Below are 72,089 nucleotides of genomic sequence, written 5' to 3'. Positions count from 1 at the left end.
GTTGCATAGCTGTTCGATGCTAATGCAGTACGCCACAGTTGTCCTGTTGGAAGGTGAACCTTTGCCCCAGTCTGAGGTCCTGAGCTCTCTGGAACAGGTTTTCATCAAGGATCTCTCTGTACTTTGCTCCGTTCATCTTTCCCTCGATCCTGACTAGTCTCCCAGTCCCTGCTGCTGAAAAACATCCCCACAGCATGATGCTGCCACCACCATGCTTCACCGTAGGGATGGTGCCAGGTTTCCTCCAGATGTGACTCTTGGCATTCAGGCCAAAGAATTCAATCTTGGTTTCATCAGACCAGAGAATCTTGTTTCTCATGGTCTGTCCTTTAGGTGCCTTTTGGCAAACTCCAAGCAGGCTGTCATGTGCCTTTTATTGAGGAGTGGCTTCCATCTGGCCATAAAGGCTTGATTGGTGGAGTGCTGCAGAGATGGTTGTCCTTCTGGAATGTTATCCCATCTCCACAGAGGAACTGCAGCTTTGTCAGAGTGACCATCGGGTTCTTGGTCACCTCCCAGGCCAAGGACCTTCTCCCCCGATTGCTCAGTTTGGCCGGGCGGCCAGCTCTATGAAGAGTCTTGGTGGTTCCAAACTTCTTCCATTTAAGAATGATGGAGGACACTGTGTTCTTGGGGACCTTCAATGCTGCAGACATTTTTTGGTACCCTTCCCCAGATCTGTGCCTCGACACAATCCTGTCTCTGAGCTCTAAGGACAATTCCTTCGAGCTCATGGCTTGGTCTTTGCTCTGACATGCACTCTCAACTGTGGGACCTTATATAGCCTTTCCAGATCATGTCCAATCAATAGAATTTACCACAGGTGGACTCCACCTATTTATGTTTTTAATTTTTAATACATTTGCAATTTTGATAAACCTGTTTTCGCTTTGTCAGTATGGGGTATTGTGTGTAGATTGATGATGATTATTTTTTAAATCAATTTTAGAATAAGGCTGTAACATAACAAAATGTGGAAAAAGTCAAGGGGCTTGAATACTTTCCGAATGCACTGTATATATCATTTGAAAGGTAATTTCATGACCTTTCAGAACCACTTGTCAAACACAGTTTAAAATGTATCAGGGTTTCCTTTTTAAAGCAATTTAAACAGGTAATTCTGATATGTACCCTAGAGGTGAAATCTCAAAGTGTTGTTGACCTGACCATTCCTGAAAATGTGTCTGATGGATAGCTGTGAAGCTTTCCATTTATGATTAAATGATATAACTTGTTTTATACTGACAATGTTTGTCATAGAGTAAAAGCCCTATTGGAAAAATTCATGAGATGGAGGGTGAAAGAAATAGTGATAACAGTAAGCTCCCGTTGCTGCAATGCTATCACACATTTTCCAACACTAGGGCAGGGACATAGACCGAGAGCCCACATTTGGGGGGCTGGCTCATAGACATTTACATTACATTTACGTCATTTAGCAGACGCTCTTATCCAGAGCGACTTACACTACTATTAATGACCCCGAGCCCAAGGCCAATAAATGCCATGAACATGCTGGCTTTGCCAAACAAATATCCCTTCCTTGTGTCCAGATTCTGGTAGAGCGAGTGCAGCGTCTGCAGGTGATTTCGTTTGGCTATCATTCCTCGTTCACCTGACAGTGGCACAGATTCATCACTCCACTGGTACGATAGGTGGCGGTAATGATCCAGTAAACTAATTACAAACCCTAGAGAAGTAGTAGGATTCAATGACCAAACTGTTGGCGTTGCAGTGGGTGGAGGAAGTCAAACAAGACAGAGTAGTTATTTGCTCTGATTCATGTGCAGTGTTAATGAGTCTCCAGTCCTTTAGCTCACGTAGCAGACAATACCTGCTTTATGAGATGCTACAAACCCATGGCAGGTGTTACGAACCCCGTGGCTCTAAACATCTAGGGTGGATGGACATGAGACCCGTAACATAAATTCATGTAAATTATAAGTGTGGCATGGAATAGTGAGAACAAATAGGACACAACTACCATGAACTACCGTCAAACACAAAGTGTTTATTTATGAACACACGGTAAGGGTTTGGGAAAAAGGGCTGAGCAGGACCCAAGAAATGAAACAATAGTGTAAAACCCCCTAAACTGATCTTGCCTGCCTCAAGAACCGCTAGGCTACTGCTACCATACAAAAAATACAGTGGGTGGTCCGCTCAGGTCTCACTAGTGTTTATAGACAGATTTCTTCCTACGGGTAATGTACGCCCAAGGGCAACTAGCTTAAACTCCCCTTTTCCCAGAAACACACAAAGCTACAAAACAGGGTAATCAGCAATAAAGTACGTACACAATACACAGGACACAACAGTATCCACACTCACATAAAGAAATAGATTCTAACAAAGTTACCAATAGGGTAACCAACAACTTAGTGAGTACACAACACACAGGACACCACCGTGTCCATACTCACATATGGCAAAAATCTCTCTCTCTCTCAACAAACACAAGACTGGTTTTTATACAATGGGCTGTGTGATTGAACAAACGAGTAACAGGTGGTGCTATTCACAGGAATGTTCACTGATTGGTCCAATCAGCAGACACCTCAACGACCACCAATCAGGAACTTACAGGACACCTGTGATTAGGGCAGAAGGAGAGAAACACACAAAAACACAGGATACCTGTATCCGTAACACTCCCACCCTTAAAAGAGCAAACCAAAATGGTTTGCGACACACGTACTATCACAACACCCAAAATTCAATAATCATCCTGCCGGGATAACAAAAAAAAACCTAGATCATCAAACACGAGACAAAGCATCTGCCATCACATTATCTAACCCCTTTTTGTGGCGGATCTCCAAATTATAATTTTGCACGACAAGTGCCCAACGCATAAGGCGTTGGTTCTGGTTGTACATCCGGTGGAGAAAAACTAAGGGGTTATGGTCAGTATACACTACCACTGGTAATGCACTGGAACCAACATAAACTTCAAAGTACTGCAGAGCTAACAACAAAGCTAGAGCTTCTTGTTCAATGGTGGAATAGTTTGTCTGACATTTGTTAAATTTCCGTGAAAAATAACAGACAGGATGGTCCACTCCACTCTGGTCTTGCTGCAGTAGAACAGCACCAGCACCTCTGGCACTTGCATCTACCTCCAGTTTAAACGGTCGTTCAAAATCTGGCGCAGCAAGAACAGGAGTACTACACAAGAGTGCTTTAGCAGTGTTGAAAGCAGTACAACAATCTTCAGACCATACAAATTTTCTCGCCGGACTGAGCAAATCCGTTAATGGAGCAACTACCGCAGAGAAATTTTTACAGAAACTACGGTAGTAGCCAACCATCCCTAAAAAACGGCGTAGCTCTCTTCTGGTGGTAGGTGCAGGAAATGCGTTTATAGCTGAGACCTTGGCATCTACAGGGCGCACCTGACCATGGCCGACCTGTTTACCAAGATAAGTAACAGTGGCCTTCCCAAACTCGCACTTTGCTAAGTTCAGGGTTAGAGAAGCGGTTGCTAGACGTTCACACACTACCCTTAGAGTGTTAACATGATCAGACCACTCAGTTGAATAAATTACCAGATCATCAAGGTAAGCACTACAATTAGGAACTCCAGCCAATACTGTTTTAACCAGGCGTTGGAAAGTGGCTGGAGCGTTCCGCATCCCAAATGCCATGACAGCATATTGTAGGAAGTGATCTGGGGTCACAAAGGCAGAGATGTCGGAGGCACGTGGGGTTAACGGCACCTGCCAGTAACCTTTTAGAAGATCTAGTTTGGTTACATAAGTAGCAGCACCAACAGTATCAATACAGTCATCCAGTCTGGGTAACGGGAACAAGTCGGGCACTGTGACAGCATTGACCTTCCGATAGTCCGTACATAATCTGGATGTCCCATCAGGTTTAGGAACCAGAATGCACGGAGAACTCCAAGGACTTGAACTTGGCATAGCCAGGTTATTCTCCAGCAAATAACCGACCTCACCCCTCATTATCTTTCTCTTAGCGACGTTGACACGATAAGGATGTTGCTTGATAGGTGCAGCGTTTCCAACATTAATGTCATGTTCTAACACATTTGTACATGTAGGAACATCATTAAAAAGACATGGAAAGCTGTGTAATAGTCTCACAATATCATCTGACTGTCTGTCCGTTAAATGAATCAGGCTTGACGGGAGAGACAGCAGCATCTCTGAATTGGGCAATCTAGCACACTGCTGCTGAGTATTGCGCAACTCCAAAACCATCTCCGTCCACATCATTAACATGACCTCCCACTACAGCCGTAGCAGCAACAGAGACAGCCGACTCGGCCAGTTTCTCTGGACTGTCTACCTGAGTGACGGGTCTGGTGTGGTATGTCTTCAACATGTTAACGTGGCACACACGAGATTGGCGTTTTCTATCAGGAGTCTGTATCACATAGTCAGTTTCAGTTAGTTTCTTTTCAATGACATAAGGACCAGAGAAACGTGCTGACAATGACGCTCCTGGCACAGGCAACAACACCAGAACTCGGTCACCTGGCTGCAGTGAACGAGAAACAGCCTGTGTGTCATAGCGTCGTTTCATCCGTTTCTGTGAGGAAGACAGCGCTTCCTTTGCTAGAGCACAGGCAGCATGTAGGCGCTCACGAAAGCGACTAACGTAGTCCAACACATTTTCTTTCACACACAACTCTTGTGACAAAAACTGATCCTTAAGGACTTTCATAGGTCCTCTCATGGTGTGTCCAAACACCAGTTCAGCTGGGCTGAACCCTAGGGATTCCTGTACTGTCTCACGGACAGCAAACAACACTAGAGGAACTCCCTCATCCCAATCTTTCTCAGATTCCAAGCAATATTTACGGAGCATAGACTTCAGGGTCTGATGCCAACGTTCAAGCGCACCCTGAGACTCTGGGTGATATGCACTTGACACACGGTGTGTAACTGACAAGGATTTTAACACTTGTTTGAAAAGTTTAGAAAGGAAATTCGTACCCTGATCAGTTTGTATCACCTTAGGTAATCCAAAAGTTGAGAAGAATTTGATCAACGCTTTACTCACTACCGGAGCAGTAATCCTTCGCAGAGGAATGGCCTCTGGGTACCTGGTGGCCACACACATAATTGTCAACATAAACTGGTTACCAGATTTTGTTTTTGGTAATGGTCCAACACAATCAACCATCACATGTTCGAATGGTTCACCTATGGCCGGTATGGGACAAAGAGGCGCGGGGAAATAACCTGGTTCGGTTTCCCAACTACTTGACAGGTGTGGCAAGTCCGACAGAACTGAGCCACATCTTGTTTTAAGCCAGGCCAAAAGAAATGTCGCAAAACTCGATCATAAGTCTTGGTGACTCCCAGATGTCCGGACCACTGGTGATCATGAGCGAGGGATAAAACATTTTGTCGAAAAGCTGTAGGAATCACTATTTGGTAAACAGCATTCCAATCTCCGCCAGCGTCAACATGGGATGTCCATTTACGCATGAGGAGATTACCATCAATGAAGTATGCCATGTTTTTCTTCTTTAGCTCGTCCTCTGAGACAACACTAGAAAAACATTTAGCCAGGCTAAGGTCAACCTTTTGGTTAGCGATTAGCTGCTCACGAGTAACTGGTAACTGTATTGCCTCAGCAACAAGTTCCACATCCTTCTTCCTTTCTCTGGCCTGTTGGTCAGACTGCACCAGCTTACCAGAGGTAGCACCCGCACTATCCTCTGGGTCACACTCTCTGAATAGAATCGTGTTCGACAAATCTATCACTTCACCCACTTGTCGTGCTTGAGCACGTGTGACAGCACAAGCGGGGGAACACATCTGGATAACCCTGTGCCAGCTCCTCGGAGAGAGACTGGTCACTTTTATCCAATACCTCCAATACGGGTATCACCTTTCCTCCGGCAATATCGTTGCCCATTATAAATGTCACACCTTTTACTGGCAACATAGGACGTACGCCAACTCTGAACAATCCACTGACTAACTCAGAGTGTACGTTCACAAAGTGCAATGGCACTGGGACGAAACCCATTTCAATTCCTTGTACTAACACACTGGACCCACAATATGTATTATTAGACAAGGGCAACACATCAGCTAGTATGAACGACTGCGCCGCACCAGTATCTCTGAGGATTCTAACTGGACGCTGAGACGCTTCGTCATCTGATATAGAAACAAACCCCTCAAAAATGAACGGTTCATAACTGTGATCTGGGACAGGGACTTTCAAACCACATTCAGTATGAGGCCTCCGTCTTGATTCCGGCCTTACAACCGTACGAATCAGCCCAACACCCGTTGGCGGCCTGGCGTGCTGAGGTATCCCCGGTTTGCGTTTAAGCAGAAAGCAATCATTAACCATATGTCCCACCTTATGACAATAGAAACAGTGGCGCACATCTTTTGGGCGTGCTGGCTGTACTGCTGGTCGACTAGGACTAAAAGTTAGCAACTCCGCAGCCCTGCTCTCCGTACGAGCCGAAAACACGCTCTTATGTGTCAACACAAACTCGTCTGCCAATACAGACGCTTCCGACAGTGAGGATACTTTCTGTTCGTTCAGATAAACTACAATGCGTTCCGGTAAGCAATTTTTAAACTCTTCTAACAAGATTAACTCCCGTAGAGAGTTAAAATCAGTTACCTTACTAGCACTGTGCCATTTGTCAAACAGATTTCCTTTGTCTCTAGCAAACTCCACATAAGTCTGAGTAGGAGCCTTTTTATGAGACCTAAATCTCTGCCAATATGCCTCAGGAACAAGCTCATAGGCACGAAGAACAGTAGCTTTGACCACTTCATAATTCAAACTGTCTTCAAGAGGTAGCGCTGCCAGAACCTCTTGGGCTTTACCTGTTAGCTTACACTGAAGTAATAGGCACCATACCTCGTCGGGCCATTTCAATGCTACCGCTATACGTTCAAAAACACTGAAATAGGAATCAACCTCTGACTCCCTGAACACAGGTACCAAGGTGATCTGCCTACTAATATCAAACGTAGCAGATGACACAGCTGGTGAGGATGGCTCACTAGCAGGCATAGTATTAGCAGAGACTAACCTCGCTGTTTCTGCCTCTAGTTCCATTTTACGCACCTCTAGTTCCATCTTACGCGTCTCCAGTTCTTGATCAAGCCTACGCGTCTCCAGTTCCATCTTATGCGTCTCCAGTTCCTGATCAAGCCTACGCGTTTCCAGTTTGTCTAGCCTGATTTGTGCCCGCTCTTCCGCCTCCATTTGGAGCCGTGTCAAGCGGACATCCATCCTGGCATCACTGTCAGTCAGTGGGGAGAGTGGGTCATAACGGGGCAATGTGGCTGGAGCCTTAGCCTCGTCCTCAGACACTGATGGGCTTACAGGAACAGCCACCACCTCCCCTACAGGAGCAGCAGACTCAGGCGGCGGTAACTCAAGCACTCGCTCGCTCAACAATATTTCTAACACTGCTTTCCTCACTTCGGCTTTCACTAAAACCCTTGATATCGGTACAGAAAAGTGGTCAGCCAAAACCTGTAGATCCACTCTACGGCAATTCTCAAAAACCTCCCACGTAGGGTTTTCCAAAAATGCCTCCAACTCAAAAGTAGCCATCCTACTAGCAACACGAGCCGTCGACTACTGAACACACACAAAAAAAAACAGGTAGTTACCAGAGGTGTGGACTCGAGTCATGTGACTTGGACTTGAGTCAGACTCGAGTCATGAATTTGATGACTTCAGACTCGACAAAATGTACAAAGACTTGCAACTCGACTTGGACTTTAACATCAATGACTCGTGACTTCACTTGGACTTGCGCCTTATGACTCGAGAAGACTTGCTACTTCCCATGAAAACTGGGGAAAAAAAATTTCACACGGCCGCGCCGCTCTCCGTTTATCTGCATCTGTGAAAAAAATGTGCACCATCCACCTGTATGCATACAGAGAGCGCGCGCTGCCTGCACGTTATCCAATCACTGTAGTCCCACGTTGTTTTGATTCGACAGCATCTAAGCAGGCACATTGCAAGACAACCAATGAAGCACATCAAGCAACAACGCGCCAGTTGTCAAAATGATACCGAAGATAGTTTGGTTTGGCTATAAAAATTACGAGGTAGTCGACAAAAAACGAGTTGCAATCTGCAAAACATGCGGATCGAAGATTACAGACGGAGCTGCCACAACGTCCAACTTTGTTCGACACCTGAAGTTGCACAAAGAAAGGTAAGTTTTGAGCGAATGCTACGCACCTTATCGGATGTACCGTAACTTACTAGCTAGCTGCTGCATAGTTTACTGTATCAACGAGACAAACGCACGTCTCCCTTGCTGGTTCATGCTTACAAAAATATGGATTTTTGAACTGCTATTATATGGACATTCTAAAACGCTTTCGTGAAAAAACGCTTAACGTTCTTTAATGTACTAAGACAGTGTTATTAAAAGACCAAACTCTGTAAATATCATATTAATAAAGTATACTATGTACAAAACATCAGATGAGCCCAGAATATGAACGCAAAACACGTTTAATAACACGTTGCGTTTTCCTCCCATAGAAAACTATTATAAGAAAAGGCTTAACGTGTCTTAATATACTGAGACAGTAATATTAAAAGACCAAACTATAAATATCATATTAATAAAGTATACTAAATGTACAAAACATCAGATGAGGCCAGAATATGAACGCAAACACGTTTAACAACACGTTAAGTGTTTTCCTCCCATAGAAAACCATTATAAGAAAAGGCTTAACATGTCTTATGTAGGCTACTATGTATTCTGGGCTCATCTGATGTTTTGTACATAGTATACTTTATTGATATGATATTTACTTAGTTTGGTCTTTTAATAACACTGTCTTAGTACATAAGACACGTTAAGCCTTTTCTTATAATGGTTTTCTATGGGAGGAAAAGCGCAACGTGTTATTAAACGTGTTTGCGTTCATATTCTGGGCTCATCTGATGTTTTGTACATAGTATGCTTTATTAATATGATATTTGCAGAGTTTGGTCTTATAATATTACTGTCTTAGTATATTAGCATTAAGCAACGTTAAGCGTTTTTCACGTTAAGCGTTTTAGAATTCAGTTTCAGAGTTGCTGGTGTGCTGCCTCATTGAGGTCGTTTATGTAATTTTGGTTAATCACAACTAAGCAGAACTGTCGCTGAAGACAAAATATCACAATTAAACAATGAATGCACCCCCTTTCACAACTCGGATGTAGTTGGTGCATCCCTAAACCCATCCAAGTACAACAGGAAACATAGTAAGACGTATACATTGTAAAGAGGAAAATGATAACACAGTCACAGTAGATCCACCATTAGCCTTCCCTTTTCATATCATGCCCAAACAGCAGACAGCGCATGGACAGAGTGCTACCGTAGTCTACAGTAGGTCTGTGAGGCAGCGCACCACTGGGATATATACAGTATATAATAAAATAATAACGATTATAGTAGTAATGTTCAGAGATGCAATAGATTATTATAGTGCAGTTCTTAACTAATGGGAATATTGTTTAGCTTATTTTTGGTTTAATTTGGTTTACTTTAGTTATTTAATTTATTCAATTATTTTGTTTTTCTATACTTTTCATGCCAACTTGCCATGGCCCCCCTAGAACCCCCTCGCGGCACCCAAGGGTCCCCGTCCCCACTTTGAAAACCACTGCTATAAAGCATATGACTTCAGTTTCTTGAGGGAAAGGGCTTTCTTATGAATTTTGAAGCAGTGAAAATATTCTTAATATTGCATACACTGAAACTGAAATGTATTATCGTAAACCGTAGTGTACAATAGGCAATGAATATTAACACAACAACATTGATATGAGTAAAGAGTAGTTTCAAATACAACATGTGTGGCTGTAAAGGATTTTCTGACATCTGTTTCATATTCTTCTCTGTTACAGGTATGAAGAATACCAGATGAACAAAATCATCGTAGATGAACCACAACAGCCTTCAATCTCACAATTCCTTGACACTCGTGTAGGGCGTTACAGCCTGACCCACCCACAGCAGAAGGCCATCTCCAATGCGATACTGTCTGACTTGATTATTGATTGCAATTTCCCTCTGTCTATTGTGGAAAATAAGAGCTTTCGTCACTTTCTGGCTGTGCTGGACAGCAAGTATACCCCAGTATGTCGCCGAACGCTGACCACAAAAACAGAGAGCCTTGCTGAGGAGAGACGGTCAAAGTTAAAAACTCAATTGAGCAACACTGACCATGTTTCAGTCACTGTGGACATTTGGTCTGATCGAAAGATGAGGGGATTCCTTGGTGTCACTGTGCACTGGATGGAGCGAGATGCAGAGAGGGTACAGCTAAAGACTAATCTCTTGGCCTGCAACTGCTTCAAAGGCTCTCACACAGCAGAGCGAATCTGTGACCAATTTGAGGCAATATGTGATGAATACAACATCAAAGCTAAATTGGACTATATAATTAGTGACAATGCTGCTAACATGCGCAAGGCATTTACAGTCTGCTTCCCCAGCGAACAGGAGGAAGATGAAGATGCTGGAGATAATCTTGATGATCCTGAGCTATGGCATGACTTAACCCAAGAAGACCAGCAAACCGTCGATGCTGCTATGGCAAAGAAACAGCGCCTGCAGTGTTTTGCACACACATTGCAGCTGGTTGTGGGAGACGGTTTGAAAGAAACAAAAGCGGCATGTCCTTCTCTCTCCAAGTTATCAAAACTTAGCTCCCTGCTCCACACAAGCACAACGTTTAAAGACATCTTCGATGGTGAATTTGGGGAGCACAGAGGCATCCCTGCTGCAGTGAGCACGAGGTGGAATTCCACACTGCGGCAGGTAAAAGCAGTCCTTCATTGTGATCAGCAAAAGCTCTGCGCAGTTCTTGAGAAGGCCGGGCATAAAGAACTGTCATTCACACCACGAGAGTGGAATCTGCTGAAGGAGTTGGTGGACATCTTAAAACCGTTCGGAGAAGCAACTGATTTGACACAGGGGGAGAAAGTCATTACAATCAGTGCAGTTGTTCCATCCATCTTGTCCCTCAATCACCATCTTGAGAAGCTGAAGCCTCAAGTTCGTTTCCTGAGTGGCCTGGTCAGAGGTCTGCAGGCATCCCTGAAAAAAGATTTCTTGGGATCTTCATTAATGTAAAAATGGCCCAGTCTCAAGAAGGGATCACTGCCCCCCTTTTCAGACACAGTCTACCTGAAAGCAGCTGCCTTGGATCCAGCCTTTTGTCTGCTGTGGATTGAGCCCCATGTGCTGGTCAACCGTGACATCAAGGCAGAGGTGGCACAACGAGTTAAAGGTAAATATTATTGACTTGCAATGCAACTTAAATGCAACGTACAATAATTTGATCTTAATCTGATATAGGATCTAATGTGATATTAATCTGACTTTAACAATAATAAAAAAATTTCAGTCTTGAACAGTATCATCAACATCAGAAATAAGGGCTCTTTTGTTTCTGCTGTTGTGACACGTTTTATTTTTATTTTTAGAATTGATCCTGCAAGATGCTGCAGAGACAGAGCAGCCTGTGCCGGTGCCTGCTGAAGAAGAACTAGAGGACATGGAAGGAGAAGGGCTGTTTGCTGCATACCATAAGAGGCAGAAAAGGGATGTTGGGACCCCACCAGCAGTACAGCTAAGTCACTACATTGACATGGCAGAAGGACAGAATGCCCTTTTGTTCTGGGCACTGAACAGTAAGACTCTTCCTTCACTCTTTCAAGTAGCCATCCGAGTCTTGGCAGTGCCTGCTTCTAGTGCTCCAGTGGAGCGAGTTTTCAGCCATGGTGGCATCATTCTGCGTCCCCATCGTGCACAAATGACTGACAGACTTTTGGCCAATTTGATCTTTTGCAAATGCAATGCAGTATAGGGGCCTCCCTCCACCTGTCCACAGCACGCATACACACTCACTCTCTGCTCATCACCTGTCCACACAGCTCTCTCTCCTGTGGTAGGAGTTTCACATGGAGTAAGATCTGTTCATTTGCAGTGCAGGTTCCCACACTGTTTTTACTTCCAGCGCTTTGGTGTTTGTCCTTCCCCGTAAACCTCTCTCTCTCTCTCTCTCTCTCTCTAGCTTTTTTTTTTGTGAAAATTAAATGTTATGTTTTTTGCTGTATTTGATTAATGTTATTGTATAAAAAGGTTTAAATAAATACAAATCTTACAGACATACATGATTTGTATACATTTTATTTCTGTGGTAAGAGGACTTGAAATGACTCAAAACTAAAATGGTAGGACTTTGGACTCGACTTGAGACTTGATGGCTTTGACTTTTGACTCGACTTGGGACTTGCCTCATCTTTGACTCGACTTGACTCGGGACTCGAGGGCAAAGACTTGTGACTTGCATAACAATGACTTTGTCCCACCTCTGGTAGTTACAGCTGCTAAGCTCAACACTGAACCAAACTCTAACTAATTTACATGAGTAGCATGGGATAGATCCCGGATGAGCCCCCACTTTATGTTACGAACCCCGTGGCTCTAAACATCTAGGGTGGATGGACATGAGACCCGTAACATAAATTCATGTAAATTATAAGTGTGGCATGGAATAGTGAGAACAAATAGGACACAACTACCATGAACTACCGTCAAACACAAAGTGTTTATTTATGAACACACGGTAAGGGTTTGGGAAAAAGGGCTGAGCAGGACCCAAGAAATGAAACAATAGTGTAAAACCCCCTAAACTGATCTTGCCTGCCTCAAGAACCGCTAGGCTACTGCTACCATACAAAAATACAGTGGGTGGTCCGCTCAGGTCTCACTAGTGTTTATAGACAGATTTCTTCCTACGGGTAATGTACGCCCAAGGGCAACTAGCTTAAACTCCCCTTTTCCCAGAAACACACAAAGCTACAAAACAGGGTAATCAGCAATAAAGTACGTACACAATACACAGGACACAACAGTATCCACACTCACATAAAGAAATAGATTCTAACAAAGTTACCAATAGGGTAACCAACAACTTAGTGAGTACACAACACACAGGACACCACCGTGTCCATACTCACATATGGCAAAAATCTCTCTCTCTCTCTCAACAAACACAAGACTGGTTTTTATACAATGGGCTGTGTGATTGAACAAACGAGTAACAGGTGGTGCTATTCACAGGAATGTTCACTGATTGGTCCAATCAGCAGACACCTCAACGACCACCAATCAGGAACATACAGGACACCTGTGATTAGGGCAGAAGGAGAGAAACACACAAAAACACAGGATACCTGTATCCGTAACAGCAGGATTAAACAGATGGGTATTCAGATAAGATTTACTTGGGTCCCAGCCCATGTGGGGGTGGAGGGGAACGAGGCAGTAGATGAACAGGCTAAACAAGCACTTAGTAGTGGGGATGTTGATGTTGAAGTTTCAATGAGCAAGTCAGAGGCAAAAATAATGATATATACAGTGATGGTGCAGAGATGTCAGTAGCAGTGGAATAGAGATAATAAGGGAAGGCATTTATTTCAAGTACAGAAGAAAGTCGGGGAGGACGGCAGGAAGGGACAGAAGAGAGGAGGCTATTTTTTACAAGATTTTACAGCCAGTTGAATAAGACATTAAATGTGTTAGGAAAGCATCCAACAGGAAAGTGTGATTATTGTCAGTAAACAGAGACCGTGGAGCATGTATTGCTACAGTGTGGGAAGTATCAGAGGGAAAGAGCGAGGATGAGATCTAGTATGAGGGAGAAAGGGATACAGGAAATTAGTTGAAAGAGTATATTGAGTAGAACGACATTAGATATAGTCTCAAATATTTTATTATCTTTTTTAAAAGCAACGGGGCTGGCAGGTAGGATTTAGTTTCTCCCTGTCTCTGGTCCACACTCCAGTACAGTAGGTAGCGGTAATGCACCATAACGTTGGATGCCAACCGCCGATAAACGCACTGAATAATAAGATGAAGAAGTAGTAGGAGTCAAAGTTGAAGGATTTACGCATGTGACATTGAAAACGAGAAGGGGTAAATGCAATTTTCTGATAATTTGGAATTGTATGTTATATATGTTGTTTTGCTATCTATTTTAGTTGCGTTTTCTGGATTGTGGAGGCTATTGATTCCTCGGCATGCATCTCTCTTTTCAAGCAAACTAACGTTAGCTAACTGTCACAACAATGTAGCTAGCTAGCTACATTGCTAGCACTAGTTTTGTCGGGTTAGCTACTAAAATGTAGCTAACTAGCTACATATCCGCTTGCCAACATACGAGTAACCAGAAAATATCCGGTGTGTTTTGCTATAGCTAGAGGAACGATTGCCATTCTGGCTAGCATAGCCAATGTTATCCAGCATCTGGCAATGTCAGTGTTGCATTCAATTCAACGTCAATATTTTGCGTTTGTGTCAATAATGAAAATGCACACTGTTATTCACACGGTGTATACTTAAAAAATAATTTAATCTATTTTATAATCAACTTTTCATCATAACAAAAAATTTGCTAATCAGCACATTTAATCTTCTCTATCTAGCAAACTAGCTAGGCCTATATAGCTGTATACTGTATGGGGATCCATAATTAGGCTGTTGAGTAGTAAATGTTGAAAGATCATCACTTCTCTTTGTCTCCCTTTGATTTTTACAAACCACACACACACACCAATGTAGTAAAATTCTATGTTTTAATTTTTTGGGCCAGGAAAATGCGATTAACAGCCTTACTGTCAATGGCCGCTAAGGCTGCCTTCCCTAAAGACTACCGCTATGGTACAAGTCGGCCATGGACCATAGCTGCCAAGAGATTGAACCCACCAGGCAAGAAGAGAAGAAAGGTGTTCGTTGAGCCCATAGCTTATGAGGACTGGTCTGTTTTCAAAGGGGACACAGTAAGTGGTCATGCCAAAAGGACAATGAAGACTTTTAGATATGGAATATTTAAACAATAAGGCACATGGGGGTGTGGTATATAGCCAGTATACTATGGTTAAGGGCTGTTCTTACACTGAATATGTTATGGTTCACTCCAAACACTGGTATTGCAGCTGTATGCCTAATTCCTTTGCAGATATACCAGTTATTAGACACGAACAAACTGTTAGGCAAACCATTGAGTTGATCAATTCCTTGCTATAAAGTCAACACATGGAAGGTCATGATAATGAGTTGTAGGACTGAGAAGGGAGGGTCACTGTCAAGGTTTATTCAGCCATTAGCCTAATGTTTTGATGCTTTGATATTCTAAACTAGTATTCCACCTTGACCAGGTTGAGATTCTCTCTGGGAAAGACAAAGGAAAGCAGGGCAAAGTGGCCCAGGTCTTCAGACACAGAAACTGGGTCATCCTGGACGGGCTGAACACGGTAAGAATCCCAGTCATCACTGTAAGAGGGGATATGTTTGCCACTTCCATAACAGAGAACACATTCATACACTGCATTCAGTATAAACACCCAACAATTTTATACATACTGTATAACCCACTTGAAATAGTGCCAGCTATGGTTGTTGTTGCATAGTCACCTATTTATTTTATCTTAGCATTTTAGAAAACCGTCCCTACTACCAAAGAGGAGCTTCATAAATGCCCGGTTCCATTGCTTGATGGGCTTCCTTCTAACATTTTTATCATACCGGTTTCTAGTGCACTGTCTTTGAATCTGGGTAGCCTTCTCAAGGCTTCACAGGCCAAGCTACAGTTGCAAAAGCAAAGACCAGGGCCCGGTTTCATCGTTAGAACCATAGGATCCTATTTTAAGAGCAACTCACAAACTAGGCTTAATGCCATCCAGTAATTGATTTTGCTCCCATCATTACAGTGAATTTTGTCATGTTTTGGCCTATGATGATAAACAAGTATGGCATGTTTCCGTTAACAAACACTGCATTTTTATGTTGAACCCCACTTTATATTATAAAAAAGGATATGGCCCTTTTTAGGCTACGTTACAGGAATGTTACAAACCGTGGACATTGATTTCAACAGCAAGTTCAGTTATCTCTGCAATGTTTGAATAGATTAAATGAATCCAGTATTTCTCCATCTTAGCATTTCAGGTACATTGGGAAATCAGCAGATTACCGGGGAACCTACATTGCCAGTGAAGCTCCCCTCCTACTCCGAGACATCTCACTCGTCGACCCCACTGACAGGTGAGTCCCAGGGCAGTATGAGGAGGTCCAGATTCGAACATTTGTCTATGCCCATGATCACCAACCCTGTTTCTAGGTAGTTGCTGGGTGTGCAGGCTTTAGTAACAGCCCAATACTGAAACAACTGATTCAGTTAACCAGGGCTGCAGTGGAAAAGTCTCATGTTATTCATACCTTTACCACAGGGTGGTGCAGAAAACACCCATGCAAAAAAAGAGCGGAACAACAGCCTGCTCACGCAGTAGCTATCCAGAACCAGGGTTTGTGTCCATGCTCAGAGTTTAGTTTTGGATTTAGTTTAGATTTTCAGTCGATTTTATGTGCAGGACTTGTATTTAAAGGTGCAATAAATAGCGTTTTTGTACACAGATGTACCCAAATTTCTATTGTATTTAAATAGTTTATGATTAGTGAATGCTTTGACTTGAACCCTGACTGATCCTGACTACTTTAGTCCTGAGTTTGATACCAAACATGACTCCTGTCTGTTGTTCCAACAGGAAACCCACCGAGGTGGAGTGGAGGTTCACAGAGGAGGGGGAGAAGGTGCGCGTTTCCCTCAGGACGGGCCGTATTGTCCCCAAACCAGTGTTCCAGCGCAGAGACGGCATCGTACCGCAGCAGTGGAAGGGTGAGTCTGCGTTTGTGGAGGGAGGAACAGAGGCTAGAGGAAGGTCAAAGAAATCTAGATGGATTGAGGTTGAGAGGGAGCTTTTGTGAATGAGAGTCGAGCTTGTCAGAAATGTGGGTGAAGATGAGTGCGTGGAAAAGCAGAACAGAAGCTGGTCTGGGTGATGTATAAGGAACGCCTTTATTTGTTTATAGTGGCAATCAGCAGTTGAAACAATAACAAAGCGGCATCCCCGCCCCTGTTTTGGTAAAATCTGAGGGATGGGACTGGAGAAATGTAACCACTCAAATTCATACACAGAGTTATGGATGCAAACCATACATGATATCAACATTCTACACTGCTCAAAAAAATTAAGGGAACACTTAAACAACATCTTAGATCTGAATGAATGAAATAATCTTATTAAATACTTTTTTCTTTACATAGTTGAATGTGCTGACAACAAAATCACACAAAAATTATCAATGGAAATCAAATGTATCAACCCATGGAGGTCTGGATTTGGAGTCACCCTCAAAATTAAAGTGGAAAACCACACTACAGGCTGATCCAACTTTGATGTAATGTCCTTAAAACAAGTCAAAATGAGGCTCAGTAGTGTGTGTGTGGCCTCCACGTGCCTGTATGACCTCCCTACAACGCCTGGGCATGCTCCTGATGAGGTGGCGGATGGTCTCCTGAGGGATCTCCTCCCAGACCTGGACTAAAGCATCCGCCAACTCCTGGACAGTCTGTGGTGTAACGTGGCGTTGGTGGATGGAGCGAGACATGATGTGCTCAATTGGATTCAGGTCTGGGGAACGGGCGGTCCATAGCATCAATGCCTTCCTCTTGCAGGAACTGCTGACACACTCCAGCCACATGAGGTCTAGCATTGTCTTGCATTAGGAGGAACCCAGGGCCAACCGCACCAGCATATGGTCTCACAAGGGGTCTGAGGATCTCATCTCGGTACCTAATGGCAGTCAGGCTACCTCTGGCGAGCACATGGAGGTCTGTGCGGCCCCCCAAAGAAATGCCACCCCACACCATGACTGACCCACCGCCAAACCGGTCATGCTGGAGGATGTTGCAGGCAGCAGAACGTTCTCCACGGCGTCTCCAGACTCTGTCACGTCTGTCACGTGCTCAGTGTGAACCTGCTTTCATCTGTGAAGAGCACAGGGCGCCAGTGGCGAATTTGCCAATCTTGGTGTTCTCTGGCAAATGCCAAACGTCCTGCACAGTGTTTGGCTGTAAGTACAACCCCCACCTGTGGACGTCGGGCCCTCATACCACCCTCATGGAGTCTGTTTCTGACCGTTTGAGCAGACACATGCACATTTGTGGCCTGCTGGAGGTCATTTTGCAGGGCTCTGGCAGTGCTCCTCCTGCTCCTCCTTGCACAAAGGCGGAGGAAGCAGTCCTGCTGCTGGGTTGTTGCCCTCCTACGGCCTCCTCCACGTCTCCTGATGTACTGGCCTGTCTCCTGGTAGCGCCTCCATGCTCTGGACACTACGCTGACAGACACAGCAAACCTTCTTGCCACAGCTCGCATTGATATGCCATCCTGGATGAGCTGCACTACCTGAGCCACTTGTGTGGGTTGTAGACTCCGTCTCATGCTACCACTTGAGTGAAAGCACCGCCAGCATTCAAAAGTGACCAAAACATCAGCCAGGAAGCATAGGAACTGAGAAGTGGTCTGTGGTCACCACCTGCAAAACCAGTACTTTATTGGGGGTGTCTTGCTAATTGCCTATAATTTCCACCTGTGTTGCTTCCTAAGTGGACAATTTGATTTCACAGAAGTGTGATTGACTTGGAGTTACATTGTGTTGTTTAAGTGTTCCCTTTATTTTTTTGAGCAGTGTATATTTTTTTGAGGCTATATAGTGTTTGTTTACATTTACTTTGTTTACAAAGATTGGAGTAAAACAAGCTTACATTTTGGGTTCTGATAGGGTACGACAGTTGAACTAAGGTCATGAGGCATTAATAAGTTATATTTTCAAGAATCAATGGGTACTTATCATTAATTTATAAGTTAAAAAAATTATGTAGCAACTGCAGATTGCCCCTTTAAAGGCCCAATGCAGCTATTTTGATCTCCATATCAAATCATTTCTGGGTAACAATTAAGTACCTTGCTGTAATTTGTCAAAGAAACAAAAATAGTTTTTTGCTAGGACTGTTTGGGAGTGGTCTGAGTGATGGACCTAATTGAAAAGCCTAATGGGAGGGATATGTAACCTCAACTAGCTTTTATTGGCAGAGAGGTTTAGAACTCTCTTTGTTATTGGTCTATTAAAGGTCCAATGCAGCAGTTTCTATCTCAATATCAAATAATTTCTGGGTAACAATTAAGTACCTTAGCAAAGAGCAATTTCTCAAGCAAGAATTTTGCTAGGACTGTTTGGGAGTGATCTGAGTAGGAAGGGGAAAACTAAAAACTAGCTGTTATTGGCAGAGAGGTCTTTCTTATTGGTCTATTAACTAATTTACCGCCTGGCAGGCCCAATCTCCATCCCACCAAAACAGGCTGAAATTTCAGGCAGTCTTTTCAAACCACTAGTGTGGAAATATATATAAAACACAGGAAAATCACATTTTTGACTACACTGGGCTTTTAACTTATACCGCCTTGTGAAGTCACCAGGCAGGCCATAACTCCACCCATGCAAAACCTGCTGATTACAAGGCCCTGTGTAGATTGTATTTTCAACCAGCAACTATCAGAAAATAACACTGATAAAAATAAAACTTGTGTTAGTTTCATCAGCTGTTGTACAAATATTACACAAAGAAACACAGGAAAACTGGGCCTTTAAATCATTTTATTATATCAATGTGAGAATTGTGCTGAAGATAACATTTCCCTGCGTCTCTAGTCAGAATTTGGCCTATGATTAGGATCATTTTGTAGTCCCTCCATAATTATGCGATGGCCAATTCCCTGCATATTTGATCAATTACCGTATAAAACATTGCAATATCGCATAAAAGTGACCGATCACACACTACAAAAACAGGGCTCGCCTTTTCAACCAATCGCACACATTTACTGCATAATATGGTTCAATCAAGCCACACATCAACAAACTTTTTCCTTCGTCAGTGCATTTTCGTCAATCACATAATAATGTCTAGGGTGATGTGTGCCTTATGATAGACTGGAAGTTAGGTGAGTTGGCTCAGCCACATGCTTGTATAATTAGTGTAAGAATACATACCCTTTCTTCTGAATTGACACCCCTAATTTTGGAAACCCCTTATTGGTTGGTGTCTGCCATCCCAGACGGCCCCAAGGACACCAGTCCGGAGGACACCCTGGAGAAGACTTACACGCCCTCCCTCAAGACACTGGAGGAGGAGGTGATGGAGAAACTGGGCATCGAGGAACCCAGGAGGAACCGGAAGACCTACTGGTACTGAGGGGGGAGACCCTCTGGTGTCTGGGCCACAGGTTGGGGCATTGCATCCACGGTATCCCTACTGACTGCTCTTTATGGACCTACTGTAGGCCTATATCTGTGTATTAAAGAAATGTTCCACATCGCTCAGTCCTGATGGATATCAGTGGAAATGGGTTGAGTGAGTACAGTAACGTGATGGGAACCATCATGTGCACACAGAAATGTAACTGGATTACAGGTCCTCTTTCAGGCATAAATTCAGCAGAAGTCACTATTTATGATGCTTTCAGAGTTTGTCTCAAATGTTTTGGTTCGTTTTCATGTCTTAAATAAATGTCTAAATAATCTACAATCCTATTCTTGATTTGACTTTAAGTTTTCCTAGATAGTGGGAGATAAAAATGAACAGTAGAAGTAATCCTAATGTTTCTGTGCTACAAATTGAGCATGTACATGCTGTAAATGGTACATCTGCTTTTGTTGTAAAATTGGCTACTTTAGTTATCCATTCAGATGTTGAACAAGTGGTCTTGTCAAAGCATCCCGAAGTGAACTTATGTCTAAGACTTACATGAATACGTGTAAAGCTGCAAAGACGTCTCGTGTTACCAAAACTGCACAATCGGCAACTAATTCAAGCTTTTTAAACAGGGTTTTACTTTGCAGGACGGAACTTGGCATTTGAGGGACAGTTTGACAGATGGAGAGCTCAAAATGTGACAGACGGGCTGAAATCAGAGTTAAGGAGAAAGACGTCAAGGCTCTAAAGTTCCAAGCTGCAGCAAACGCAGTGCCAGGAAAAAAAAAAAAAGCTGCCAGCCTCTCTTGTAAAAACGGTTCGTGAGGATGAAGTAGAAAATACCTTAAGTCATTACTCATTTTGGGAAGCTCACCGCCACTTTGACCATTTATTATATGTTAAAAATAGATATACTACTGGGGCCAGGGTGTAATAATGCCATTTTAAGCTTAAAGACAAATGTCTGGGTCTCTCTTTCTAATACGTCTGAAGGAAAGAGGTGTAGGACCAAGTAATGGAGATACTCCAGAAGGAAATCCATAGCAAGGAAGTGGCGAGGAGCGGGAAGTCTTCTCAATAGGCCCACACTCCCCTCATTTGATTAGGGTGTCGTCTTATATGCCCAGTCACCTCATTTGACTGTTGGAAGCTGGATATGTGTGACAGTCAAACATTTACCACAGGGTGGTGTATCCAAGACTCATACAAGTTTTATATGATGGCCAAGAAGGGGAAAGCCCACCTCAAAAAAATAACGTGATTTATAATTGATTAATCTTTACTTTTTATTTAATAGAAGTGTAATAATATTCTGCCTTAGTCAACTGAAAAAATCTTCATAAGTCTTTTTTTTGTCACTGTGACATCCTGCTTGTTCATTTGCATAATTTAAAATGGCAGCTGCAAAGGTATACTGGATGTAATATGGATGCATCCATATCATCAATTTATACTGTCGGTCCAGTTGATGCTTAGATTAGCTGAAGCTCATAAACAAACCTCATCTAAAGACATCCCATCTCCAGATCTCATTTTCTCTTCCGCTTGCTCAGAAGTTCTCCACTCGCTCAATGGTTTGCATTGTGCTTCCTCGCTTTTTGTCGAGTGGCTTTCTGTGTGTCTTTTCAGTTATTAACTTGTCTGTTTTCTGTTGGCGTGTGTGTCTTTTGATTCAGTGCCTAGCTTGTCTGGCCACTTTAAATAGACAATTTTCTCTGTAGCCATACTCTGCACTATGAACAAAGGAATACATCACATGCGCGCCACACACACACACTGTTAATTGTGCCGCAGACTGCCGTTAATCATCGTGTTTGACTCTGAGGCTCAACCGTATCTGTGTGTGTATAAAACCCTCAAAACCATAATGTATATTCTTTTTCCAAACACCACCGCTGACATGTTATATCCACTGGTGTCCATTTCCTCCCAGGATTCCAACTGCTAGAGAAACTATCATCACCGCCAGCCGGTGAGACAAGAGAAATGATGTGTCATATAAATACATCATTACCTCATTCATGGTCATCCATATCCTCCCTTGCCCAGGCTTTGTATCCAAGGAAAAAGAACGGCGAGTCAGCAAAAAAAATCTGGTTTTGTGGTTTCTTTTAATGGAAAGGAATGAATGGGAAAAATGACTTAACAGCTGCCCTCTTTTCCCACTGTCGTGTGAGTGCGTTATGGATCGCAGCATAGGAATATGGAGAGTAGGTCTATAGCCAAACTCTTGCTCACAGTTTTACGCCTGTGTGTTGTGGGATCTCTGTCTCTCTTTCTGAATTACATTCAAGAAGCTATATTGGCTTGGAAAGTGCAAGAACTCACATTACCAACGCAAAGCAAACATATAGGGACATATTGAATGAATGATAACAGAAAAATCTCCCTCTGGAATTCTCAATATTTAATTGGCAGATTAAACAGATTTCCCAACGACCCATCTTTGAGCCTGCACAGTAATGGTAAAAGTGACCTTGAAAAATATGCCAACTTGTATTTTCCTTTGTGGTAAACCAGCAGGAAGGATAGCAATCAATTTAAATAATACCACTGAGAGTGACTCAGACAGTCTAAATTAGAGACTTCTAATAAACACCACTCGGTTCCTTGTAGTTTAGGTGATTCACTTGGTGACCCTGCCTGTCCATGGAAAACAAATGCATCCCACCTGTAGGCCTGTATTTAATGCAATTTTTCTTACCTAAATTGTTAACCTTCTTATTGTGGGTTATTTGTTTAAAAGAGTTCCAGCATAGTTCTGATGCAATGTTGAACCGCATTTGCAATTATGCCCATGAGTCACTAAATGACCTGTGTGCTACCCAATGATGGTTACTTGCATGTTTGGGTAATTGGTTATTGGTTACGAAATGAAACATAATTGATGCTCATGAAAACGTCAGCATACTGCTAAAAGTATAGCTTCCTCCACTGTCCCCAAACCAGGCTCGAACCAGTGATCCTCTGATCGCAAACACGTGACCGCCCTACTTGACAAAGTACCAACCAGTTGAGCTATAGAAAAGAATCAAATTGAATGGCTCTATTGGAGACATTTCAAGCTTACGGCATGTTCTTAACTCTGACACACAATGGCAGATTTTTTTTCTGTCCGCCTTCATTGGGCCTCACTTATGGTAAGAAACTGCCAGAGGAATTCCCCAAGCTTTTGCACTCTGAGACGTGGCGTAAATAGTATTGTGCTTCAGGACCACCAATCACCCTCATTCAGTGTGTATTTAGTTGTCCACCTGGATGCCTGAATAAGCCAGCCAGGTACTCAAAAAGAAAACACCTCTGTCCTTATAGCCTTGGCTAACCTCAGTTGAATGACAGCCAGCCAAAATCTCTATGGAACTATGCCCTCTGGACGCCAGCAGGATGGGATGGATGCACTGGGAAAAAGTTAACTTTGCACGTAGCTGCCACTGTGAGGGCATTTGAATGGCAGCTATCCATTGACCGAAGTGCTGGCTTGGCACACTGTTGACCTTTTGGTTCCCCTGGTATACCAAATGTAAAAAATATTTGAGACCCATCATGCTACCGGCATGCTTATGGCTAGCTACTGGATGGCTCTGAATGCACCGCTAGCATGCAGTCACAGCTTTGACCTCTTTTGTTATGTAAGTGTTCTTGTCTGACTCACTTTAGCTGTCCAGTCAGAGAACCTTTATGCGGAGAAGTTCCACTCTATTAAATTTTTTTGTCACACGGTGGTATACAGCGGAGCATCAACCTTGCAGTACCAAATTCTCTGTCAATAGAGGGCACACATCAAGGGACTATGTTGTCCTACCACCACTGAGGTGGCAGGACAGAGAAGAGCTGTGGCTGGGATGAGGGGTGGGGAAGCCAAGTGTCCACAGGTTGCTGAACAGAGTGCTTGAGCCGAGGCAGGGATGGGAAAAGATGCATCAAAATGTATATTGTTACAAAATACCCCCCACCCCCTCCCCCCAAAATAATTATCAAAATAAATGACAAAATACTGGTGCCAAATAAATACATGTATTTTATTTAAAATACGGAAAATACAAAATGCAAAAGTCGAGTCCCTTGTGGACCAAATTCACTGCATGATCCTCGCTCTGGAAGTGCATCCCTGTTTCAACTTTCTTTCAAGCTCCTCCACTCATCCACCAACACCTCTAAAGGCCTCAAAGGATCCTGCCATAAGACTTCTAATACCAATGCATTACATTTGGGGTAATAGGGGCCACAAAATTCTGAACCTCTTTTTAAAAAAAATAATATGGTAGAAAAGTATTTTGTAAATGTTCTGAAGTATCTTGTTACAAATCACACATTTTTTTCCAGGCCTTTCAAATACAAATTATAAAATACTCAAAAGTAATTGAAATTCAGATGATGATAGTCGTTTCATTTCCGTTGTTTCTGTCATGGCCTCTTCACCCCAGTGAGGATGGGGTTCTACTCAGTCCCTGGTCTCCAGAGCCACCCTGAGTTTCTGTCAGAAGACTCCGGTGTGCTCCCCAGCACTGGGCCAGTTCAAGTAGGTGCGTCTCTTCAGCAGCTTCCTCATGTGGTGGTACGGAGAGAGCTGCTCGGCTGGGATCTCCTCCAGAAACACCAGGATCAACACGTCCTTCTGCTCATCAAACAGACGGAAGATGGAGAGACCAGAGGCGAGAGTAAAAGTAAGTTAGGTGTGTTTGTGTGTGCTAAGAAAAGAGAGTAACCCCATAAGACAGTTTGCTAACGCAGTCTCGAGTAACATACAACCCAGGGTTTAAATATCCATTTGCTGTATTTGATACCTGTTCGAGTCACCCCAGTCTGATTAGGACATTAGACCCACCTCACCACCTGGATCTCTCTGGAGCACCACTCGCTCTCCAGGTAACGACGGCTGATCACACAGATGGTCTTTCTGCTCCCGTAGATGGCATCTGTGATGTTGTCCGTGATGAGTTTGCCTGTGGAATACAGTTGCAAACCAATCCTTGGTAAATACAGTGTCTGTGTCACTACTGTCAAATTTCCTGAATCTGGCTGGAGGTGAATCACATATCCATCATGTAAAATTTATACCGTCATTTTCTGGGTTTTCAATGTGTCCCCCTCCCCCCCACCACACACACACACAAACACACACAACTACATGGCTGGAAGTCCCGGTGTGGCACACAGTCTCCAGCCCTGCTCTCCCTCCAGCTCTGGCAGCAGCTCTTTCAGAACCCAGAGCTCATCATGGGCATTGTAGGAGACAAAGGCATCATACTGATAAGGCACACGCCTGTTCCTTCTCTTGATGTCGTGGAGATAAGCCAGGAAGATATATTAGGGATAGACCACCTGCCATCTCAGGAGATGGCAGATAAAAGGACCCCATCAGGGGGAAGAGGACCAGAGAAGTGGTGGAGATTAAGTAGAAGAAGCCTATGTCTACCCAACAGGAATGAATGTCAAGGTCCAACAGTTTATTGCCATTATAGCTGAGGTCAAGGGGTGTGAGTGAATGTGTTTGGGTACAGCGTCTTAATCCAAAATCTCCTGCAATGAAAAATGATAACGATCTCAGACCTTCAACATTTTTGTCATTTAGCAGACGCTGTTATCCAGAGCAAGTAGGTTTTCAGTACCTTGCTCAAGGGCATATCGACAGATTTTTCAACTAGTCGGCTCAGGGATTTGAACCGGCGACTTTTTGATTATTGGCCCAATGCTCTTAACCACTAGCCTACATAGAAAGTTAAGCAGTAAACAATAAGGTACTCCTGGAGACCCAGATTGTCAATCAACAGGTAATCTAGAGATGACAGGTTAGAGAACGGTGGAGAGATTGGTTTATCTGTTTCATAGAAGATAGTATTACAGGATATATCAAGGTTTCGTAAGCTTCTTGGTCCCGTGAACACAGCACTTGTAATATAATATTGATCTATTTGATTTGATGACAGATGGAGTATTGTAAGGTTGGCCAGTCGCTCAAAGGCCCCGGATTCCAGATGGAAAATTTGATTAAATAAAAATTATTGAGTGATCATAGACTTTTCTGTTCCGATTTCATTTAAGATTACTTCCGGTCAAATCCAATGTCTGTAGTTTCTGCAAACCCTCCTTGAAAGTATTACCCAAGGTCTGGATATTGTTGCTCCCAAAATGCATGGTCTTTTAGACCATCAAACCCTGGACAAAACAGCCTTTAAGGTTTGGGATGTTGTTGTTAAGATTGAGTTGTGCGAGTCCCGTGAGATTTTCACCACAGAAATTGCACCTTTTTCTGGGCTTTTAAAAGTAGTCCCATACATAGCCAGCAAAACATCCTAACATTTTTTTGCAATGGAAGAAGAAAATGAATGTTTCTTATTGGTCAAGTCCATGTAGTCCCTTCCTATTTCAGTCAGTTTTCTTCTGTTTGATGCCTAATGAACATGCCCTAGCCCATCCTGCTTTGCAGTTTTCCGCCTAGACAGTCCCGGCAATGTCTCATCAGTGTCAAATTCCTCTGGGCCCCGCCACCTCGCCACGTCTACGAAGGCGGAGGAGGACATCTACAAAGCACCATTCACTCACTGCCCAGCCACCAACACAGGTGACACCATGGCACACTACCGCTGCACCAGGTGTATTGAACTCCAACTCAATGCCCATATGCAGCATGTACAGTGCATTCGGATAGTATTCAGCCCCCTTGACATTTTCCACATTCTGTTACGTTACAGCCGTATTCTAAAAATTATTAAATAGTTTTTTTCCCCTCATCAAGCTACACACAATACCCCATGACAAAAAAGCAAAAACAGTTTTTTTGGAAAAAAAATCTAATATATTACAGGTTTTTATTTGAAATAATACATTTACATAAGTATTCAGACCCTTTACTCAGTACTTTGTTGAAGCACCTTTGGCAGGGATTACAGCATCGAGTCTTCTTGGCTATGACGCTACAAACTTGGCACACCCGTATTTGGGGAGTTTCTCCCATTCTTCTCTGCAGAGCCTCTCAAGCGCTGTCAGGTTGGATGGGGAGCGTTGCTGCACAGCTATTTTCAGGTCTTTTCAAAGATGTTTGATCAGGTTCAAATCCAGGCTCTGACTGGGCCACTCAAGGACATTCAGAGACTTGTCCCGAAGCCACTCCTGCGTTGTCTTGGCTGTGTGCTTAATGTCATTGTCCTGTTGGAAGGTGAACCTTCACCCCAGTCTGAGGTCCTGAGCGCTCTGGAGCAGGTTTTCATCAAGGATCTCTCTGTACTTTGCTCCGTTCACCTTTGCCTCGATCCTGACTAGTCTCCCAGTCCCTGCCGCTGAAAAGCATCTCCACAGCATGATGCTGCCACCACCATGCTTCACCGTAGGGATGGTGCCAGGTTTCCTCCAGACGTGACGCTTGGCATTCAGGCCAAATAGTTCAATCTTGGTTTCATCAGACCAGAGAATCTTGTTTCTCATGGTCTGAGAGTCTTTAGGTGCCTTTTGGCAAACTCCAAGCGGGCTGTCATGTGCCTTTTACTGAGGAGTGGCTTCCGTCTGGCCACTCTACCATAAAGGCCTGGTTGGTGGAGTGCTGCAGAGATGGTTGTCCTTCTGGAAGGTTCTCCCATCTCCACAGAGGAACTCTGGAGCTCTGTCAGAGTGACCATTGGGTTCTTGGTCACCTCCCTGACAAAGGCCCTTCTACCCCGATTGCTCAGTTAGGCCGGGTGGCCAGCACTAGGAAGAGTCTTGGTGGTTCCAAACTTCTTCCATTTATGAACGATGGAGGCCACTGTGTTTTTGGGGCCCTTCAATGCTTCAGACATTTTTTGGTACCCTTCCCCAGATCTGTACCTCGACACAATCCTGTCTCGGAGCTCTATGGACAATTCCTTCAACCTCATGGATTGGTTTTTGCTCTGACATGCACTGTCAACTGTGGGACCTCATATAGACAGGTGTATGCCTTTCCTAATCAATTACCACAGGTGGACACCAATCAAGTTGTAGAAACATCTCAAGGATGATCAATGGAAACAGGATGCACCTGAGCTCAATTTCGAGTCTCATAGCAAAGGGTCTGAATACTTACGTAAATAAGGTATTTCTGTTTTTTATATTTAATACATTTGCAAAAGTTTCTAATAACCTCTTTTCACTTTGTCATTATTGGGTTTTGTGTGTAGATTGCTGAGGATTTTTATTTATTTAATCAATTTTAGAATAAGGCTGTAACGTAACAAAATGTGGAAACGGTAAAGGGGTCTGAATACTCTTCCTCATAGTTTTTTGACCAATTAAATAAGCTTAGAGAAATTTGATTCAAACAACTGGAGAAGATGGTGCTGCTTAAAATACAGTGCCTTTAGAAAATATTCACACCCCTTGACTTTTTCCAAATGTTGTGTTACAGCCTGAATTTAAAATGAATTAAATTGAGATTTGTTGTCAATGGCCTACACACAATACCCCATAATATCAAAGTGGAGTGATGTTCTCTGACATTTTTACAAATTAATTACAAATGAAAAGCTTTAGTCAATAAGTATTCTTCATTGTAAACAGAAGGCTAATATTAATGTTATGCATGCCAGTCTCTCTTGGATAAGAGTTAAGGAAAGACTGACAGTGTCACTTCTTGTTTTTATAAGAAACATTAATGTGTTGGAAATTGTTTGCATAGTCAATTTACACACAGCACTAATGCACACACTTACCCAACTAGACATGCCACCACGGGGTCTTTTCATAGTCCACAGGTCCAGAACAAATTCAAGGAAACATACAGTATTATACAGAGGCATGAGTGCATGTAACTCCCTTCCATCTTATATAGCGCAAGTGAACAGCAAACCTGGTTTCAAAAAACTAATAAAGCAACACCTCACGGCACAACACCTCTCCTCCATGTGACTTACTTGTTGTGTGTATGTACTGACATGTATGTGTAACTGATAGATGTACACACACACACACTACATGTTCATGTTTTTAAATGTATATAAATTGTAAAATATTTTGTCTAATGTATTTTTCGTTATATGTCTGATCCCAGTAAGACTAGCTGTCGCCATTGGCGTCGGCTAATGGGGAGCCTAATAAATCAAATCAGATAACTTGTTATGGCAAGCCTTAATATGTTCAGGAGTAAAAGATTTGCTCAACAAGTCCCATAATAAAGTTTATTGGACTCACTCTGTGTGCAATAATAATGTTTAACATGATTTTTGAATGACTACCTCATCTCTGTACCCCACACATCTGTAAGGTCGAGCAGTGAATTTCAAACACAGATTCAACCACAAAGACCAGGGAGGTTTTCCAATGCCTCGCAAAGAAGGGCACCTACAAGCAAGCATTGAATAGCATGGTGAAGTTATTTAAAATGTGGATGGTGTATCAATACACCCAGTCACTACAAAGATAAGCGTCCTTCCTAACTCAGTTGCCAGAGACGAAGGAAACCACTCAGGGATTTCACCATGAGGCCAATGGTGGCTTTAAAACAGTTACAGAGTTTAATGGCTGTGATAGGAGAAAACGGAGGTGGATCAAAAACACTGTACTTACTCCACAATACTAACCTAATTGACAGTGAAAAGAAGGAAGCTTGTACAGAATAAAAACATGCATCCTGTTTGCAAAAAGGCACTAAAGTAAAACTGCAAAATATGTGGCTAATAATTTATGTTCTGAATACAAAGCGTTGTGTTTGGGGCAAATTCAACTCAACACACCACTCTTCATATTTTCAAGCATGGTGGTGGCTGTATCATGTTATTGGTAGGGAGGGACAAGGGAGTTATTTATGATGTGAAAGAAAAGGAATAAAGCTAAGCACAGGCAAAATCCTAGAGGAAAATCTGGTTCAGTCTGATTTCCAACAGACACTGGGAGACAAATTCACCTTTCAGCAGAACAATAACCTAAAACACATGGCCAAATATACACTGGAGTTGCTTACCAAGACCACATTGAATGTTCCCGAGTGGCATAGTTCTAGTTTGGACTTAAATCGGTTTGAAAATCTATGGCAAGACTTGAAAATGGCTGTCTAGCAATGATCAACAACCAACTTGACAGAGCTTGAAGCTTGAAAAGAATAGTGTGCAAATATTGTACAATCCAGGTGTGGAAAGCTCTTAAAGACTTACCCAGAAAGGCTCACAGCTGTAATCGCTGCCAAAGGTGATTCTAACATGTATTGATTCAGAGGGTTGAATCTAATCGAGGTATACTGTATTAGTGTTTTATTTTTCATGTACACTACCGGTCAAAAGTTTTAGAACACCTACTCATTCAAGGGTTTCTCTTTATTTTTACTATTTTCTACATTGTGGAATAATAGTGAAGACATCAAAACTATGAAATAACACATATGGAATCATGTAGTAACCAAAAAAGTGTTAAACAAATCAAAATATATTTTATATTTGAGATTCTTCAAATAGCCACCCTTTGCCTTGATGACAGCTTTGCACACTCTTGGCATTCTCTCAACCAGCTTGACCTGGAATGCTTTTCCAACAGTCTTGAAGGAGTTCCCACATATGCTGAGCACTTGTTGGCTGCTTTTCCTTCACTCTGCGGTCCAACTCATCCCAAAATATCTAAATTGGGTTGAGGTCGGGGGATTCGCTCATCGCCTTGACCATCCGGATCGATGGGCGTCTACGGGAACATAGGAGGGAGAGGAGGTCTGATTCCGGTCCCAATCGCTCACCCAAGGATCCCACCTTGCCCCCGAGGAATTCCAGAAGTTCCCGGCGTTTACGTCCCCGAGAGGATCCGAGCTTACTCGAGTTCCCCCGAGAGCCTCCGAGGTCTGCCGACTCGCCTTTTCAGAGCCGATGCAACTCGGCAGAGCTAGGCTGTCTCCAGCCGAACGATTACGCAGACTTAACACCCAAAGTTGTCTGTATTGCGGAACTGCCGGTCATTATGTGTCCACCTGTCCTTTAAAGAGACCAGGCTCATCAGTAGGTACGAGTACTCTGGTGGGCCTTACGGATAATTTTTATTCTCCCCTTACTCACACCCCTCTCCATGCCATCCTTCTGTGGGGCGACCAGTCTAAATCTCTCCGGGTTCTCATTGACTCTGGGGCCGACGAGAGTTTCATGGATGCCACCCTGGTGTCTGAGCTGGGCATCCCCACTCAGCCCCTCTCCAGTCCCATAGACGTTAGAGCAGTGGATGGTGGCTCTATAGGCAGGGTCACCCACAATAATACTCCTACCCACCTGCGTGTGTCCGGGAACCACAGTGAGTCTATACAGTTTATGCTCATCGAGTCTCCTCAGGTTCCCGTGGTATTGGGGTTTTCGTGGCTCCAGTGCCACAATCCCCTTATCAACTGGACTGCTGGTACTATCGTGGGCTGGAGCCCGTTCTGCCACACCCATTGCCTGCCTCGGTGCAGCCTGCCCCGGGACGTCTTCCGCTGGGCTCGGAAGAAGCCTCGGATCTCTCCGCCGTTCCTGCGGAGTACCAGGATCTCCGGGAGGTTTTCAGCAAGGCTCGGGCCACTTCGCTTCCTGTGCATCGACCCTATGACTGTGGGACCGACCTTCTCCCGGGCACTACACCACCCTGGGGAAGGCTGTATTCACTGTCGGGTCCGGAGACCAAGGCTATGGAGACATACATCGAGGACTCCCTGGCTGCAGGGGGTATCCCGTCCTTCTGCCTCCCCCGCCGGCGCAGGGTTCTTCTTTGTGGAGAAGAAGGACAAAAGCCTGCGACCGTGCATCGACTACCGGGGCCTCAATAACATCACGGTTAAGAACCGCTACCCGCTACCACTCATCGCCTCTGCTTTCGAGCCGCTCCAGAGGGCCACTATCTTTTCTAAGTTATACCTGCGGAATGCCTACCACCTGGTACGGATATGGGAAGGTGATGAGTGGAAGACAGCCTTCAACACTGCTAGCGGACACGATGAATACCTGGTGATGCCATTCAATTTGATCAATGCGCCTGCTGTGTTCCAGGTCCTGGTTAATGACGTTCTCCGGGATATGTTGAACAGGTTCGTGTTCGTCCACCACTGTCGGCGTACCTTCTCAAAACCACCTCCAGGTATCGTCGACAGGAGGACCGCCACTGGTCCCCGGCTCCCCGCTATCATCTTGGGCAGAGGGTATGGCTGTCCACTCGGGATCTGCCCCTCCGGGTAGAGTCCCTCAAACTTTCCCCCCGTTTTATTTGCCCTTTCCCCATTTCCAAGATCCTTAGCCCCTCTGCTGTCTGTCTTCTGTTGGCCCGCACCCTCCGTATACATCCCATGTTTCATGTATCAATGATTTAACCTCTGTCTCACAGCCCTCTGTCTCCTCTTTCCAGGCCCACCCCTTCCCCCCGTCTCATCGATGGCCATCCGGCATACACGGTGAGGCGTCTCCTGAGTGTTCGACCTCGGGTAAGGGGATTCCAGTAACTGGTTGACTGGGAGGGTTATGGTCCAGAGGAGAGGTGCTGGGTCTAGTTTCTAGTTTTCCCGGTTTTGACCATTCTGCCTGCACTGAGCCTGAGCCTGCCTGCCGTTCTGTACCTTGTGACACTGCCCTGGATTACTGACCCTGACTGCCGTTCGGTACCTTTCGGACTCTGCTCTGGATTACTGACCTCTGCCTGCCCTTGACCTGTTGCTTGCCTGCCGCTGTTGTTGTAATAAACTTTTGTTACTTTGAACTGTCTGCATCTGGGTCTTATCCTGAGGTCTGATACTCTTCTTCTTATTGGTGTCCTTTACTATTGGTTTCTTTGCAGCAATTCGACCATGAAGGCCTGATTCACACAGTCTCCTCTGAACAGTTGATGTTGAGATGTGTCTGTTACTTGAACTCTGTGAAGCATTTATTTGGGCTGCAATTTCTGAGGCTGGTAACTCTAATTAACTTATCCTCTGCAGCGGAGGTAACTCTGGGTCTTCCATTCCTGTGGTGGTCCTCATGAGAGCCAGTTTCATCATAGCGCTTGATGATTTTTGTGACTGCACTTGAAGAAACTTTCAAAGTTCTTGACATTTTCTGGATTGACTGACCTTCATGTCTTAAAGTAATGATGGACTGTCGTTTCTCTTTGCTTATTTGAGCTGTTCTTGCCATGATATGGACTTGGATTTTTACCAAATAGGGCTATCTTCTGTATACCCCCATACCTTGTCACAACACAACTTATTGGCTCAAACGCATTAAGAAGGAAAGAAATTCCACAAATTAACTTTTAAGAAGGCACACCTGTTAATTGAAATGCATTCAAGGGACTACCTCATGAAGCTGGTTGAGATAATGCCAAGAGTGTGCAAAGCTGTCATCAAGGCAAAGGGTGGCTATTTGAAGAATCTAAAAACTAAAATATATTTTGATTTGTTTAACACTTTTTTGGTTACTACATGATTCCATATGTGTTATTTCATAGTTTTGATGTCTTCCATTATTCTACAATGTAGAAAATAGTAAAAATAAAGAAAAACCCTTGAATGAGTAGGTGTACTAAAACTTTTAACTGGTAGTGTATTATATCTAAATAATAGCCAAATGTAACATAATTAAATATTCACACCTGGAATTTCTAAATAATTGGTATTATGTTCATTGACAAAATTAACCTATTGTAAATGCATTATAAGCCTATTGTAAATGCGTTATTTATGGTTACTTGCAGGCATACATTATATTCAATAGACGTTCTCGTAGGCTGCAGCCCATCTTCACATCGCCTTCTATGCCTCCTTTCTGCGACTCTAGCCTATACTCGTTCTCAGCGCGTGCCTGCAGTATCAGCAACTTGCCCGCATGCTGCACTGACTGACGCACTATCCCCATTTGTCTCTCCTCTCTATGCACGGCATTTCTCTTCTATCGCCCCCTTTTACTGCAATATAACCATGTGTCCTTACCATTAAACGTCATCATATTCACCATCAGCTTTATGACGAATAAAGACGTCGCTCAAACAGTTCAACTGCATTGCTCTGTAGGCTATGTTATCCCATCCCACTTTATACCCCATTCCTTTTGACGGACACATTCTCCTCCATCCTCTTAGTTGCATGAAAAAAGTGGGCAGTTCAAGATTTTATATTTGCCCTCACTGTCTCAAACTCCCTCTTTTCTCCCTGTCCTTTGCGGCCGTTCGGACGCACGCGTCCCATACCTGCATAGAGCTCCCAGTATTCTTGAGGACCGTCCGGTATCGAACGTCGCAATATCCCGCACGCACTGCACCAAGACGGAGCCGATACCGAAAATAATTCACATCCCTTCAACCAAAAAATATTATAAAATCCAGGATTTTGCAACCATTAATCGAAATGTTTGTCAAAAGAATGCGGTAGGTGACGCTTTATTGATAATTTAGCCTAACAGTTTTGGCTCTGAAATTAGGACAAAAAGTTATAGTTGGCTATGTCAGAGTAAATATCTACCCATAGCCTGCACTTATGTGTGACATGTAGCTTTTCTTTCTTTCCTCTCATTAGTTTTCTCCCCCGGTGGTCCTGAATTTAGCCTACTCTTATTTACATGGGCTATAATAGGGCTACAAACAGGATTAGACCACTTAGGGTCGTATTTCTTTGAAGCTCACCTGCGCACTATCAGAAGAAAAAAAAAAATGTTAAGAACAATACCTTTCACGTTTCTATATTCTACAGTGACATTTGGCTGCATAATTTGAACGTCTTTGCATCTGATTGAGGATAAATCAATTAGCATAACTTTTCATTCCACAATCTTAATGCAGTATGTTTTGACTGATACGTCTTTAACTTTGCTTTGTAGCTTAAAGTTTAAACCAACTATGGGCCGAAGGTGTCGCCTACAAAATAATGATGCTGATGAATGTGCGTTTTTATGTGGAAATTTGAGAGTTCTAATATGGTTTGTGGAACATCTTGCAAAGCTCTTTAGTGACATTAAGAAACGTACAGTAGACTTCTTCGCCCTTTTTCTAATGTAGAAACTTAAACATAATTAAACTCTCTATACTATCCATCCATTAAAGCACAAAATAACTTTCCTTCACCACTTAATTTTTTGCTCAACTCTTCTAGTACTGTACCACTCCTAGCACTTCTCAGTTTAGACAGGGTCATGAATAGCATCTCTCTCACTGTCTTTTATTTTTAGTCTTTCTTTCTCTCTTACACTCTCTCTTGTCTCCTCCCTGCTACCTCTGTATTTCTTTTTTTCTCTCTCTCTCACTCCCCCCTCTCTAATGCAGTCTCTTAGTGGACATGTTGCCTTTGGCATCACAGGCTATAAGCCTCAGCCTCTGTCAGTGACATCAGACTTTAAAGGCCCAGTGCAGTCAAAAGCGTGATTTTCCTGTGTTTTATATTTATTTCCACTCTATGAAGTTGGAATAATGCTGTGAAATTGTGGAAATTATGACAATGCCCTTTTTGTGTAAGAGCTGTTTGAAAAGACTGCCTGAAATTTCAGCCTGCTTTGGTGGGATGGAGTTTGGCCTGCCTGGTGACATCATCAATAGACCAATAAGAGAGTTCCAAACCTCTCTGCCAATAACAGCTCATTTTCAGTTTTCCCCTCCCCACTCAGACCACTCCCAGAAAGTCCTATCAAAATTCTTGCTTGAGAAATAGCTCTTTGCTAAGAAGCTATTTTCGTTTATTTCTTACAATTTTAATTTAAAACAACGTAGCATATATAGTAAATATAAATAGTAAATATCAACCGTGTTGATATTTCATTTTGATGGGAACTATATTCTGAGGAGAATTGTTGCTAAACCTCATGATGGGTATTCTTCTCCTCTCAATGCAACCCATCTGAAGAAGATCATTGCACATATATGATCTGACCCCCGCGGCACTGCTTTGACACTTTACTCTAGTGGCACCAATATGATTCTAGCTCATAACTACCAAACTATTATCAATATTGAATTTCAGGGCTCTTTTGAACCAACCTAATTTGCCAGACGTGGTTTAAAATGCTGGTGACAGAGTGGGCGTATATTACTTGTTATTATCGCTAGCTTGTGTGCTTTGTGGCCACAAAGGTTGTTGTCCAGGGCACACATTAGAGTAGAACACCCACCCCCCAAGCTATGTCTGGAGATGCGGTCTCGACAAACAAATGTTATTGCCACCATTGGTTGTGAAATTGAACTTTTGTAGAGTTCGTCAACCACTGGTAGGTAGTACAACTACAGTGAGGGAAAAAAGTATTTGATCCCCTGCTGATTTTGTACGTTTGCCCACTGACAAAGAAATGATCAGTCTATAATTTTAATGGTAGGTTTATTTGAACAGTGAGAGACAGAATAACAACAACAAAATCCAGAAAAACGCATGTCAAAAATGTTATAAATTGATTTCCATTTTAATGAGGGAAATAAGTATTTGACCCCCTCTCAATCAGAAAGATTTCTGGCTCCCAGGTGTCTTTTATACAGGTAACGAGCTGAGATTAGGAGCACACTCTTAAAGGGAGTGCTCCTAATCTCAGTTTGTTACCTGTATAATAGACACCTGTCCACAGAAGCAATCAATCAATCAGATTCCAAACTCTCCACCATGGCCAAGACCAAAGAGCTCTCCAAGGATGTCAGGGACAAGATTGTAGACCTACACAAGGCTGGAATGGGCTACAAGACCATCGCCAAGCAGCTTGGTGAGAAGGTGACAACAGTTGGTGCGATTATTCGCAAATGGAAGAAACACAAAAGAACTGTCAATCTCCCTCGGCCTGGGGCTCCATGCAAGATCTCACCTCGTGGAGTTGCAATGATCATGAGAATGGTGGGGAATCAGCCCAGAACTACACAGGAGGATCTTGTCAATGATCTCAAGGCAGCTGGGACCATAGTCACCAAGAAAACAATTGGTAACACACTACGCCGTGAAGGACTGAAATCCTGCTGTGTCCGCAAGGTCCCCCTGCTCAAGAAAGCACATATACAGGCCCGTCTGAAGTTTGCCAATGAACATCTGAATGATTCAGAGGAGAACTGGGTGAAAGTGTTGTGGTCAGATGAGACAAAAATCGAGCTCTTTGGCATCAACTCAACTCGCCATGTTTGGAGGAGGAGGAATGCTGCCTATGACCCCAAGAACACCATCCCCACCGTCAATCATGGAGGTGGAAACATTATGCTTTGGGGGTGTTTTTCTGCTAAGGGGACTGGACAACTTCACCGCATCAAAGGGACGATGGACGGCGCCATGTACCATCAAATCTTGGGTGAGAACCTCCTTCCCTCAGCCAGGGCATTGAAAATGGGTCGTGGCAACAAAGGAGTGGCTCAAGAAGAAACACATTAAGGTCCTGGAGTGGCCTAGCCAGTCTCCAGACCTTAATCCCATAGAAAATCTGTGGAGGGAGCTGAAGGTTTGAGTTGCCAAACGTCAGGCACGAAACCTTAATGACTTGGAGAAGATCTGCAAAGAGGAGTGGGACAAAATCCCTCCTGAGATGTGTGCAAACCTGGTGGCCAACTACAAGAAACATCTGACCTCTGTGATTGCCAACAAGGGTTTTGCCACCAAGTACTAAGTCATGTTTTGCAGTGGGGTCAAATACTAATTTCCCTCATTAAAATGCAAATCAATTTATAACATTTTTGACATGCGTTTTTCTGGATTTTGTTGTTGTTATTCTGTCTCTCACTGTTCAAATAAACCTACCATTAAAATTATAGACTGATCATGTCTTTGTCAGTGGGCAAACGTACAAAATCAGCAGGGGATCAAATACTTTTTTCCCTCACTGTATGTTGACACCAGGGTTGGGGTCAATTCACTGTCAATTAAGTCAAATCAGGAGGTTGGCTGAAATTCCATTTCTAATGTTCTTTGCTATTTCAGTTTATTTGAAGACACTTTCTGATAGACTCATGGGTAATTTTCAACCAAGAATCTGAAATTGCAATAGTGGGGGTGGTTGTGTGATTCACACACTTTTTGTTAGCTACCTGAACTGGAATGATGGATAGATAAATAGATAAATCCATTAGGATTTTGAATCTCTATTGAATCTCCAGCCCAAATAATATATAATAATCCTTACTAGTGATTTCCACGTCAATGACATCAATCTCCCATTGACATCAATACTTGATTTACGTGAAAGTTCGAATTACAGCACACACACTTCTCAACTTACGGTGCGGCCCTAAATGACTGTAGAGGTAAGATGAGAAAACTCGTGGTATGTGTGATAGAGTGAACAGACAACGGGGAGTAGGAGAGTAATTTTCCCTAAGAGACTTTTGTGTGGTAACAGACATGATGAGTGATTTATGAATATGAGGAAGCAGGTTAAAGGAACAAACAAAAAGTAACTGGGGTCTACATGGTTGTTAAAGGGATAGTTCAACCAAATTGCATTGTAATTTGGGTCAACTATCCTTTTAACAGACGAGGTTGTAGGGAAGATTCAGAGGTAGTACTTAAAAAAAGATACTTGAACTAGCCTCCGGTGCTCATTGAACAAGGGGAAGTTAGATGAATGAACTAGGGTTACGGAGGTTAGACCAGTGATGAAGAGACTAAGAGCTGAGAGAATTAAAAACAAGCCGCCAACATTCTCTTGTGTATCTGGGCCAGAACATTCCTTTTGTAGTTTTCTATAAAACAACATGCGGATGTTGTGCCTCGCTGGGCCGTGCAGAGACTGCTAACATCTTCTGCTTCCCCCGTGACTGTCTCCTCAGTCTCCTCATCCAGGAAACCAGGACATCATGCACCTTCTTGCCTTTCATCCCACCCTGCAGGAGGCGAAAGCAGGCCGCTCTGAGTGCACTCTGTTTCTCTGGCTTTCACCACGCAGCCTCTGGGACTGTGGGCTCCTTAAGTTCAGTACAGTAATGGACACAACATATAGACTGGGCGGTTGGAGAAGAGAAGGGGAGATGGGGGAGTGGGAGCATAAGCAGAAAAGTGAGAGGTGTCCATATAAGTGAATGGGCCTGAACAAATACTGACGGAAGTGAAGGAATGGAGAGCATGAGGTAAGGAGGGAGAGCAAGATTCAATCTAAACAAAACACACATTAAGTATCCCCCAACCTTGAAATGAAGTGAAAGAAAACATAACCTCACTAAAATGGTGCTGTAATATCCAGAGCTTGTAGCTGTTTATGTGATTTGACCTTGATACGCCTCTTGTATGACACATGTACTGTGGCAGTAGACCCATGGTCAACCAACCCAGGATCTGGGAGAGATACAGGATGTGCAGGCTTTTGTTCCAGCCCTGCACTAAGGCACCTGAATTAACACATTTGATTCAACAAATTGATTGGAACAGAATTGTTTGTGGTGGGCTGGAACAAAAAGCTGCACACCACATAGCTCCCTTGGCTCAGGGTTGGTGACTATAGTGTACAGTGCATCACACCACAACACAGTACAGTACAGTATGTGTTTGATATCACAATGAAGTGCAGTATGGGTTGTGATAATCTATTTTCAAAGTCCCCACAGTTACTCCCCAACAACTACTTAAGCGTTTTGCTTGCATTCTACCTGTCTTTTTGTGTCTGTATAAAGTGGGTATCATAGTCCAAACCTTGTATGCGTATGCACAGCAGTGTTCTAGAATATTGGACCATTGGCATTCATACTTTTCAAATTCTCAGTGCGGCTTAAGCAATTTCTCCAACTGTTAACACGTTCAAATGAAAAAAGGACACGTACATGGGAGCCATGTTGGTTGGGAATTTTGGGAAGGTGCGCGTTCGGGCTGTGCGTCCCCGGCGGACAGTGGTCTCACAGCCGCGTAGCTACAGTGGGGAAAAAAAAGTATTTAGTCAGCCACCAATTGTGCAAGTTCTCCCACTTAAAAAGATGAGAGAGGCCTGTAATTTTCATCATAGGTATACGTCAACTATGACAGACAAAATGAGGAAAAAAAATCCAGAAAATCACATTGTAGGATTTTTAATGAATTTATTTGCAAATTATGGTGGAAAATAAGTGTTTGGTCAATAACAAAAGTTTCTCAATACTTTGTTATATACCCTTTATTGGCAATGACACAGGTCAAACGTTTTCTGTAAGTCTTCACAAGGTTTTCACACACTGTTGCTGGTATTTTGGCCCATTCCTCCATGCAGATCTCCTCTAGAGCAGTGATGTTTTGGGGCTGTCGCTGGGCAACACGGACTTTGAACTCCCTCCAAAGATTTTCTATGGGGTTGAGATCTGGAGACTGGCTAGGCCACTCCAGGATCTTGAAATGCTTCTTACGAAGCCACTCCTTCGTTGCCCGGGCGGTGTGTTTGGGATCATTGTGATGCTGAAAGACCCAGCCACGTTTCATCTTCAATGCCCTTGCTGATGGAAGGAGGTTTTCACTCAAAATCTCACGATATATGGCCCCATTCATTCTTTCTTTACACGGATCAGTCGTCCTGGTCCCTTTGCAGAAAAACAGCCCCAAAGCATGATGTTTCCACCCCCATGCTTCACAGTAGGTATGGTGTTCTTTGGATGCAACTCATCATTCTTTGTCCTCCAAACACGACGAGTTGAGTTTTTACCAAAAAGTTCTATTTTGGTTTCATCTGACCATATGACATTCTCCCAATCCTCTTCTGGATCATCCAAATGCACTCTAGCAAACTTCAGACGGGCCTGGACATGTACTGGCTTAAGCAGGGGGACACATCTGGCACTGCAGGATTTGAGTCCCTGGCGGCGTAGTGTGTTACTGATGGTAGGCTTTGTTACTTTGGTCCCAGCTCTCTGCAGGTCATTCACTAGGTCCCCCCGTGTGGTTCTGGGATTTTTGCTCACCGTTCTTGTGATCATTTTGACCCCACGGGGTGAGATCTTGCCCCAGATCGAGGGAGATTATCAGTGGTCTTGTATGTCTTCCATTTCCTAATAATTGCTCCCACAGTTGATTTCTTCAAACCAAGCTGCTTACCTATTGCAGATTCAGTCTTCCCAGCCTGGTGCAGGTCTACAATTTTGTTTCTGGTGTCCTTTGACAGCTCTTTGGTCTTGGCCATAGTGGAGTTTGGAGTGTGACTGTTTGAGGTTGTGGACAGGTGTCTTTTATACTGATAACAAGTTCAAACAGGTGCCATTAATACAGGTAACGAGTGGAGGACAGAGCAGCCTCTTAAAGAAGAACTTACAGGTCTGTGAGAGCCAGAAATCTTGCTTGTTTGTAGGTGACCAAATACTTATTTTCCACCATAATTTGCAAATAAATTCATTAAAAATCCTACAATGTGATTTTCTGGATTTTCTCAATTTGTCTGTCATAGTTGACGTGTACCTATGATGAAAATTACAGGCCTCTCTCATCTTTTTAAGTGGGAGAACTTGCACAATTGGTGGCTGACTAAATACTTTTTTCCCCCACTGTATGTCCCAATTGGACACCGGACTATCAAGTCTCAGCGTCTGTGGACTATGATTTATGCTTTAAGAACCGGTTGAAAGAGCCCTATTTTGTACTGTGTGTATCATGTACTTGAGGATATTGCACAGGCAGCTTTTTCCGAATATGGAATTGCTGTTGGTGGTGTATCTGGGCGACGCTTGAGTTCTATTTACTGTTTTCTTAATTAAAAGGAGCAGAAAATCTGGCGGCACAATGACTTTAAGTCCAAGGATGTTCTTCCTGAAAGATAACCAGGCGTGACCGCCATTTTATTCACTGTATCAGTCTGTCGCCATTAGGATGGATACAAACCTGTGTTTACGGATACTCATATAACAATTATACAGTTTGAGACGTCCCTGATTACCGACCTCTTCATGTGGTCATTGCTTTTCTTCATGTCCTGTTTTAGGGGATTCCTAGTGGCTTTCTGCTTCCTTTTCCATAAAAAATTAAATAAAGCGTGCCAGTGCCTCTGGTCCTGTAATTTTCCCACATCCACTTTTGTAAGAGAACTGGTATAAAGTGAAACACAGTGTGCAGCTGTCCACTTGCCCGTCGCTCGCCCTTTGTGAGACGTTTTCCAGTCGAGAATACTAATGGCTGCATGTCTGTGGAGCTAACCCAGCTGGCGTGAATACAAACAACATTTATTCGACCACAAGAAAGTGCCGTTTTACACTACACTTGTGTCTCTTTGTTTGCTTTGTGTTTGAAGACCTTTGCCTGGATAGATTGTCATTTGATATAAAGTAACAGTAATGATGAGTGTAAGGATTTAAAAAACACTGATTAATGACCTGTGCACTTCGATTGCGAGTGACTTCAGCTAACATGATTTTCGTGAACATCTGGAAAATTGCCTTTTAAAGTATATAGCTGTGCGGAGGTCACTAATCTGTGTTGGACGGAATCCCGGCCTAAATTTGAACACATAGTGCATGTGTGCTTATATATATATATATATATATATATATATATATATATATATACTGAAAAATATATAAACGCAACATGCAACAATTTCAACGATTTTACTGAGTTACAGTTCATATAAGGAAATCAGTCAATTGAAATGAATTCATTAGGCCCTAATCTATGGATTTCACATGACTGGGCAGGGGTACAGCCATGGGTGATCAGAATTAGTTTTTCACCACAAAAGGGCTTTAATACAGACAGAAATACTCCTCAGTTTCATCAGCTGTCCGGGTGGCTGGTCTCAGACGATACCGCAGGTAAAGAAGCCGGATGTGGAGGTCCTGGGCTGGCATGGTTACACGTGGTCTGCGGTTGTGAGGTCAGTCAATACGGAACATTTCAAGAACTTTGAAAGTTTCTTCAAGTGCAGTCATGAAAACCATCAAGCGCTATGATGAAACTGGCTCTCATGAGGACTGCTACAGGAATGGAAGACCCAAAGTTACCTCTGCTGCTAAGGATAAGTTCATTAGAGTTACCAGCCTCAGAAATTGCAGCCCAAATAAATGCTTCACAGAGTTCAAGTAACAGACACATCTCAACATCAACTATTCAGAGGAGACTGTGTGAATCAGGCCTTCATGGTCGCAAATAAACCAATACTAAAGGATACCAATAAAAAGAAGAGACTTACTTAGGCCAAGAAACACGAGCAATGCACATTGGACTGGTGGAAATTTGTCCTTTGGTCTGGAGTCCAAATTTGAGATTTTTGGTTCCAACTCCGTGTCTTTGTGAGATGTGGTCTGGGTAAACGGATGATCTCCGCATGTGTATTTCCCACCGTAAAGCATGGAGGAGGAGGTGTTATGGTGTGGGGGTGCTTTGCTGGTGACACTGTCTGTGATTTATTTGGAGTGCTGCATCAGATGACCTGGCCTCCACAATCCCCCGACCTCAACCAAATTGAGATGGTTTGGAATGAGTCTGACAGCAGAGTGAAGGAAAAGCAGCCAACAAGTGCTCAGCATATGTGGGAACTCCTTCAAGACTGTTGGAAAAGCATTCCAGGTGAAGCTGGTTGAGATAATGCCAAGAGTGTGCAAAGCTGTCATCAAGGCAGGGGGTGGCTATTTGAAGAATCTCAAATATAAAATGTATTTTGATTTGTTTAACACTTTTTTTGGTTACTACATGATTCCATATGTGTTCTTTCATAGTTTTGATGTCTTCACTATTATTCTACAATCAAGAAAATAGTAAAAATAAAGAAAAACCCTTGAATGAGTAGGTGTTCTAAAACTTTTTACCGGTAGTGTATGTACTGGGTTATCCTTGGTCAGCCAAATGAACTTGCCTCTGTTTTGATGGTGTCTGGGGCTCATTTAGTAGGCTAGTAGTAAGCTCTGTGAAACTGTTGGAGGTGGATTGGTGCAACTGGTGCTTGATTATTAGAATTTCAGTCACATAGAATGACTAAAAAAGCCTGAGTTAAGCCAGCTGGATAGGAGTGTACTCCCCCAACACAAACACATATACCCACACACACACAAACACGCGCACAGAGTATTTGTGTGTATTTTGATGAGAGGACCTTCTTCATTTAATGTGAGCAGGGTTGTATTTTTTGAGCAGCTCACAGACTCTGCTTGTCTCTAAAACAGTGTTTGCAGTCAAAGTGACCTAATAGTCTACTGTGTCTGTTAATAGCTACTGTGTCTGACTGAAAGATAATACAAATGAAACAAAAACAATATTCACAAATATGTGTACAAAGACGGATAACTAAATCATTTTCCAAATGGTTGGTTTTCCGCAATAATTGATTTTTTTGCAGAACATGCACTCAAATTGGCCTTTATCTGCAGAATTTACCATTGCTCCCCAAAATGCATTTATCTTCACCGCTGCTAGATGGCACCAGCCATATACTTACCCAGTCAGCTAACCTAACGTAGCCAGGCGTAAAAGAAATGCCTGAAACTAGATCCACCACATTCTGGTCTTGACAAGAATAAAAATGAACTGTCAGGAAAGGTTCTCTTCTGCACTTTTCAACCAATCCAGTAAATGTGAAGGAGAAGTTAAGATGGAGTGTTGCCTTGTTAACTTCCGTTTGTTGGCAACTTCGCTAATGCTACCAGTCAGCAAACATTCAGGGAGATTCTCAATTGGCCAAAAGTCTGTCCTCTCCTCGACTCCGTCCTCCTCTCCTCTCTGACCAGGAAACCGATAAGTGGTCGAGTGGTCGAGGAGAATGTCAGTTTGTTAGTAAGCGAATGCAGGAGTGTCCTCCTCACCTCGATAGCCTCCTCTCACGAAATCCTCTGCGGAAGAGTTTTGAAATCTGCCACACCCCCTTTGAATCAGCTGTTGCACATATTTTAAAACGATACGCTACTTATCCTTTTATCTATAACATCTCTAGCACAACTAGCTACATTTCTTTTTAATACTTCACACATTTATTTTGGGATACCACACCTGTAACCGTCATTTGCATGATAACGTGCTAGTGAAGAAGGTCTAATTTCATAGAAGTGCATTTGTTTCCATGTTTCCTCCACTCCTCTCCTTGATTACCTTTGACTTTTTTTAAAAAAGAGGTGAGGAGAAGAGGATGCAAGGAGTTGAGCAGAACCAATTGAGATTCTCCCTTCATCATGGAGGAAGAGAGGTTTTTACGACCAGCTAAGCCAAATGGCAGCAAACTAGCCAACTTATCAGGTTTATAGGGTTTTTAACAATTTTTTAAATATTTGCTCTAAGTGGTATTTTAGGCAAATTTTTTAAGTCTGTAGAATTTTGGGAAAGTGCATCTAGGAAAAACGGGGAAGGCGTAAAGATGTTATAATGAGTGAAATCATAATTGTATAGGTGATGAATCGTATAGGTGATTCAACTGGTGGTCAAGACACACAAAATTGAAATGTTTTAATTTATGTGAGATAAAAGGTAAAAATATACCCTTTTGGAGAAGGATCTGAAAAGTACTCAGAAGTATGAGGTAAAGTTTGTTGCCCTTTCCTTTCTGAAAAGGGTCTGAAAAGTATTTTGAAAAAATATAAGAAGTAGGCCTACTTCTGCTGTCTTTTGTGAAAACTGCCTCTGCACTTATTTGTGTGAGGTAGATGTTTATGGCCACTCCCCTTTCCATCGTGGCCTACTCTAAGGTCAGTGAGAGCTGCCTGCCATGCCTGCTGAGCTAATAACAGGGTCAGACTGGTGAAGAAGCACTGGCAGGCAGCCTTGGGCTATGCAGACGTGTAATTTTCTCTTGGAGGTGATGAATCGCTTGCGGTCAGATGTGGATGTGCCGTCGGATTCCTTTTTGGGGGCTGAGCGACTGTTCCTCCAATGCCTCTGTGTCCTATATTAGGCTTTTTAATGTCCCTGGTCTTTTTACCATTTAGTCTTTACTTTATTCCCATAAATGGTTAATTTTCTGTCACCCCCCCCCATTTTTTCCTCATACTGCATGTGCTTTTCCCTAATCTCTTCATCAACTACACTTTCAATCTCATCATCCTCTTTTTCTCCACACATCCTTCTCTCTGCTCCTGCTCTCTCTCATCTCTCTATCAATCTGTTTGACCATGTTTATGTCGTTCAATCTACTTGTTTACCCTCTGGCATTGATCTAACATTTTAATACTCATCATTCATCACTCTCTGCCTCCTCTGTCCTTATCTTCACTCAAATCATAGCGGGTTTATAATGTAGAGTAAAATAAGCTTAAAAAATAATACTGTAACCAGTTGGTGAAGTAGATATTGTTTCTTCAATGAGGTACAAATGAGGTGCATATGTAATCTGTAATTTTTTTCCTCGTCTAACTTTCACTACCTCTCCTATGCAGTCCAGTAAGGTTCCTCCCCCTTCTGTATGCAGTTTGCCATCTGACCCTGGCTTTCCCCGCGCAAACAGGATACTCAGAAGGTACAGATCTTCTAACGTATATTTTGATGGACTATCATTATTTGTGATGACAATGCATTGCATTAAAACATTTATTTTGATTTCAGGTTATTATTTTAAAGGGATACTTTGGGATTTTGGCCTTTACTTCGGCCTTTATCTACTTCCCCAGAGTCAGATGAACTTGTGGATACCATTTTTATGTCTCTGCGTGCAGTTTGAAGGAAGTTGTTAACTAGCGTTAGCCTACTTGCTAACAAGCATTAGCGCAATGACTGGAGATCTATGGGAGACTTCCAGTCATTGTGCTAATGCTAGTTAGCATTGGCTTGCGAAACTACCTCTTAACTCCTTCATACTGGACGCAGAGACATGAAATGGTATCACAAAATATCCCAAAGTATCCCTTTAACCTTAGCAGCCCTGTGGTCATCATGAACTAGAATTTAAAGCCTCAGTTGCTGTATAGTAATTGCTGCATAATAGTTGCTGTATTACAATTGCTTGGGATAGAAGATAGTTAAGATAAATATGGATTATGTATAATTTATATTTCTATATATTCAACATGTACATGATTAAAGCATTTAGTTTTCCGCCCATTCCGTAATCATATAATATTTTTTCTGAAATTGTACTCATCCATGGAATATAACCATTGCTGCAGAATTTTGAAGATTGTCCCCAAAATGCATTATTCACCACCACCACTAGAGGTTAACAGCCGGCCACTTACTCAGTCAGCATCGTTTACTCACTGTATCTCTCCTTCCTGACCTAGATGACAACCGACAACTCCAGGTCACCATCTCCAAGGCAACCCCGATCTCCACTGCACACCTGGGAGGCTCCATCACAATCCCCTGTCTGGTGTCCATGTCCCCTGGGCCCCCCTCGTCCTCCTTGCCCCCCATCCTGCCCCGGGTCAAGTGGAGCGTGTTGCATGATGGGGAGCAGGAGGAGACAGAGATCCTAGTGGCGCGGGGTCAAAGGGTGAAGGTCAACGAGGCCTACAGAGAACGAGCCTCCCTGGTCAACTTTGCAGACTCGCCCGAGAACCTCTCCCTCTGGCTGGGGGAGCTGCGCTCAACAGACACAGGGCACTACCGCTGCGAGGTGCAGCAGGGCCTGGACGACGCCAGTGACTTCACACAGATCAAGGTCAAAGGTAACAGAGGGAGAAGCATTTTTAAGGTTGTAGGAGTCTGTGAGTTTTTTTACTTGTCGAACAGGTTTAGAAACTGCTTATAGAAAACAAACAGATTTAGCCTTGTATGCAACTATTCAAATTTTTTCTTCCAGTTTTTACCACATATTGTGTATTTGAGCCTGTCCATATTTCTCTGTGCATGTATGTTTGTGTTTGTGCACACGTGTGTGCATGTAGGTGTGGTCTTCCACTACAGACACGCCTCTGGCCGCTATGCATTTTCGTTCAGTGAGGCCCAGGCGGCGTGCGAGGGCATTGGGGCACACATCGCTACTCCCGACCACCTTCTGGCAGCCTACTACGATGGCTATGAGCAGTGTGACGCCGGCTGGCTCGCTGATCAATCTGTCAGGTATCCACAACTTGCCCTATAATACAAAGACACATTTCTTAAAGGTGCAAGACTTTGTTTTGACTACCTGAGTTATTAACGGGCAGTGCTGAGGTGCCAAGGTTATAGAATGTCAACAAACAGCAGTGAGCTAATTCACACATCTATAGGCTACTGGGGTTTTTGAATTTGGCCCACTGTGTGGTATGTAATACTATTTCACGCACCAGCTGTTGTACTTTTCTGGCAGACTGTGTGTTGGCCTGATGGCAGCTGAATCAGTCTCACTGTAGTCCTGGTGTTAATTAAGCTAGATTTCCTCGTGTGTATTGTCATGGCTTACATGTGTAAAATAAGCACTCTATTTGGTCTTTGTTCCCAACACACACAACAATTCCTGCTAACAGATTAAAAAACAATGACTGAGACCCCTCACCTATCAGAGTTAGTCTTTACAATGTTTTCTTAGCACAGGAAATACAAATATTTTTGCACCTATTACGCAGATATCCAATCCAAGTTCCCCGGGAAGGTTGCTATGGTGACATGGATGGCCGCCCAGGAGTGAGGAACTATGGGACGCTGGAACCAGAGGAACTGTTTGATGTGTATTGTTATGTGGAGCATATTGATGGTAAAAAATAGAACTTGTGAATAGCTTACCGTAAAAAGGCAGTGTAAATAGTGACAGTGTGAATAGCTCCCCGTAAAAAAAGGATGTAAATGTGATTCTACTGAGCAATAACGTATGTTTGTACGTTTGTGACATTGTGTAAAAAATCATAAAGGACAATATGTAATTTTGTCAAGTCAGATGCTTTGTCATTGTATATCATCGTGTTCTGAAGGCACTCTATAAAATGACAGTGTTGGGTCTCCTTAAAGGGATAGTTCACCCAAATACAAAATTACATATTGGTTTCCTTACCCTCCAAACAGTCTCTGAACAAGGTATGACAGCAATCCATGCTTTGATTTAGTTTCCCTGGTATTGTTTCCACATGCTAACGTTTTACATTTACATTTTAGTCATTTAGCAGACGCTCTTATCCAGAGCGACTTACAGTTAGTGAATACATATTTTTTTATACTGGCCCCCCGTGGGAATCGAACCCACAACCCTGGCGTTGCAAACGCCATGCTCTATCAACTGAGCTACATCCCGGCCGGCCATTCCCTCCCCTACCCTGGACGACGCTGGGCCAATTGTGCGCCGCCCATGAGTCTCCCGGTCGCGGCCGGCTGCGACAGAGCCTGGATTCGAACCAGGATCTCTAGTGACACAGTTAGCACTGCGATGCAGTGCCTTAGACCACTGCGCCACTCAGGAGTACAATTAGCATTTGTTGCACCATCCAAGTCATGGGACCGATATTAGCATTTTTCACGCATCATGTTCAAATAGTTTCTAAGTTACTTTGTTGAGCTTCACAATTGTAGATAGTTTCTGATTATTTGGACATGATGTGCGAAAAAAATGCTAATATCGGTCCCATGACTTGAATGGGATGTGTGACACAAATGCTAAAACATTAGCATGTGGTAACAGTGCCAGGTAAACTAAACCAAATCATGGATTGCTATCATACCTTTACCATAGACCATTTACAGGGCAAGGAAACCATTATATCATTTTGTAATTTGTGTGAACTATCCCTTTAAGTTACAGGCATGGAGGGTTTTTAGCTAGTGTACAGAGTACACACTTTAGATGAGTGAGATAATTTGTATTTACACAGCATACATCTTAGACATTGATAGTACTTTCCCTCCAAGGACAGGTACATTACATATCAAATCTTGATGTCAATTTCCCAACCAAGGTCTCATTCTCCCATGTGTTCAGCCTTTTGTATTTTTCCAGATACTTCAGGGAAATTAAGGATCTAGGACAATTGTTCGGGATCTAATTCCCATTAGGAGTCTAACACGTGACCCTTTTTGTGCAGGGGAGGTGTTCCATGGCTCTGCCCCAAAGCAGCTGTCATTGGATGAGGCTTGGGCGTACTGCGAGAAGGAAGGGGCAAAGCTGGCTACCACAGGGCAGCTGTACATGGCGTGGAGTGAGGGTCTGGACCGCTGCAACCCTGGCTGGCTGTCTGATGGCAGTGTGCGCTACCCCATCATCACCCCTAGAGAGCGCTGTGGAGGGCCTCAGGCAGGGGTCAAGACCCTGTATCGCTACAGCAACCAGACAGGCTTCCCAGAATCATCCAGCCGCCATGATGTTTACTGTTTCAGAGGTCTGAGTCTTGTACTGGACTAATTAGTAGTTAAAAGAGATAGTAAAGTACTTATTTCAGAGGTCTGTTTTGTACTGGACTAATAAGTAGTTAAAAGATCCTTAAGAGTCTATTGACGCACCCGTGCGTTAAACCTAAGTAACATAATAATAAAATCCCCATAAAAATCTGTCAGTTTAAACTAGAGATATCAGTTTTTTTCCATGGGCTGCGTCTCAATCCCCCACAACTGCTATGTCAGCCTTCCGCATCTGCCGTGGAAGGTGGCCAAGTTACAGCGGTGTTTGTCAGACCATGAGACATCCCGAAAATCAGTCTTCTCACGAAAACGTCTGTAGCGTCTGAACGGTTTGGCCTAAAAAACTATTATGACCACTCTATGGAAAGTGGAGGCACTCACGAACACGATGGTGTTCTCTGTTTTCTACGAGGACACAGGACTCATCTGAAGGTAACCCATACAAACAAATGGAAGTATGAAGGTCATTTTGTGCCTACAAAAATAAGGGGTTAATTGTGTGTAAAAAATATATATTTAAAAATCCTGAGCTTTCTTATATCTCCTAAATATAGGACAGACACTTCAACATTTTATTCCTTATGATTTATTTTTTGACTGTCTTTTTTGCCATTTACAGTGAGGGAAAAAAGTATTTGATCCCCTGCTGATTTTGTATGTTTGCCCACTGACAAATACATGATCAGTCTATAATTTTAATGGTAGGTTTATTTGAACAGTGAGAGACAAAATAATAACAAAAAAATCCAGAAAAACGCATGTCAAAAATGTTATAAATTGATTTGCATTTTGATGAGGGAAATAAGTATTTGACCCCACTGCAAAACATGACTTAGTACTTGGTGGCAAAACCCTTGTTAGCAATCACCGAGGTCAGCCTGTTTCTTGCAGTTGGTCACCAGGTTCCACTCCTCTTTGCAGATCTTCTCCAAGTCATTAAGGTTTCGAGGCTGACGTTTGGCAACTCAAACCTTCAGCTCCCTCCACAGATTTTCAATGGGATTAAAGTATGGAGACTGGCTAGGCCACTCCAGGACCTTAATGTGCTTCTTCTTGAGCTACTTCTTTGTTGCCTTGGCCGTGTATTTTGGGTCATTGTCATGCTGGAATACCCATCCACGACCCATTTTCAATGCCTTGGCTGAGGGAAGGAGGTTCTCACCCAAGATTTGACGGTACATGGGCCCGTCCATCGTCCCTTTGATGCGGTGAAGTTGTCCTGTCCCCTTAGCAGAAAAACACTCCCAAAGCATAATGTTTCCACCTCCATGATTGAAGGTGGGGATGGTGTTCTTGGGGTCATAGGCAGCATTCCTCCTCCTCCAAACACGGCGAGTTGAGTTGATGCCAAAGAGCTCCATTTTGGTCTCATCTGACCACAACACTTTCACCCAGTTCTCCTCTGAATCATTCAGATGTTCATTGGCAAACTTCAGACGGCCCTGTATATGTGCTTTCTTGAGCAGGTGGACCTTGCGGGCGCTGCAGGATTTCAGTCCTTCACGGCGTAGTGTGTTACCAATTGTTTTCTTGGTGACTATGGTCCCAGCTACCTTGAGATCATTGACAAGATCCTTCCGTGTAGTTCTGGGCTGATTCCTCACCATTCTCATGATCATTGCAACTCCACGAGGTGAGATCTTGCATGGAGCCCCAGGCCGAGGGAGATTGACAGGTCTTTTGTGTTTCTTCCATTTACGAATAATCGCACCAACTGTTGTCACCTTCTCACCAAGCTGCTTGGCGATGGTCTTGTAGCCCATTCCAGCCTTGTGTAGGTCTACAATCTTGTCCCTGACATCCTTGGAGAGCTCTTTGGTCTTGGCCATGGTGGAGAGTTTGGAATCTGATCGATTGATTGCTTCTGTGGACAGGTGTCTTTTATACAGGTAACAAACTGAGATTAGGAGCACTTCCTTTAAGAGTGTGCTCCTAATCTCAGCTCGTTACCTGTATAAAAGACACCTGGGTGCCAGAAATCTTTCTGATTGAGAGGGGGTCAAATACTTATTTCCCTCATTAAAACATTTTTGACATGCGTTTTTCTGGATTTTTTTGTTGTTATTCTGTCTCTCACTGTTCAAATAAACCTACCGTTAAAATTAAAGACTGATAATTTCTTTGTCAGTGGGCAAACGTACAAAATCAGCAGGGGATCAAATACTTTTTTCCCTCACTGTATGAATGTGTTATTCAATGCGTTTCTATGGGCCAAATTCAATATTTTATCAAATAATGTAAAAAAAAAAAAAAAAATCTATCTATCTATATATATATATACTTAAATGGGTCCTAAAATTCTAATTACATAGCTAGATGATCCATGGTATGACCATCTTAAAATAATTCCATATGTTAGCTTAGTAGCCCCCCCCCCCTCATTTCAGAGGTCTGTTTTGTACTGGCCTAATTAGTAATTAAAAGAGATAGTACAGTACTTACTTCAGAGGTCTGTTTTGTACTGGACTAATTAGTAATTAAAAGAGATAGTACAGTACTTACTTCAGAGGTCTGTTTTGTACTGGACTAATTAGTTGTAACATATATAATATAGGTTTTATTATTGCAAGAGATTTGTTGGATTGCATGCTTCCATGGATTATTTTGTGTTGAATTGCAGAGAATGTGTTTGTCTAATGAATGGACATAAAACTGTCTCCTGTCTACCCCCTGTTCTTCTCAGGTAATGGGAATCCTCACACTGATGCCCCCATGGACTACATGGCCACTGAACCAGAGGACATCGGACAAGATATTGTCGTTATTATGGAGCCTGCCGAGGAGCTCCATCTGAGCCAGGATCCAGAGCAAATGGAGCGAGAGGCCCAGAGTGTCCTGGAATCCCTCCCTGTCTTTCAGTCAGCTCCTGCTCGGGAGGACCTGCAGGGGACTCCCCCTACTGCCATGTTAAGCACAGAGGTCCCACTCACCCGTACAGCCTCCACCCAGGACCTCCTCCAGCCCTTTGATGAGACTTCACTTCCTGTAGAAGAAGACTACCACTCCCAAGATCCTACTTCACTACCCAACACCTCCAGTGAGCCAGACTCCCTCTCCGAAGGAGACTATCATTCCCAGCATCCTACTTCACTACCCAACACCTCCAGTGAGCCAGACTCCCTCTCCGAAGGAGACTATCATTCCCAGCATCCTACTTCACTTCCCAGCACCTCCAGTGAGCCAGACTCCCTCCACGAAGGAGATTATCACTCCCAGAATCCTACTTCACTACCCAGCACCTCCAGTGAGTCAGACTCCCTCCACAAAGGAGACTATCACTCCCAGCATCCTACTTCACTTCCCAGCACCGCCAGTGAGCCAGACTCCCTCTCCGAAGGAGACTATCATTCCCAGCATCCTACTTCACTACCCAACACCTCCAGTGAGCCAGACTCCCTCTCCGAAGGAGACTATCATTCCCAGCATCCTACTTCACTTCCCAGCACCTCCAGTGAGTCAGACTCCCTCCACAAAGGAGACTATCACTCCCAGCATCCTACTTCACTTCCCAGCACCTCCAGTGAGCCAGACTCCCTCCACGAAGGAGACTATCACACCCAGTATACTACTTCACTACCCAGCACCTCCAGTGAGCCAGACTCCTTCCCCGAAGGAGACTATCACTCCCAGAATTCTAGTTCATTACCCAGCACCTCCAGTGTGCCAGAGTCCTTCCACGAAGGAGACTATCACTCCCAGCATCCTACTTCATTACCCAGTACCTCCAGCGTGCCAAACTCCTTCCACGAAGGCAACTCCAGTCTCTACCGGCTCGAGCTGGAAACGACCCCAGAATTCCCAGAGCCGTCCTACGAGCCACACAGACATTACCAGCCGATGCCAGAGATTAACCCGGAGGAACCCGACTACCAGCAGTCAGGATCTTCCAAGCACTTCCAGCCGATGCCAGAGACCAACCTGGAGTTGGATCAACTGGAAGCCAACTACAGCACAACAGCAGGTAACCAGAGTCATCGGGAGAATGCACAAGAGACTACCACAATGACCTTTGACCCCATAGAGAATGCTACCGAGGCACATGACCCCACTGCAGAGAGGAGGCACAAAGAGGCGATTGTGGGAGAACCTGAGGAGACATCCATCTCGACTGAGTCCCCGGTAGAGCTTGATCCCCACCCAGTCTGGTCTACACTCTCCCCCCACGGAAAGGCAACCTCAGTGTGGTTGCCCCTGGATGGATCTGGAGATGTGTCCCAAGGTATGGCTAATGTGGCCCCCAATTCCTCATGTACTTTGGGCTATAGCTTTATGATACATGACATTTAATATTTTTTGTATTTTGTATTTATTAGGATCCCCAATTAGCTGCTGCCGAGGCAGCGGCTACTCTTGCTGGGGTCCAAACAGGAATCAACACAGCAAATAAAATACATAATGTACATAAATATAGATAGCACTACATTTACATTACAATTCAGCCATTCAGCAGACTCTCCCATCCAGAGCGACCCACAGCTAGTGCATTCATCTTAAGATAGCCAGGCGAGACAACCACATATCACAGTCGTATCCCAACCACGTATCACATACATAATACAATACATAATACAATGCAAAATACAATACAAAATGCATAGAAATGTCTGTGTGTCTCTTTATAGTCCCCGTCATGCCGTAAGGTGTTCTTTTATCTAATTTTTTTATCTGGTTTTGTTTGCTAGCTTGAGTTACCTGGGGTGGCTGAGAGTTCCATTTAGTCATGGGCCTATTTAATACTGTGTGTTTCCTAGCCTCAGTTCTGGACCTGGGGACTGTGAAGAGACCTCTGGTTGCATGTCTTGTGTGATACCGATGAGTGTCCGAACTGTGTGTCAACTGCTTGAACAGACAGTTTGGTATCATCAACAGAAAGACCAATAGTGATGCAGTCAACCTCTCCTCAACTTTGAGCCAGAAGAGATTGACATGCATGTCATTGACATTCACCCTCTGTGTACATCTAAGTGTGATACGTGCTGCATTGTTCTGGACCAACTGCAATCTGCCTATTACATGAAAACCTGCTTGTTATTTTAGAAGCAAGTGTATTTTGATCATACTTGAAAATAGTGTATAATGTAAAAATAAAATAAATAATATCTTCGATGTTAGACGTTTTTGATCTTATAGTTGTTACAGATGTTACTCCTAACTCCTTTTCTCAAAAGTATGTACTTTGTCATTGTAGGGCTGTGTAGAACTTAAGACTTCATAATCATCCAACAATAATGTATATTGTACCTTCTTTACAGAGATAGACCTAGGTGTCCACCAGGGAATCCACACAGACAGATCCCCCACCTCTGAATCCTCTGACTTCACCCCTCAAATGTCTGCCTCCCCTGGAGCCACCAGCATCCCCAGTGAGCAGCTGACAAGCGTTCCGCATTCAAGCAGCATCTCATCTGGACTGGATCATTATGAGGAGCTGGGACTGGATGTGTACTCCACAGTAGCTGTGTACTCCACAGTAGGCCATCCACAAGGAACCTCCCAGGGAACTTCCTCCGCTAGGCCGGAAGGCAGCACCATTCTAGATTTCGAGGGTATCGTCATTCCAGAGAGATTGGAACCTTTAGGAGAAGTGAAGCTGACACTAGGGGAGTCGGATGAGGAGCACCTGGGGTCTGGAGAGGGCATAGCCACGACAGAGTCTCCAGACCTCTCCACCACCTCCCAGCTGCCTGTCGAGTTTACCACAATGGGCTATCAAACAACAACCATGTCCAGAATAGAGGTGGATCCCACAACCATGGACCCTGAAGAAGATAGAAGTGGACATGAGCCAGGCACTGATGAACCATCCCTGGGAGAAAAAGTTACCGTCTTCCCCCTTGAGTCGCAAACAACTAGCTGGGATCTGCACCGCTCCACCTCTGCATCCCAAGAGTCTCAGGAAGACCTTGAATACAGCGGGGAACCCCCATCCACCTCTTCCCAGACAGAGCTTCCAGACTCCTCAGCAGAAACTGATCGGTTTGGGTCAGACTCCTTGTCCACCTCAAGTACGGATCCCACCGCTGCCACTATGTCCACATCCACCATGTACACATCCACAGAGTGGGCCACACAGACCTGGAGCCCCACCACCTCCACCACACCAGGTCCCCCAGAAACATCTGAGCCGGAGAGGGTGACAGCTCTTATGCCCCCCGTGGATGAGGGCCGGTTGGATCTGGAATTCGGCTTCACCCAGCCGCCCACCCTGCTCATCTTGCCCAATGAGAGGGCTGCTGTGGGCAGTGCCAGGAAGATTTCAGGTAACACTCAAGCCACCCTAACCAGCCTAACCGCCCTCTTGCTGCTCGACAAGGCGATGCACTAAATCCCGGCCTCTCCCACCCCAAGCTGCCTTGCTCCATTTTCTGCAAACAACCACCCTCCCAACGGCTCCCCCCTCTTCGTCTGTCTCACTGTTTGTCTCAGCAGCCCACTCCCCCTCCTCCCCCTCCTTCCCCCTTAAAGAGCACCCTGCTCTTTGTGATCCCCAGGAATTGAGCATTGACAGATATATGGGACAACTCCCTTTTGACATTTGTCAAACAAACCAGTCTTGCTGTGCATGATGTTTTTGTCACTCAAAGATTGACTTCTGTGAAGTACTGTATTGCCCAGACACACCATTTCTGTGAAAGAGAATTGCGATGCTTGATTTTCTCCCCCTATTCTTCCTGCCAGAGTGATGTCCAACTTGCACCTTCACCGTCCTGAATGTTTCTGCATTCAAACAGTCAATTTCCTCTTACCAGGGGCCCATATTAGTTTGAGCACAATTCCAAGTTTAAAAAAACAGTGTTATTCATCCAGACAAACATTTGTCCTTGCATTGTAACTCCACTAACTCTGAATGTAACAGCACTGATTCCCAAATGCAACACCACTGACATTTTATTGGCAAAGAATACAGATATTATTGATTTAATAGAGGGACAGTATCCCAATTATAAAACGTCAGCAACTTTTTAAACTAACTCAGCAGGTATTGAGTTAGTATATAGTAGATATATAATAGAATGTATGGCGAATAATGTCACTTCTATAACCATAATAAGGGAATGTCCAGCTTTCAAGTCTTGTAGACATGTAAATTACATCTAATTAGAATATTTGTAATGTTATTTGGGGTAAAAATGTCTGTAATACCATTAATCTCTCAGTGTAACAGGACATACCATTTGAAAAATGACAATGACCTCCTAGATGGCGGTCTGATCATAGTTTCTTCCAAAACGTTTAAACATTTGTAATGAGTAAGAGTTTCTAAATATAACATGGAAACTATTGAGGCTGGTTTATTGTTTGACGCTAAAGTAAAATCAGTGTGGCATGATTAGTGCCATGTCATCTAATATAAAATGGGTCTTTGCAGATTGTGATTGTATAGATGGAGAGTCAGAACCAGCATATCACAAGCACAGCTAACAGCATGGATTATTCTTTAAACATGTGTGCTTTCTCCTCTAAGGAGTTAACTCAAACATGATGGCCCAATCCATAAAACCATTCAACCAACAGACCATAAACCAGCCTGTTGGATAACTTGCACAGAATTGTATAAAATGCTACATTTGCCGTCTCATTTTAGTAAATGTGCTTTTACACAGAGAAGTAACCATTAAAGGTGAAAATCAAAATTAGAGGACATGGCCTTTAATTTTAGGTTTACTTTCTCACTGGTGCTTTACTTTCCAGACAGATTAGGTAGAAATTGCCCTAACCACTGACACAGCATCTGATATTTCTTTATCCGCCTAATGGTTAAAATAGGGGGTTGGGTAATCTGATCCTACATCTGTAGTTAAGGACAACTTCTACCTGAAGCTTTCTCTACACAGGTGATGCCAGATGCAGGCTTTGTGAGCATTGTTATCAACTCAATATGTGAACTTTGGTTCCATCTACTGGCTGATTGTATGTTCATCTAAAGGAAAGGAGAATATGGAGGTAACTTGTGGAATAGACACCAGCTGGAATGCGGTTTTAACCAATCAGCATTCAGGATTAGAACCACTGGTTGTAGTCGGATACATGTGTGCTCCAGTCTGACACAAGAGGCAATGTGATACTTTCAGGTAGATTATTTTTGGTGGTCTTATTTTCATACCTAATGTCTAAGTCTCACTCTCTCACTTCTGGTTCCAGCCCAGGTTACATTTATAGTAGATTGCAGAAATACCACTAAGGTATGAGGCATCCATAATGTGTCATAGTTCATTTTTACAATTATCAGCAATCTTAACACTGTACTTTGGTAATATGTTCCGGACCAAAATATAACATCTACACAGAGATGCATGCAAAAGTATACCCAATGGAAAACATCATGAGAGGTTAATTGTAGGTAATCTATTGCCGATAAAGACAGTATTACTAATTCCCTTGCACCCTTTATCACATCACCTTCATCATCACTAAATGTCTAAGTATCACAACACTGAAATCATCATCATAATTGTAGACAGTGATAGAAATGGCTTACTCATCCTCGCCAGAGAGGGCGTAATTACCCTGAGAGTTAATAAGTACTTGACCTGGTGAATAGTCAGGGAGTCATTCAAGGTTACGGTGATATCTTCAGCAGACATGACAAGGACTATGGTCACACTGAGTTCATTGAACATCCTTCGGGCAGGAGATGCAGCACCTGATTGGGCAGCCTTACAGACCTTCACCAACCTTGCTTTTTCTTTACATAATCTCTAAACTCTGACTTCAACTCTTTTATCATCATACTCATATTTTAACCACGTTAAATATTGTTCTCTTTATCCTCTTTGCTGCAGCTACCCTCACTGTTTTCTACACACTAGGCTATAATCGAATGATATTATCATTGTATTATTTTTACTACAGTGCAACTTTACTATTTACTATTAGTATTACTACAGTAGTAGGCTGCATATGGTTATCAGAGCTGGCAGGACTGGCCTCTTGCTGTGTTTCAGATGCCTGTCTGGAGGACCCCTGTGCCAACGGCGGCACCTGCGTTGAGATGGGTGGGAGCACCACATGCCTCTGTTTGCCCAGCTATGGAGGTGACCTCTGTCAGACAGGTGAGCTCCTCATTCTTCTTGTAAGAGTGCTATTAAACAGTGTTATAATGCACCAGATGGCAGACTACTGGGTGGCAGGTAGTCTAGCGGTTAAGCGTGTTGGGCCAGTAACGGAAAGGTTGCAGGTTCGAATCCCTAAACTAACTATGGGGGGAATCTGTCGATGTGCCCTTGAGCAAGGCACTTAACCCTAATTGCTCCTGTAAGTTGCTCTGGTTAAGAGCATCTGCTAAATGACTAAAATGTAATGTAATGCACCACCACATTCAGTAATAATACTTTTGGGTTTGTATGTGCTGAAGCAGGTTAAGTCAGGCTCTGATGAGTGGAGCCACATTCCAGTCATCTTCGTAATAAAGAAGTAAAAGGATATATACGGCCAAAACATAAACAAAGTAACAGATCCTTCATTTTTTTGTTATTAGAAGGTAAGACAGTTGTACTAGTCTAGTTTACTAGTACTACGCTATTAATAACTAGTAGTACTATTAACTCAATCAATCAAATTGAAATATTACACACTGTGGCGTTAAGAGCCCATTAATCTCAAAGAACCACCTTGTTCGAAGAGGACAATCCAAGAATGGCTGTTCCATCCCTGATCCCAACTCTAGAAAGGACAAAACCTTGCTTTTGGAACAATTGTCCACCTCAGTTCAGTCTGACGCAGCCTTTTCTTTGAGACCAGCTTGCTATGCCACCGTGTTCCTGTCACACAGATTTAGGGATGAGAAAATTGAAATTGAAAGAAGGCGAAATGAAGTGTTCTTTAGATGGATGAACCTCATGGATCTATATGCTCAGTGAATCAGGGAAACTGTCTTTGTGGGTTAGAATCATCTAGTTACAGAGTAAGGCCAGGATTCAATCAAATACAATTTTCCTGGCATTCGCGGAGATCACATTCACGTCAACACTGTGAATGTTGGCTCAAGCTTAAACAATTTCCTTCAAAAGTCAAGTGTATTGCACTTGTCGATAATGCATCTTAGATTGAATCCCGAGCAAGGTCTTAAGGTAGTTTCGTTCGGGTCACCTCATTGTTTTTCATCAATACCACCTCTTCTCTCTCTTTCTTGTTCAATGGTCAGAAAAGCTAAACGGATCTAACCTTTCCCTCTTAATCGTCCAAATAAAATAATTACATCTAGTAAATCTCTCCCACCCTCCCTCCCTCTTGTTCTGTCTCTTAGACCTGGAGCAGTGTGGGGTGGGCTGGCAAAAGTTCCATGGGAACTGCTACAAGCACTTCAACCAGCGGCTGATCTGGGAGGTGGCGGAGCAGCACTGTCGCATGGTGGGGGGCCACCTGGTGTCAATCATGACCCCTGAGGAGCAGGACTTCATTAACAGTACGGTGGGAGTGGTGACAGCGAGCCACCAAACTTCCTACTCCACCTTTTCTCTTTCATTGATAGGCAACTCCATTTGTTAGCATAGCGTACCATTTTACAGCACATTAATACATTGGAAATATAGCAGCTAGCTCTCAAGGGTTTGTGTGTGCTATTTATTAGCATAGGAAGGACAAATGTCATGACCCTGCTGTGCGGAAGTGCTACATGCAAATGCTAATCTGGGTGATTAAAGAGGTAGTTCAGCAAAATTACTAAATCAATTAGATGAACACTTACTTTTAACCAGAGTGACAGGCTGTGTACTCAGCCACTGTCACAACTGCTGACATTAGCATTAATTACCAAAAACACAATGGGAGTGATGGGGGGCCGCTTTAGCATGTTCTAAATTACGTGGCCACATTACCTCCAAGTAACTTCATGCCCAGTCAATTGGCAACACAAACCCTGGCAGAGTTGTTGATATTCGCAGTGGAAGCACAAACACAAAGGTCTACTGTATAACTTCTTCGAGGAGTGATAGGCCTACTGCTTGAAAAGCAAATAAAATGGCTTGTTCTATCCACAGATAACTATAAGGAGTATCAGTGGACTGGACTGAACGACAAGACCATCGAGGGGGATTTCCGCTGGTCCGATGGTAACCCATTGGTGAGTCCAGACAGATTGGTTTGACATAGAAAAAGTACTGTGTCAAAACATGTCCACAGGATGACATGCAGCTACAAAGACACAGGAACACAAGACACAAGACATTAGCTCCCATGCTTATAAACTACTACAGGTCTGTATCTCTCACCTTGTCTTCACAGCTCTATGAGAACTGGTACAGGGGCCAGCCTGACAGTTACTTCCTGTCTGGAGAGGACTGTGTGGTGATGGTATGGCATGATGCCGGGCGCTGGAGTGACGTGCCCTGCAACTACCACCTGGCCTACACCTGCAAGAAAGGCACCTGTGAGTAATGGACATGATTTTACTACAAACAAGCACCTATCTACCAGTTCCTTTACATACCTGTAACTACCTCTGTGCAATAGATTATATTGCTATACAGGCAATAGGTCACAGAGGTAGTTAACTTAGAGGTATGTAGAAGTAGTAGTAGATGTTTAATGCTCACATTCAATACAGTCCCAAACTAGTGTAACGCTCAAAACTTAACTGTATTGAATGTGTACATTAGGACAAATAATCGTTTAACTTTTCATTTGACATTTTAGTAGACACTCTTATCCAGAGCAACTTACAGTTAGTGAGTGCATACATTTTCATACTGGTCCCCCGTGGGAATCGAACCCACAACCCTGGCGTTGCAAGCGCCATGCTCTACCAACTGAGCTACACAGGACTTTCATGAATGTGTTTTTGATTTAGAAGACATTATCACCTACAGTCTTTGTAACTCCTCCCACAGCTTCATGTGGCCCTCCCCCCAAAGTCCGGAACGCATCTGCGTTTGGCAAAATTCGCCAGAGGTACGAGACAGACGCGGTTGTGCGCTACTACTGTGCCCAGGGCTTCCAGCAGAGACAAAACCCTCTGGTCAAGTGCCTGCCAGGTGGCAAGTGGGAGGAGCCCCAGATCCTCTGCATCGCTGGTATGAACAGTTCTATGACCAGCCCACCTATCTCTAACCCATGACCATGTTCCATTACAGTTCTGATTTTGCTAAATATGACTCAAGAACAGTTATTGGGATACAGTTCATCTCTCGTGACAGACTGTCAGCAAGGATCTGCCTCACTAAAGAAATACTGAAGAATTGTGATTTAGTACATCAGTGTCACTGATTCTTTTGAAGAATGAAGGAGATGCTTAAGAGTGGAGACGGGGTTTTTTAACCGGAAAGTTAGTTGTTATTCTGTAGTGGGGAGTTGCTGAATCTGATTTAGCTCTGGAGGAGAACATCTATCTTTGGGTTCAAAGCCGGGATTCAATCAGTCGCATTGTCAACAAGCGCACTGCACTTCACTTTTAAAGGTAGTTTACACTTGAGCCAACATCTGCAGTGTTTACTGCGAATGCAATCTACACAACCGTCAGGGAATTGCCTGTAGAAGACACAATGTCGATTGTCGACAGTGCTGTGCGCTTGTTGAAATGTGCCTTTCATTGAGTCCCGGCCTAAGTCAAGGCAATGCCATAGCGGCAGGCAAAGCCAACCCAGAAAACTAGCGGCTAAATCAGACAATGTTCTCACTCTGGACATTATGTGGGAGGGACAAGATAGATGTATGAAAGTAATGTACGTATGACACTGCCTTTTTATCCAACAGATTTGTCAGAAGTCTTTATTTTCAACTTTGTGTTGGGGTTTCCTTTCAGGGGCAGGAAGCACAGCACAGATAGCAGGAGTAACATCACCAACCACAGGAAACCAGGAGCTGGCTGAAGAGGAATCACAAACAACAAAGAAAACGCTTCAATACTGGGACATCAAGTGGAACTTTTAAATTCCATACCATGTCCCATTACACTTCAATAGTTTTCTTTCCTCATTGACCAGAGATCTGAAATGGCTGAACATGTGAAGGCAATAGGGTGATATTGAAGGAAAGGAGACAAGGAAAGAGTATTGGGACACATGGTCAGTCAGGCATAACCTCTTCCATTCCTACTCTCCTCCCCAAAGCACATCGATCTGAATCTGTTGTTGGAATAGCCTGGGCTTTAGGGTCTCTTGTAGCCCTACATAGGATGCCATGAATTGCAATGGTGTGCTAGAACGCGGAACCCGGAACATATTCCGTGAAAAGTCCTTAGGCTTTCAGAAAATCCTATCACTGAGGCATATCTATAAACCCTAACTCCTTGTCCATCCATCTGAATTGTACAGTATATATACAAAAGTGTGTGGACACCCCTTCAAATTTGTCTATTCGGCTATTTCAGCTACACCCGTTGCTGACGTGTATAAAATCGAGCACACAGCCATGCAATCTCCATAGAGAAACATTGGCAGTAGAATGGCCTTACTGAAGAGCTCAGTGACATTCAACGTGGCACCGTCATAGGATGCCACCTTTCCAACAAGTCAGTTCTGCAAATTTCTGCGCTGCTAGAGCTGTCCCGGTCAACTGTAAGTGCTGTTATTGTGAAGTCTAGAAAGGTCTAGGACCAAAAACAGCACAGCCACAAAGTGGTAGGCCACACAAGCTCACAGAACGGGACTGCCGAGTGCTGAAGCGCGTAGGGCGTAAAAATCGTCAGTCCTCGGTTACAACACTCACTACCAAGTTCCAAACTGCCTCTAGAAGCAACGTCAGCACAATAACTGTTCGTCAGGAGCTTCATGAAATGGGTTTCCATGGCCGAGCAGCCGCACACAAGCCTAAGATCACCATGCGCAGTGCCAAACGTTGCCTGGAGTGGTGTAAAGCTCGCCGCCATTGGACTCTGGAGCAGTGGAAACGCGTTCTCTGGAGTGATGAATCACGCTTCACCACCTGGCAGTCCGATGGACGAATCTGGGTTTGGCGGATGCCAGGAGAACGCTACCTGCCCGAATGCATAGTGCCAACTGTAAAGTTTGGTGGAGGAGGAATAATAGTCTGGGGCTGTTTTTCATGGTTCGGGCCCCTTAGTTCCAGTGAAGGGAAATCTTAACGCTACAGCATACAATGACATTCTAGATGATTCTGTGCTTCCAACTTTGTGGCAACAGTTTGGGGAAGGCCCTTTCCTGTTTCAGCATGACAATGCCCCCGTGCACAAAGCAAGGTCCATACAGAAAAGGTTTGTCGAGATTGGTGAGGAAGAACTTGACTGGCCTGCACAGAGCCCTGACCTCAACCCCATTGAACACCTTTGGGATGAATTGGAATGCCGACTGCGAGCCAGGCCTAATCACCGAACATCAGTGCCCGACCTCACTAATGCTTTTGTGGCTGAATGGAAGCAAGTCCCCACAGCAATGTTCCAACATCTAGTGGAAAGCCTTCCCCAGAAGAGTGGAGGCTGTTATAGCAGCAAAGGGGGGACCAACTCCATATTAATGCCCATTATTTTGGAACGAGAAGGTGTCCACATACTTTTGGTCATGTAGTGTATAATGTGTCGCTATCTGTAAAGAAACCGTATTAACCTAACTTTTCTCCAAACTGGCACCTAACTCCAGCTGTGGTAGACAGGGGTAGGATACACGGTAGCTCGTCTTGAGTGCTGTCTACCACAGGCGGAGTCTGGTGCCGGTTTGGAGAAAATTTGGTTCAGATGGTTTATTTACAGATATCCACACATTGTACAATCCAGAAGGACGGACAAGGAGTAATGGATTATAAATATGCCTTCAGTAGCAAGATATTTGGAAACCGTAATGCCTAAGGACTTTTCACCAAATATGTTCCGGGCTCCACGTTATAGCGATCTAGGATGCCATTGCATTCAATGTATGGCGTCATATGTAGGGCCAGGTCTTTTGCTGGTTTTAAACAGGCCTCAGCACGCTAACGGTGTTCAGTGATTTCATCTGCATAATTTATCAATCAATCAATGTTTATTGACTATTATTGGCAAATCAGCTTTATAAATCCACCCATCATATTTTCAACAACAGCTGGTCTGTTTGCAATTCCATTCATATTCCATCAGCTAGGGATTACCTGGGGTCTGTTCAGGAGGGTGAACATTACAGAACGTTCAGATAGAAATGTATTGTGTAGAACAGACATGATTGTCCAGCCTGGCCTCAGAGCCGTATGAAATATACTTTATCTATTTCTGAGCACCTCCAAGACGTATGATACCTACTAATGGTCTAGTTACTTGAGACAGAAACTCAAGTAAGGAAGTTGGTCGGGGAGGATGGGTGGGCGTAATCCGCGACAGTCTAGCAATCCAAGGTTGCATGTGCGAGTTGCATCAGGGACATCTGTAGCATTTTAGCTAACCCTTCCCCTAACCCTTATTCTAAACTTAACCTGCTACGTAAATTCACCTAACCTTTGTCGTTTTAGTTCTCCTAACCTTTGCCGTTAGTTACCCTAACCGCCCATGTAAATTCTCCCTGTAATTCTCCTTTGTTGTTACAGCGCAACAAGCAACCTGGCCTCAGATATTTGTATGTTTTGTACTACCGGGTAAGACCTATGACACTGTACGTCCTCTAAATCGAATGATATTGTACGACCACTATTCCATTTATAATGTAACGTAACGCATCATACTAAATAGACTGTCACAGATTTACGTACAGAATAATATGAATTTCCCTGAGATCACGTTGGATTGCCTGTGGACTTGGTAACGACTGTAGTTCTATTAGTAATATTTCTACCTGCAATGTTTTTGAACTTTTTATCTAACTGAGTACACTCCAGGACAGGTGAGTCATTATAGGGATGTTTGGTTGAGTGTCAGGGAAGAAACACAACAGACTCTGTGGTCCATATCCAAACCTGTCTCACGTCACAACCTCTAGGTCCTTTGAGTCCCCTTCATAGAACTGAAAGGACTGGATAGGTGTACGGAATATGGTGGGAACTCCGCCAAGCCTACCAGAGGGCTAGGTGTGGCTGTTACCACATTGCTGAAACCAATCCAAAGCTTTCAGATCCACGAGGTGACTTAACAAAGTCTTTAGAATAGAAGCAATGGTTGGTTTGGGGCAGAAAATCCCTGCACTCCTAGGAACCCATATCAAGTTTTGAACTCAGCATTATTTCCATCTCAACCATCTCACAACCATAGGCCTTCTTAGACTTTTATCATCAACAGACTTTATATGAAATGTGGTGCTAACGCCCTTGCCTATGATACATGCATGAAGTACGTTTCATTTTTTTAAACATAAAGAATCAAAATGGCACCTTTGTGCAATAGGATTTTAGAAAATAAAACACGTTTATAAAGCGAATTCCATTATCAAACTAGAATTTATATTTCACAAAGTGGTTTATTTATTCACTCTTAACTATTTTGGGGTGAAAACAGCTAGGGTGAGTAGCATGAAATTGTTTTTACCAGGGTGACAATGCCTTTACTGTACGTATCAATGATATTGATTAGATTTTGTTTCAAAGTATGGTTTAATTACTGTCCACTCTTCCCTCTGATAGATGCCCTACATTTTACTGACACAGTCCTATTAAAAGCTTTATGTTGTAATAAAGTTTTGTAGAATAAAGCAAGGATTTAATGAGTATTAACCACACAGCCATTTTCTGAAATATTTTATTTTGTTCTTTATTTACTGATTTTCTAAGTATATTTTACAGTAATACTCTTCATTATAAACAAAATAAAATTATAATGTTTCTGTGACTGTGTTTGTGTTTGTGTGCCTATTTAGTTGGTGTGGAGCATCAACAGTTGAGAGGGAGTCAGAGGTTCAGGTGCATAAAATGGTGGAATTTATTTAACAGTCCAGGTGATGATGAAGACTGTATCCAGAGGTTGTATTTACACTGAACAAAAATATAAACGCAACATGTAAAGTGTTGGTCCATGAAACGAGCTGAAGTATATGATCCCGGAAATTTTCCCATACGCACAAAAAGCTTTTTTCTCTCATTTCGTGCATTTTGTCCACAAGGTTATTCATCCACCTGACAGGTGAGGCATATCAAGAAGCTGATTAAACAGCATGATCATTACACAGGTGCACCTTGTGCTGGGGACAATAAAAGGCCACTCTAAAATGTGCAGTTTTGTCACACAACACAATGCCACAGATGTCTCAAGTTGAGGGAGTGTGCAATTGGCATGTGGACTGCATGAATGTCCACCAGAGCTGTTTCCAGACAATTGAATGGCCTCACAACCGCAGACTACGTGTATGGCGTCGTGTGGGCGAGCGGTTTGCTGATGTCAACGTTGTGAACAGAGTGTCCCATGGTGGCGATGGGGTTATGGTATGGGCAGGCATAAGCTATGGACAACGAACACAATTGCATTTTATTAATGGAAATTTGAATGAACAGAGATACCGTGACGAGATCCTGAGGCCCATTTTCATGCCATTTATCCGTCGCCATCACCTCATGTTTCAGCATGATAATGCACGGTCCAATGTCGCAAGGATCTGTACACAATTCCTGGAAGCTGAAAATGTCCCAGTTCTTCCATGGCCTGCACACTCACCAGACATGTCACCCATTGAGCATGTTTGAGATGCTCTGGATCGACATGTACAACATCGTGTTCCAGTTCCTGCCAATATTCAGCAACTTCGCACAGCCATTGAAAAGGAGTGGGACAACATTCCACAGGCCACAATCAACAGCCTGATCAACTCTATGTGAAGAAGATGTGTAGCAATGCATGAGGCAAATGGTGGTCACACCAGATACTGACTGGTTTTCTGATCCACGCCCCTACCTTTAAAAAAAAAGGTATCTGTGACCACCAGATGCATATCCGTATTCCCAGTCATGTGAAATCCATAGATTAAGACCTAATTTATTTATTTCAATTGACTGATTTCCTTATGAACTGTAACTCAGTAAAATCTTTGAAATTGTTGCATGTAGCCTGCTGTTTAATCAGTTTCTTGATATGCTTGATTTTTTATCTTGCCCATTGATATTCTTGATCTTGCCCATGTCAGGTGGATGGATTATCTTGGCAAAGTAGAAACGCTCACTAACAGGGATGTAAACAAATTTGTGCACAAAATTTGAGTGAAATACGTTTTTTGTGTGTATGGAACATTTTGGGGATCTTTTGTTTCAGCTCATGAAACATGGGACCAACACTTTACATGTTGCGTTTATATTTTTGTTAAGTATATAATAATCTGCTTGGACTGGCTGACCAAGATTTCAAAACGGAGATGGTCCTGAACTCTGCAAGTTAGTTGTCTCCTGGGCACATGTACATACAACACAGTCCTGCTTTATCTTGGCCAGGTCGCAGTTGTAAATGAGAACTTGTTCTCAACTGGCTTACCTGGTTAAATAAAGGTGGAAAAAAAAGGATTTCTCACATAGATCATCTTAAATCAGGTTAGGTTACAGACCAGTTAACTAGGCCTTAGACCCCTAGATTTAGCGAGCATATTAATATTTGCAGGCTAGTTATTGGTTTCGTAACACTTATGTGTAACATCTCTATTTTTATTTTAGTCTTGATGATGCGCACTGGGTGAACTTTGAACAATGGATGTACATTTGTGATTGCATTTCCTTCACCAAACGCATGCCTAGTGCATAACCTTTGCCCCTATTTCTTGAGAGAACACGTCGCCATAGGCCATGGGTAGTCTACAAACAGCCAGGGGAAGCCCTCGACACATGCTGGCTGACATGCGGCCAGGGGGAAGAGGTTATTCCAGGCTCCTCTAACAAATATATTAATAGGATACAAAGTGCCAGGGGAAGCCACATCCTATTTTACAGACGATCAGGGGGAAGAGAATTTATTCACCAGTTTGTTCTGGTAAAGTTCCAGGTTCTCCCAATTTCTCCTCCAAATCTCTCTCAGGCTTCCCCTTTAACACAAAGAAACAAACAAAGGCCATCTGAGAGGCTTCTGGCCTACCTCTCCTGGACTGACCATCATACTGATTGCCCACCCCTGAGTCATTATCAAGGCTTCCTGGCAGAACACATCCCCTAAACCGTTGCTTCTGCCCTCTGGGGATGGAGTGTGAAAGGGTATCATGGAGAAAGTTTGCTAACGGGGGAGGTGCTTAATACGGCTATACAGCCTGCAGGGTTTTTCATACATTGCGTGGACAGGAAAAAATTACTTTGAGGGAAAAACAAAGGCAGAGGAGAATACTTCACGATCAACAACTCATGGTGTGATGTAGGACTGTACAAACCCTTAAGACTTTCTGCTTCCAAGCAAAAATGTAAGCAGGAAGTAGCCGTGGTAAGGTCTGTTCAACGCTGGTCTGACCAATCAGAATCTATGCTACAAGACTGCTTTGATCACGTGGACTGGGAAAAGTTCCGGGTCGCCTCCGACAATAACATCAACGAGTATACATACTCAGTCACGGGGTTCATCAGGAAATGGAGGATGTTGTCCCAACAATGACTATCCGCACATATCCCAACCAGAAACCATGGGTAAATAGTGACATCCGCGCAAAACTGAGAGCACGGACCAACACATTCAACTCCAGTCGGATTTCTGAGGATATGGATGGATACAAAAAGACCAGCTACAACCTCCGGAAATCTTCAAGCTTGTGAATACTTGCAAAGCAGCTGGCCCAGACGGCATCCCCAGCCATGTCCTCAGAGAGGACTGGAGTGTTCATGGACATATTCAACCTCTCCCTGTCCCAGTCTGTGGTCCCTACATGCTTCAATATGTCCACAATTGTCCCTGTACCCAAGCAAACTAAGGTAACCTGCCTAAATGACTATCGCCCTTTAGAACTCACTTCTGTCATCATGCTTCGAGAGGCTGGTCAAGGACCACATCCAGCTCCACCTTACCTGACACCCTGGACCTACTCCAATTTCAACACCATAGTCCCCTCCAAGCTTGACACTAAGCTCAAGGCCCTGGGTATGAGCATCTCACTCTGCAACTGGATCCTGGTCTTCCTGACAGGCAGACCCCAGGTGGTGAGGGTAGGCAACAACACCTCCGCCACACTGATCCTCAACACGGGAGCACCCCAGAGGTGTGTGCTCAGCCCCCTCCTGTACTCCCTGTACACCCACGACTCCAACACAATCATTAAGTTTGCCGATGCCACGACGGTGGTGGGCCTGATCGTCGACGAGACAGCCTACAGGGAGGAGGTTAGAGCACTGGCACAGTGGTGCCAGGGAAACAGCCTCTCCCTTAACGTCAGCAAAACCAAGGAGCTGATCATGGACTTCAGGAAATAGGGGGAGGAGCACGCCCCTATTGTCATCGACAGGGCTGCAGTGGAGAGGGTCATAAGCTTCAAGTTCCTCAGCGTGCACATCACAGAGAACCTGACATGATCCAATCACACCACCACTGTGATGAAGAAGGCACAGCAGCGCCTCTTCAACCTCAGGCGCCTGAAGAAATTCGGAATGGGCCCTCGGATCCTAAAGAAGTTCTACAGCTGCACAATCGAGAGCATCTTTACTGGCTGCATCACCACATGATACGGCAACTGCACCACCCTCAACTGGAAGACCCTACAGAGGGTGGTGCGGACGGCCCAATGCATCACTGGGGGCAATCTCCATGCCTTCCAGGACATCTACACCAGGCGGTGTCTGAGGAAGGCCCGAAAGATCGCCAACGACTCTAGTCACCCGAGCCACGGACTGTTCACTCTGTTACCATCTGGCAAGTGGTATCGGAGTACCGGGTCTTGGACCAACAGGCTCAGAGACAGCTTCTACCACCAAACTGCTGAAAAGCTCAACCTAGCCGTCTCCCTGCACAGACCTGCACCTTAGAGACTATTTGCACCGGAGAGACTACATGCACCTTAGAAATGATTTGCACTGACTACCCACACATCCATTCCTTACACACAAACTTACACAAACACACACACAAGCACACACACACACACACACACACACACTCAGAACTCATATACAGTCCCGTGTAGCTCAGTTGGTAGAGCATGGCGTTTGCAACGCCAGGGTTGTGGGTTCGTTTCCCACGGGGTACCAGTATGAAAAAAAGGTATATACTCACTAACTGTAAGTCGCTCTGGATAAGAGCATCTGCTAAATGACTAAAATGTAAAATATACACACTAACACACACAGTCATTGCTGCTGTTCTATCATATATTATTGATTCCACTACCCACTTTATTTGTAAATACAGTCCATTACTACTGTGCATACTACATCTTCTATTATTTCTACTACTTGTTATTTTTGACTTGACTCAACTCTTTTCATTGTTATTATTGATTAGTTTACTGCATTGTTAAGGGAGCTAGCACATAAGCATTTTAGCCGCTAGCCTAGCGCTAACACAAACACATTCACCAAAGCCACAAACCATAGCAACAGTTATCCACTAGCCTAGCACTAACACAAACGCATGTGCCACAAAGTCCTCCACACTCCAAACTGGGAAATCCAGTCCTGCAAACAGCGCCAACAAAAGCTACCAAAACCATAGCCAAAAACAGTAAACACAAAATGTTCCGGCCCACAAGCAAAACACCTCATCAGCCCTAAAGTACCTAAAGACTATCAGCTGCAACCAACTGACTAAACACACGGCCACCACCCCAAACATTTCTGTTGACCAAAACCATGAGCTATCTTGCTAGCCAGCAAACTGGAACTCACAGTAGCACTGCTTCAACCCTGTCCTAGCATGCTAGCTTGACACAACACCTGCTGTAATCTTTCTCAACAAATGCACAACCACAAAACTAAACCGGTTCAAAACCAACCGGACTAAAACCACAAATCTGTTAACAATTATCCCGGACGAGCCCCCATATCTTATGAAACCAATAACTAGCCTGCTAATATTGACACGCTTGCAAAGTTTAGAGGTCTTAGGCCTAGTTAAATGGTATGTAACCTGATTTAAGATATGTATCTATATGAGAAATCAGCGTATGAGGACCGTGTTGTATGTACATGTGGACTACCAATTCAGGCAGTGTTCCCTTAAACCAAGTTCTTACAATGAAGAACAAGTGTACACCAGTCTAAAAAAC

The 72,089-nt window shown here is 43.5% G+C and overlaps 2 protein-coding genes across 3 annotated transcripts; both read left to right on the top strand.

The window, feature by feature from the left end:
* Nucleotides 1-13,868: 13,868 nt before the first annotated feature.
* On the top strand, nucleotides 13,869-20,474 carry mrpl24 (mitochondrial ribosomal protein L24). Of its 2 annotated transcripts, none has more exons than XM_045222344.1 (6): nucleotides 13,869-13,966; nucleotides 14,643-14,829; nucleotides 15,208-15,303; nucleotides 15,990-16,093; nucleotides 16,594-16,724; nucleotides 20,005-20,474. In XM_045222344.1, the coding sequence occupies exons 2-6, from the start codon at nucleotides 14,647-14,649 to the stop codon at nucleotides 20,139-20,141; spliced, it is 651 nt and encodes a 216-aa protein (XP_045078279.1). In that variant the 5' UTR covers nucleotides 13,869-13,966; nucleotides 14,643-14,646; the 3' UTR covers nucleotides 20,142-20,474. The 2 variants fall into 2 exon arrangements, with proteins under 2 accessions (XP_045078279.1, XP_045078280.1); XM_045222345.1 differs by having other exon boundaries at nucleotides 13,873-13,966; nucleotides 14,638-14,829.
* Nucleotides 20,475-34,230: 13,756 nt separating this feature from the next.
* LOC123491378 (brevican core protein-like) lies at nucleotides 34,231-63,397 on the top strand. The gene is made up of 14 exons (XM_045221940.1): nucleotides 34,231-34,424; nucleotides 46,236-46,315; nucleotides 47,076-47,462; nucleotides 47,682-47,856; nucleotides 48,342-48,469; nucleotides 49,785-50,078; nucleotides 52,781-54,316; nucleotides 55,350-56,357; nucleotides 59,043-59,150; nucleotides 60,344-60,502; nucleotides 61,077-61,159; nucleotides 61,321-61,465; nucleotides 61,926-62,108; nucleotides 62,837-63,397. The coding sequence occupies exons 1-14, from the start codon at nucleotides 34,405-34,407 to the stop codon at nucleotides 62,962-62,964; spliced, it is 4,434 nt and encodes a 1,477-aa protein (XP_045077875.1). The 5' UTR covers nucleotides 34,231-34,404; the 3' UTR covers nucleotides 62,965-63,397.
* The last annotated feature ends 8,692 nt before the right edge of the window (nucleotides 63,398-72,089 follow it).

This window comes from Coregonus clupeaformis, chromosome 8 (genome assembly GCF_020615455.1).
Source record: "Coregonus clupeaformis isolate EN_2021a chromosome 8, ASM2061545v1, whole genome shotgun sequence".
NCBI lineage: Eukaryota > Metazoa > Chordata > Actinopteri > Salmoniformes > Salmonidae > Coregonus > Coregonus clupeaformis.
This window is presented reverse-complemented; position numbering and strand designations above follow the sequence as displayed.

What these genes read in the sequence shown, in the direction of transcription:
- LOC123491378 (XM_045221940.1), top strand. Translation starts at nt 34,405, where the DNA reads ATGTTTGTCAAAAGAATGCG. An exon ending in CACACAGATCAAGGTCAAAG is followed by an intron (nt 47,463 to 47,681) that starts GTAACAGAGGGA and finishes GTGTGCATGTAG; the next exon opens with GTGTGGTCTTCCACTACAGA. An exon ending in CACCTGCAAGAAAGGCACCT is followed by an intron (nt 61,466 to 61,925) that starts GTGAGTAATGGA and finishes CTCCTCCCACAG; the next exon opens with CTTCATGTGGCCCTCCCCCC.
- mrpl24 (XM_045222344.1), top strand. Translation starts at nt 14,647, where the DNA reads ATGCGATTAACAGCCTTACTGTCAATGGCCGCTAAGGCTGCCTTCCCT. An exon ending in CTCGTCGACCCCACTGACAG is followed by an intron (nt 16,094 to 16,593) that starts GTGAGTCCCAGG and finishes TTGTTCCAACAG; the next exon opens with GAAACCCACCGAGGTGGAGT. An exon ending in CGTACCGCAGCAGTGGAAGG is followed by an intron (nt 16,725 to 20,004) that starts GTGAGTCTGCGT and finishes CTGCCATCCCAG; the next exon opens with ACGGCCCCAAGGACACCAGT.